Here is a 52,800-nt window from a genome sequence, read left to right on the forward strand (position 1 = left end):
AGGGAAGGCAATCAAAACGTGAAGGAGTCCAGGTGAGTCTCATTGGACGCAGATGCACGTAATGATGGTGACAGGTGTGCGTAATGAAGGGCAGCCTGGTGCTCTCGAGCCAGAGAGGGGAAGCGGGAGCGGGCGTGACAGGTATACTTATATGTAAATGGGGTGGAACAATTCCTTCTTTTGTACAATTTTATAAATTGTCCCACTTGTGATAAAGTGATAACTAAAACTTACCCTGTGGGTTACTGCAGCAAGGAGGACCAATGTTAACACCATCTTTCTCTGGACTCACATTTTCCTCTTTCCAGTGTAGAGCAGTGGTGATTTTAGAATGTAAATCTTCGTGGGGCAAAACAAAAGTGGGATGCATGCCAGCAAAGCAACTACACAACACAACACTAAACAATACATTAATTGCACTATAACAGTGACAAATGGTGCCCACAAAATGTTAGGGCCTACATAAAGCTGTCCCAACAGCAGTCCCAACATCTTACCACTGCTACACCTGGCTATCAGCAGAGCCTTATCTGGCAGCGAAACAGTTCATTCAGCCTAATTTACTGCTTTTTCAAAAAACATATCTGATATGGCTGACTTGCTTATACAAATGTGGTTTCTACAGACAATTGAGATGTACAAACTATGGCATAAGGGGATGACAAGCGGATAAGAGGCAATTCGTAATTTCGATTAAGACAATGAGTGAGCTAGGACGGACGTAGTCAATATAACTATTTGTTCAGCACTTTTGAAATGTACAGAGACAGAATTCAGAACTTGGGCCGTTGTTACAGTGTTCTCCCTGTACACCAAGTCAGAACCGTAGGAGAAATAAAGGGGGCATATAAGCAGACAATTAAAGCTCTTACGATATTTGATGATTACATTTCTCAAAAACAGGTTATAGGCTACATGTGCACCACCAAGTCAGAACAGTAGGTGAAATTAAGAGGTGAAAAAATACCAAATTATTTGGGTGAGACACATAGGCTACTAACAGCTTACTACACAAAATACACTTAGTATTCCTTTCTTAGCTACAGTATACATATCTCCCTGGTATATTACATCATTTATGCAGCAGTATACAGTACATTTTTGGACTCACCTTGTGGTGCTGTGCTCACTTGAACAGGAAGGTGGCGCGGCGGTCCTTTGTGGGCACATTTTGTCATCAAACTTTGTCATCAAAGTCTGCCATTCTCTGGATTTATGGTGCTTTCAAGGGAACTGGGAACTAGAAGAAAAAAAGGTCAAATCATGATGAAGTCAGTGATCTTCAGGTTGTAGCTCTAGAAAGAGGCCCAAGTCCCGGATTTACAATTCCGAGTTGGATGAAAGTTCGAAAGTCGTAGCTCGTTTTTCCCGAGTTCCCAGTTGTCTTGAACTCACTAAAGTCAGATTTTGCTGTTCCGAGTTAACAATTGTTTTGACCGCGGCACAAATCATACTTCATTGACAGCATGGCCAATGTTGAATGTTTATCATTTTAAATTAGGAAAAGAGACCCTTTATCTTAGACTTGGTACAACACAGCCACTCCACTGAAAGGCAGGCTAATGATTGCTTTGCAATGCTTGCAGTTAGCCATTGATTCCTTCCAAACCACTCATTGTTGAATTTGCGATTTCCAACTTGTTGTGAAAGGTTTATGTCCAATGGCCGATGAGCACTGTAAGGTCGCGTCAATTCGAATCTGGTATCAGAACAAAATAGTCAGCACATAGTAACTTCTGATTTCTTTATACTTTAATTAATGCAAACACTTGAATGGTAAATATGTGGTTCGTATATACGGGCTCCCTGTAACACCACACAGGGCAGACAGAGAACTGAGTGACACATCCTTTGCTTTTCATTAAATACTCTGACAGAGATAGTTCCCGCTCACTGCTGGCCTGTCAGAGGGAGGATGAGCGTGGTTTAAACTTACTCATCCTATCGTTGGCGTGCAGGCTGGTCCCAGCCTCTAGACGCATCTTTGTTGCCAAGCATAGTTGTCTACTAGCTTATCTTCGTGTGTGTACCCAAGAGTCAGACACCCAAAGACAGTGCCCGTTTTTATGCTACAGTTAGGACAGTTTCTGCTTTTGCGCTACAGCTATCTTCCATTCTACCAGCCCCTCCCGTACACCTGTCCTTGAGCGGCCCCACAACCAGGCATTGTGTGTGTGTCACGAGTCTACTCAGCCTACACTCCTACTAGCCAGCAATCCTCCAGTTAGTCATGTCTATTATATGTCGCTCAATCTATGTTAATACAATATAAACCTCTTATGTTTAGCATTAGTATTCATAAGTTATGCACCACAACTAATTTTATTATATAGGTTTAAATAGTTGTATTATATTGGTTATGCAAACAAATAGTTGGTTAAACCCTAACAGCACCGATACGTTATATCTATAATTTCCCTTCATTATTTCTCTTCATATGACAACGATTAAAAAGGATTTGCCGGTAGATTGTCAACTAGATTCATGATGATGACTGCTAGCTAAGATTTTGAAAGTATGATGTTGACATGATCAGTCCAGTCTGTCACACCCTGATCTGTTTTACCTGTCTTTGTGATTGTCTCCACCCACTTCCATGTGTCGCCCATCTTCCCCCTTATCCCCTCTGTATTTATAGCCGTATTCTCTATTTGTCTGTTGCCAGTTCGTCTTGTTTGTCAAGTCAACCAGCATTTTTGTGTCTCAGCTCCTGCTTTTCCCTGTCTTTTTCTCGCCCTCCTGGTTTTGACCCTTGCCTGTCCTGACTCTGAGCCCAACTACCTGAACACTCTGCCTGAGCCTGACTGCCGACCTGTACCTTTTCCCCACCTCTGGTTTACTGACCTCTGGCTTCCTTGACCTGTCTATTGCCTATCGCTGTTGGATTATTAAAACATTGTTAATTCGACATTGTCTGCATCTGGGGCTTACCTTCACACCTGATGCAATCAAAGCTGATTTACTCATGAAAACAAAAAAGAGACCATGTTTGTATGCGGCTTTATTAGCTCAATGATATATACAGTTGAAGTTAGAAGTTTACATACACCTTTGCCAAATACATTTAAACTCAGTTATTCACAATTCCTGACATTTAATCCTAGTCAAAATTCCCTGCCTTAGATCAGTTAGGATCACCACTTTATTTTAAGAATGTGAAATGGCAGAATAATAGTAGAGAGAATTATTTATTTCAGCTTTTATTTGTTTCATCACATTCCCAGTGGGTCAGAAGTTTACATACACTCAAATAGTATTTGGTAGCATTGCCTTTAAATTGTTTAACTTGGGTCAAACGTTTCGGGTAGCCTTCCACAAGCTTCCCACAATAAGTTGGGTGAATTTTGGCCCATTCCTTCTGACAGAGCTGGTGTAACTGAATCAGGTTTTTTGGCCTTCCTTGCTCGCACACACTTTTTCAGTTCTGCCCACAAATGTTCTATAGGATTGAGGTCAGGGCTTTGTGATGGCCACTCCAATACCTTGACTTTGTTGTCCTTAAGCCATTTTTCCACAACTTTGGAAGTATGCTTGGGGTCATTGTCCATTTGGAAGACCCATTTGCGACCAAGCTTTAACTTCCTGACTGATGTCTTGAGATGTTGCTTCAATATATCCACATAATTTTCCTGCCTCATGATGCCATCTATTTTGGGAAGTGCACCAGTCCCTCCTGCAGCAAAGCACCCCCACAATATGATGCTGCCACCCCCATGCTCACGGTTGGGATGGTGTTCTTCGGCTTGCAAGTCTCCAACTTTATCCTCCAAACATAACGATGGTCATTATGGCCAAACAGTTCTATTTTTGTTTCATCAGACCAGAGGACATTTCTCCAAAAAGTTGTTGTCAATGAGGGAGTGAGGGTAATGTATAACGTTTACATTATGTCAGGATATGTTATTGTTAGCCATCAGGGATCCTATGGTAGGGGTCCTCTGGGAGGAGAAGAGACACAGTCTGGTACCAGTCACCATGACAGCCGTGAGTTTGTCAAAATTTGGAGCTACTTCCCCTCTGACTCCCAACAAGGAGAGCAGACTTAGGGACAAGAGGGACAGTCACCATGCTGTGCCCCTGTGGAGAAAAACATCACAGATAAACATATATTACAATGTTACCTTACATTATGACTGTATAAGGTCACAATTATTCACTAGAATCAACTCAAATCAGGTTATGAAAACCACCCAAGTTCCTGAAACATTATAGTTCCTCTTTAGTGTAGTCTCCCCACATCTAGAACTTTACTTCCTGCTTCTTATTTCTAGTGAAATGTTGCTAAAATATTATGTTGCTGTACGGTTAATAATGCTACAGAATAATCATATACACTGCAAACATATTGTTAATTTGTCAGCAGATACTTTAGCAGTATATTTCCTTAAGTGCATACCTTGATTGCATGACCCATTAATATTGTTTCTTAAGTTGCCATTAGCCTATTTCATTTCCTTGTTTGAGATAGCTTTTGCTATGCTCGATACAGAGAACGTTGCGTTATTCCATTGTTTTGGAAATACCCATAAGAAATTGAATATCCAAATAATAATTTGTTCGATTTTCAATCTCACCTTCTGAACTTGTTTAACAGTCCGTTGAATGGTCTCACTCCCTCAGAGGTCTGTAGCCTCATAGTAAACACTTCCTCTTACTCTCTATTAGATACTGTACATAATCTCTCTCTCTCACATACATACTTTTTCTTGCAATCTAGAGCCATAATCTTTATGCTTAATTCTATATAAAAAGAAGATATATATGTAAAGAAAAGTTGATGAAATGAGGAGTAGGCTACAATGAGCAATCAATAGGTAGGCTGATGTTTAATCTGAATGGGGTTGGGGAGAAACCGCATCATGTGGCCTCAATTACGGTGCCTTCAGAATTGTTCACACCCTTTGACTTTTTCCAAATGTTGTTGTGTTACAGCCTACATTTAAAATGTATTAAATTTAGATTTTTGATCACTAGCCTACACACAATACCCCATAATGTAAAAGTGGAATTGCGTTCTATGAATTTTTTATAAATTAATACAACATTTAAATAAATATTCAACCCTTTGTTATGGCATGCCTAAATAAGTTCAGAGGTAAAAATGTCCTTAATAAGTCACATAAGTTGTTTGGACTCACTATGTGTGCAATAATAGTGTTTAACATTACTTTTGAATGACTACCTCATCTCTGTATCCCACACATACAATTATCTGTAAGGTCCCTCAGTTGAAGCAGGGAATTTCAAACACAGATTCAACCACAAACACCAGGGAGGTTTTCCAATGCATTGCAAAGAAGGGCACCAATTGGTAGATGGGTAAAAATGAAAAGAAGCAGACAATGAATATCCATTTGAGCATGGTGAATTTATTAATTACCCTTTGGATGGTGTATCCATAAACCCAGTCACTACAAAGATACAGGTGTCCTTCCTAACTCAGTTTCCATAGAGGAGGGAAACCACTCAGTGATTTCACCATGAGGCCAATGGTGACTTTAAAACAGTTACATAGTTTAATGGATGTGATAGGAGGAAACTGAGGATGAATCAACAACATTGTAGGTACTCCACAATACTAACCTAATTGACAGATTGAAAAGCCTGTACAGAATTCAAAAAATTCCAAAACATGGATCATGTTGGCAACAAGGCACTAAAGCAATACTGCAAAAAATGTAGCAAAGCAATTACAATTTTTTCCTGAACGCAAAGTGTTATGTTTGGGGCAAATCCAATACAACACATTACTAAGTACCACTCTCCATATTTTTAAGTGGTGGATGAATCATGTTATGGGTATGCTTGTAATCATTAAGGACTTGAGAGTTTTTCGGGATGAAAAAATAAATGGGATGGAGCTTAGCAAAGGCAAATCCAAAAGGAAAACCTGGTTCAGTCTGCTTTCCACCAGACACTGGGAGATGAATTCACCTTTCAGCAAGACAATAAGCTAAAACACAATGCCAAATCTACACTGGAGTTTCTTACCAAGAAGACAGTGAATATTCCTGAGGGGCCGAGTTACAGTTTAGACTTAAATCTACTTGAAAATCTATGGCAATACCTTAAAATTGTGATCTTGCAATGATCAACAACCAATTTGACAGAGCTTGAAGAATTCTTTAAAGAATAATGGGCAAATGTTGCAAAATCCAGGTGTGGAAAGCTCTTAGAGACTTACCCAGAAAGACTCACAGCTGTAATCGCTGCAGAAGGTGATTCTGCAAAGTATTGACTGGGGGGTGTGAACACTTACAGAAATATTTAATTTACTTATTTAATTTTCAATAAATGTGCAATAAAATTCTAAAAACATGTTTTCACTTTGTCATTAAGGGGTATTGTGTGTAGATGGGTGAGAGAAAACAAATATTTATAGAATTTTGAATTCAGGCTGTAACACAACAAAATGTGGAATAAGTCAAAAGGTATGAATACTTTCTGAAGGCATTGTAGCCTAGCCAAAATCCGACTAGACGATTATTACATTCGCTCTCTATTCGGAAGGCGGCTATGCCATGATCAAGAGATCGCGGAGCCGGCGACAGTTTTGGCTCAGAAAACGTACCTCAATCGAGAGATGAGATACGGCGGTGTACTCCTAATTATCCCAACTGTCAAATCGAGAAGATTGAAATACTGCTGGTTTTTAATGACTGGTATTTTCGTCAGCATTGGATTCTAGCGTTGGGGTGAGTAGCTACAGGAAGTGTTGTCGAATCCAATAGGCTACTCCAGTCAAGACAGGCACTGTTATATAGAATGATAATAAATAATATTGTTGCAGCTGCAAATTAGCTAGCTAGTCTTGGCCAGTGGCGGTTCTAGACCATTTCAACTGGGGGGGGGGCAAGCTGGGGCCAGTTGTACTGTTAGAGGGGCCAGTTACATTAGACGTTATTGTTGTCATATCGTTTTCTTCGCTGCATTGCAGGCATTAGCAGGCATTAGCAGGCAAAAGACCATGTTCCGCGTTGCCACTGTCTAATAACGGATGTAAAAAAAGAACGATAGCAAAAATGAGCTATGTAAAAATTATTTCATACTCCACATTTAGGGGGCCACAAGGGGGTCCACAGGGGCACTGCCCCCCCCCCCAACCTCTAGTGGTCTTGGCTGTAGCCGAGTTCCCTTGGCGTCTCTCTCTCCCTCCGTGCTCAGTTTAAAAACGTATGTTTTTTTTTTTAAAACACACATGTATTTCAAATATCCAGATATAAGAAATAAATGTATGATACTATTCGAATAATACAATTATTTCAAACTCCCATCCCTATTTTCCGCATAGTTTATCATATACCTCTTCACCTGTATAATTGTCATTTTAATCAATTATGCACATTTATTCTTTAAGAACTTTTATGCCTTAGGAGTTTAGTACAACTGCCACACTGGTATGAAGTAGAATAACCAAAAAATGTAAGCAATTTTAGTATTTTCTTTACTCTTTCCCTGGTCCAGTCAGTGTGCACCCTCTGCAAAATACTGCTGACAGATCTTTTTAGAAATAATTATGATAAACGTGAGCTTAAAAATGAAGCTTGGTAATTATTTTAATATCTGAAAAATAAAAAAAACAGGGCAAATCTGAAGGACGTCTTTGAGGCATGGTTCTTTTCAAACTCCGGAACTGTCACGTATACTCCTCTCCGGGCCTCATCAGACTCACCTGGACTCAATATGCTATATATGTCACTCCCTTCGGTACTTTCCCTAGGCCTTATTGTTTCTGTTCAGTTGTTTCATGTCTGTACACTACTCGTGGTTCTTGCTTTGTTCCTTGTGTTATTTATTATTAAAAGTCACTTCCTGAACTTGCTTCCCGACTCCCAGCGTATACGTTACAGAAACAATTTACAGTTCAGCATTTATGCTGACAGCATGAAGTAGGTGTAGCAGCCAGTTCCCCTGAAATGCAAATAGGTAGGTATCGACTAGGTGGTAATGTTTCAAGCATTATTTATGTCTCCTTAATGCTCATCGTCTGTGCAACATGAGACAGCGGATGGATTATAATAATTTACAATGTATGACATATCCTTCACTTTTAGTGGTGCTATCACACTGGCCAGCTAATTCAACTATTTGGGTGATGAACGGGTGTACACCGCAATAGTGTTGCAAATATAGAGTAATCTATTGCTCGGGTGTCGATTATTTATGTTGGACATACTATGGTTACACATATGGTTAACATATTATATCTGCAGCCTTGAAAGGCAGTCATCAACATGGCCGAACGAGAGGCTGCCAGCGATTTATAGAAATCGCTTTCTATGGCTACAAACCTTTTTTTCTATGGCTACAAATCGCTTTCTACGCGTGATAACTTTATCTACGCGTGAGAAGGCCTTTGGAAATGACCTGCATATCTGCAGTTATAAAAAAATTTCTAATGCAATATATCGATTTAGAAATACAAATCAAAAGGTGTTTGTTTGTGGATAGTGAATTGCATTTGTGGAAAGTGTTTTACATTTGTGGAAAGTGATTTACATTTGTGGATTGGTGATTTACATTTGTGAATACAGAAGAAAGTCATAATGGCTTTGGTTTAGTGAAGCCGAATGGTTTAGATACGACCAAAACTGATATTAGTTGCATTGATTTTATATACCTCAATCTAAAATCTAAAATTCAGGATCTGTCCGCAGGTAACAGTATGGTCGCGTTTATCAGAAATAATGGGAGACAAGCGTCAGTCGTGCGGATTCAAGAGGACCAAGATGGGAGAAGATTCACAGGGAAACGGAGTAGGTCTAATCTCCTTTCCAATCAATTTTTATAATATATTTTTCTGAGTTGCGGAATCCAATGTTTTATGTGCTTTAGAGATTGTGAACTGTAAGGAGATGATTCGGGCTCTGAGTTGCGGAAATTCTCATACGGTTTAACTGTCTGAAGAGGGCCGGGTTCTCTGCTTGGACAAAGCCAATAGTCCCAGGTGGGTTCCATTCCATAATGATACCTTTATATGTAGCTTACCCCAAAAAAATGTGAGCAATACCTTATAGTAATTCAGTGTCAGTTGATTTCGGTGGGTTTATTTACACCTAGTCTTTGTGTGGGAATGTTTGTATGTGTTCCACGTTAGGGGTGAGTGTCTGCACCATGGGGTTTTCGTTTTATTTCGGTAGTGTTACCGTTTTCGAGACTTTGTTTAGGAGTGGAGGTTTCTCCTCCGTGTGTGTAATTAGTTTCCCTGTGTGTGGCGACTTCGTTTTGTGCGTGTTTTTCCCTCATGTTGTTATTGAGTTCGGGACTACCATAATAAACGTTTTGTGCCACTGGAACTTCCTTGCTCTCCTGCTCCTGATTCCTGCACCCCCCCCCCCCCTACTGGGAGGCATTGTAATAAAAATAATAATAATAAAATTAACCCAATTTTCTGTAGACCGACATGCTCCAGCTCCTGTTGATTGCCTGAATCTGAAGAAGACTGTTTTGATTTCATGTGGAGGAGAACATACTGCCGTTCTGACAAAGGTTGTTTAACTGTCTGACATAATACTTTTCCCTATCATTTAAACTAAATGTTGTTTTGACCATACAATATGTCTACATTTTATGTGTATTTATTTATATGGGTGTCTCAATGTTGTAGTTTTTAGTTCCCTGGAAATTCTTATTGAATCATCCTCATTAACTAGAGGAAAACATTGTATGACAACTGTCTGTGTGGATTTTATTCTAGGGAGGTGTGGCGTTCACATTTGGCTTAGGCCGCTATGGACAGCTTGGACACAACTATCTCCAGGATGAACTACGACCTCGAATGTTAAAGGTGACCCAGATAGCCTGTGGAAGGGAGGCTACACTCATTAGACATAATCTGGAATTGACCAAAATATTGTGACAGTACAACAACAACAAAAAAGTCATTTATTACATAACATTACCTGGAGTGCATGCATTTTCAGAACAGATCAAACTTGAATAAACTTCAACTCAACAAAATACTTATTTCACTACTCAACTAAAATAACATGAAGTAAAACATGAAATAACATTAACTTGATCAGCGACTATTTTTTATCAACATTTCAGATCAGACCGACGACCAGAAGATCGAACACATTTTTGTCGGAGGGAACCATTCCTTGCATTGTGCGCTCTTGGTCAGGTATGGACACTATTTGGTTTGAAGCATTTAGTTAGCAAAACAGGACATGGTTTGTCCTTTGTACTTAACGTTGCTGTGATTTTTTTATTTTTTTTGCGTCACATTGTCATCTTCCCAGGAGACTGAAGGTCAATCTCAGGTCAAATGACTCAACAAGCTGAAGAAATCATTGACAAATGGATCTCAGAATGTGATTCAAAATAATGGAAAAAAGTACAGAAGTAAGTATGATATAAGTAACTAGCATTTACTGTTGTTTCCTTATTTTGTTCATGTTCAGTCACATACTGAACTGAAAGGTTGAAGCTGTTGTCCAGCACACACTACTTCCCTCCTTGTATGAGAAGCCCATTGGAGTGGAGGGCTTGAGGGTCTATCTGGTTCTCCCTGAGCTCCTGAATGTCCTTCACAAACAGCACAGAAGGACAGATCTCACCGAAGCCGTTGCTGCTGCTATCCTCAGACTGCACCCCGACAAGCTGCAGGTCCTCGGTAATATTGCCGTCCATTTAAAATGTTTAAAGTGTGTCACCCCAAATTCAACTAATCAACAATAACGTAGTCGTATATCTGTTTGTGCTGTAGCCAACTTCTATTGTCCTTGTTCATTCGCTGTCTGGAAGATTTAGACTAGGCTAAATTAACAAAACCAGAGATTATTTGAATCAAGCGTGGTAGTGCTGGGCTAAAACATAATGTGTACACTTTGAGGATGCCTCTGGAATGATTGTGAAGTAGAGCAAATTCTATGCTCCCACAAAATAATTTGAGAAAGGAAATAAAATAAAACAAGGTTATATACAGGGGGTGCCAGTACCGAGTCAATGTGCGGAGGCACAGGTTAGTTGAGGTAATTTGTACATATAGGTACGGGTGAAGTGACTATGCATAGTTAATAAACACTGAGTAGCAGCTGTGTAAAAACAAATGGAGGGGGGGGTCAATATAATTAGTCCAGGTGGCCATTTGATTAATTGTTCAGCAATCTTATGGCTCCTTAGCTTAGTGATGAGCTTTGTGGGCACTATGGTGTTGAACACTGAGCTGTAGTCAAGGAACAGTATTCTCACATAGGTGCTCCGTTTGTCCAGATGGGAAAGGGCAGTGTGGAGTGCGATTGCGATTCCATCATCTGTGTATCTGTTGGGGCAGAATGTGAATTGGAGTTAGTCTAGGGTGTCCGGGATGATGCTGTTGATGGCTACCGAAGTGAGTGCTACAGGGCGGTAATCATTTAGGCAGGTTACCTTTGCTTCCTTGGGCACAGGGACTACGGCAGTCTGGTGCTCTCATGCATGCTTCAGTGTTGCTTGCCTCGAAGCGAGCATAAAGGGCATTTTGCTCGTCTGGTAGGCTCGCGTCACTGGGCAACTCGCGTCTGGGTTTGTAGTCCGTAATAGTTTTTAAGCCCTGCCACATCCAACGAGCATCAGAGTCGGTGTAGTAGGATTCAGTCTTAATCCTGTATTGACGCTTTGCCTGTTTGATGGTTTGTCTGAGGGCGTAGCGGGATTTCTTAAAGCATATGGATTAGTGTCCCGCTCCTTGAAAGCCACAGCTCTAGCTCGATGCGGATGTTGCATGTAATCCATGGCTTCTGGTTGGGATATGTAGGTACGGTCACTGTGGGGATGACGTTATCGATTTACTTATTGATAAAGCCGATGACTGAGGTGGTATACTCCTCAATGCCATTGGATGAATCCCGGAACATATTCCAGTCTGTGGTAGCAAAACAGTCCTATGGCGTAGCATCCACATCATCTGATCACTTCCACATTGAACGAGTCACTGGTACTTCTTGCTTTAGTTTTTGCTTGTAAGCAGGAATCAGGTGGATATAACTATGGTCAGATTTTCCAAATGGAGGGCGAGCTTTGTATGCGTCTGTGTGTGGAGTAAAGGTGGCCTTATACAGCTCGTTGAGTGCGGTCTTAGTGCCAGCATCGGTTTGTGATGTAAATAGACGGCTACGAATAATAGAGATGAGAACTCTCTCGGTAGATAGCGGGGTCTACAGCTTATCAAAAGGTACTCTACCTCAGGCGAGCAATACCTCGAGACTTCACATTGCGCACCAGCTGTTATTGACAAGTAGACACACACCCCACCTCTTGTCTTACCAGACATAGCTTCTCTGTACTGCTGATACATGGAAAATCCCACCAGCTCTATATTATCAGTGTCGTCGTTCAGCCACGTCTTGGTGAAACATAAGATATTGCCGTTTTTAATGTTCCTTTGGTAGGATAATCTTGATCGTAGATCATCCATTTTGTTTTCCAATGATTGCACGCTGGCCAATAGAACGGATGGCAGTGGAGGTTTACTCACTCTCCTACAAATTCTCAGAAGGCAGCCTGACCTTTTTCTCCGTCTTTTCTTCACGCAAATGATGGGGATTTGGGCCCGTTTCCAAGAAAACAGTATATCCTTCGCATCGGACTCATTAAAGAAAAAATCTTTGTCCAGTTCGAGGTGAGTAATTACTGTTCTGATGTCCAGAAGTTATTTTTGGTCATAAGAGACGGTAGCAGCAACATTATGTACAAAATATGTAAGAAAATAAGTTACAAACAACGCAAAAAAAATGAACAAAATATCACAGTTGGTTAGGAACACGTAAAACGGCAGCCATCCCCTCCAGTGCCATTATCCCTCGGCCAATCTGTGTGTTATCATGTCCTGTATGTGACTGACTCAATGAAGCCCTCTGTCATGACCAAGCACATTGGGGTGTGGAAGAAGGCCCTGTCGGTGATTCTGAAAAGTAAACCTATTCAACGCACCTGTGGCCCTGGGGTCAAACACCTGCTCCAGGTCCTTGTCCATCTCCACAGAGAAGTGTCCATGCTTCTCTGCTCGTATTGTCAATCCATTTATAAAGCTGTTTTCCCATTTTGACCAGTCAATTTCCGGGACCAATCTGGTGCCAGGTTGGCAGTTATTTCAATGCAACCTATTTAGAACTGATGAGACCTAACTGAGACTTGATTAAATAAAGTTTTGCTGACTCACATGGGAAAAAAAATTGCTAATACTTGCTGATAATTTTGTATTTATGGTCAAAATGTATTTTACTTTTCTATATTTCAAAGGCAAACCAACAATCTGGATAGACCCAGAACGTTCCAGACAGTACCTTTTGTATGGAGGAGGTTCACTTCAATCGCATATTTCTAGAATGTAAAGCTTTGGTGTTTAAGTTCCAAAAATATATTTTGTCTCAGTCACTGATTGCTATTTGTTGTCAGTCTTGAGGTGTTTTGATGTTTGTGTTTTAGAAAGTGTCCTAGGCTGCATCTCAATAGAGGCTTTAGATTTCCTTTACCTGAAATTATCTGGAAAGAGAGAGTGAAGGAAACATTTTTGTTTTCCTACTAGAGAATCTTTCTCACCTGCTAAAGTTCATTATTTTCAGTGCAGATGAAAGTGTCCTAGGCTGCATTAGACAAAGAAGCTCCTTAATTGAGATGCATTGTACATTTTCTTTTACATCACTTTCAGGATGTATATAAGACACCTGTCATCTTTTGTCATTACCCTTTTTTTCTTTTTTTAAATGATTATTTTACCCCTTTTTTCTCCCCAATTTCGTGGTATCCAATTGGTAGTAGTTACAGTCTTGTCTCATCGCTGCAACTCCCGTACGGACTTGGGAGAGGCGAAGGTCGAGAGCCATGCGTCCTCCGAAACACAACCCAACCTAGCCACGCTGCTTCTTGACACAATGCACATCCAACCCGGAAGCCAGCCGCACCAATGTGTCGGAGGAAACACCGTACACCTGGCAACCTGGTCAGTGTGCACTGCACCCGGCCCGCCACAGGAGTCGCTAGTGCGCGATGAGACAAGGATATCCCTGCCGGCCAAACTCTCCCTAACCCGGACGACGCTGGGCCAACTGTGCATCACCCCATGGACCTCCCGGTCGGGGCCGGCTGCGACAGAGCCTGGGCTCGAACCCAGAATCTCTGGTGGCACAGCTAGACCACTGCAGCACCCGGTATGCCTCATTACCCTTTCTTGATGAATCTGCACAGCAAGATAAACGTTTTTAACATCAATGCCGCACTCAGAAACGTAATGAAACTTGCTTCTCAATGTATATTATTATAATATACAGCAGATACTATAAATCAGGGTGGCTAAACCGAGTCTGGGATGTTCATGTACAACGACACCAAGACGCTGGCCTGGTTCCCTGCAAAGGTGACGGCATGTTTAGGGAAATTATTTTAAATTATTTTATTTCTATATCAATAATCATTGTACTTTCAAATAGCTTCAAATGTGCTGTTAGTGAAACACTGTAATGTTATGTTCCTAGACAGGAACTACTACAGAATTACTACTGTATTACTACCCTACTACTGTATTCTAGAACCCACAGTACCTTCCCTTTACTGCATATCAAGCAGGTTATCAGGTTATCAACAGCATGTCCTATACTTTCCCTCATGGCATATTTCTTGTCTCTTGTCCAACCCATCCTCACTAACAGCCTAGAGTAGAGAAGCGTATTTCCTGTTTGGGGTTCTGTGTGGGATGGCCCTGTACAACAACAACATGGTGCACTTGCCCTTCCCCATGGCATTCTTTAAGAAGCTGGTGAACATCAAGCCCTCTTTAGAGGACCTGAGAGAGTTTAGCCCCATTGAAGCAGGGTAAGTTTATACCATAACATATTGTTATCCTTTAGTCAGTAATGTATTATATTACAGGCAGTTGTATTTATAAGGACACAAAGGACAGATTAAGAAATTGCCTCTCATGGGCATGGCACTTGCTCTGTGTGGATAAACAATGATTACTTATTTGGATAAATCGTTTTTTATTGATTAATGCATCATGATTTATTGATTGACGATTTATAATTGTCACATCTATTGTCACATTATTTTCAATGCTTTTGAAGGAGTTTGCAGTACATCTTGGATTATCCTGATGATGATGTCGAAAACATGGACATGACTTTCTCAGTATGTATTGCATTTAAACAGTTTGATCAATGAACAAATAATATGTAACATAATACAGACGTAGGATCTTAATTTGATCACTCTTTTGTTGTTGACAATTTCCTGCACAACAGGAAATGCAAACTTGTAGTGTATTCAAGGTTTTAAAGGTTTGGGGCGGCAGGTAGCCTAGTGGTTAGAGCGTTGGGCCAGTAACCAAAAGGTTGCTGGATTGAATCACCGAGCTGACAAGGTAAAAATCTGTCGTTCTGCACACATTTTTCCATTGCTACAGCTACCAGGGTTGGGGTCAATTCCATTTTGGCAAAATCATCTCAACCTGAAATGTAATTGTATGAATGGAAAAACCATCATTGAAAGTAAATAGGGCTTCTCATTCCTTGAATTGACACCAACTGGAATTGACACCAACCTATGCTAGCTACAACTCAATGGATATCTGACTCTGTCTGTCATTCTTTTGACAGGAAGGAGTTTGTTGACACCTATGTGAACTACATCTTCAACCAGTCAGTAGAGGTGGTGTTTGAAGAGTTCAGGAAAGGCTTCTTCAAGGTGTGTGACATGGACGTGGTGGAGTTCTACCAGCCAGAGGAACTGAGGGGAGTGATGGTGGGGAAGGAGAACGTTGACTGGGAAACGCTGAAACAGGTCAGAACCATGTGTTACTACATGACTGAAGCTCAGTCCCAACTCGGCCCCTAGCCAATTGTCTACATCTGAGAGCATTAGACAAGTAAGAACATATACGTTATGGTGAAAAGGTCACCTAGCCTATCAGAGGGCAAGATGGAGCCTAAAAAAAACAAGTGTCCTAGGGGTTGATTTTGGATTCATGTTGAACATGTTCTGTGTAACACGTTCTGCAACCTAGCTAAAATGTTGTTTTGATGCATTGATTTGACAAATGGTTTGAATCGTGTCAAGTGTCTATTGCTTCACCATATTAATTGGGGGCATTCCAACATCATCACATTCTGGGAGGTGTTTGAGGAACTGACAGAGGATCACAAGAAAGCTTTCCTGTGTAAGAATGGAACATTTTAATTCTAACAGATGAACAAATAAGTAGGCTACTGAGAATTAAGTTATATTCTGTCATTCACTGCCCTCCCCTCTTTTACCACCTGTGATCGTGTGCCCATCCTGGGTATGAACCAGACCAGGATGAGCGTCCAAACCCTTCTCAACTCCTCCCAAAAGCATTTCCCAGAGGCACTGATCTGTCACTCTCTGTTGCAGCTGCCCATATACCCTTTCAAAGAGTCACTACAGAGCAGGCGTATAGAAGCTGTTGGCCACAACAGAGGCTTCTGGAATGAATAATGGGTGTATAGTGTTGCTGCTGTATTTACACTCCTCTCCTGTGTTCATCTTTTCATTGTTCCATAGTTGGGTTTAAGATTTGGATTGTTTTAATGTAGGGTTGTATTTCAAATCCTAACTTCACATCTGTGCGGTACTATGTCATTTGTGTGTAATCATATTGCATTCACAAATCAAAAAGTACAGCATGGTTCATGCCTGCACATTTAAAAGAAATAACAACCAAGAAATACCAAAGTATTTGAAATAATTAAATTGTGCAAAAGAAGCAGATGAGGTTTCCAGTTGAACACAATAACTATTCATTTGCAAGACACCCAAAATGGTTCATTACAGAAATCTATGAAAACATAATATCCCAGTTAGGTGGCACACAATAAGGCACAGATAATTTGACACACATATTCCCAATCACAATTCCCCAATTCACAATATAGGGCAAGATTTAATGCAAGGCGCTCTATAGCACAGCGCACTATAAGAAACTTTTAAAGGTAATTTACACTTGAGCAGACATGCCAGCGTTTACCATGAATGTGATCTCTGTGAAAATGCTTTAGAAAGCCATAATGTCGGCTGCATAGATCACTGGCATTAAAAAAAAAACAGCAGTACTATGGACCTCCAGGTTCATGATTTGAGCACCACTGACCTCAACTTATATTTAGGGTACTCAAGTTCATAGCCCTTCTAAATGACTCATTTTCCTTAGTGAACTTGATTCAATTTCCAAACATAAATACTGTTCAAATGACACATACTTAATTCCCTTTGAATACAGATGCTTGTGTAAACAATCATGTAGGGTTTTAAGACACTGAATTGTCAAATAGAGGTAAGCGGTACAGCCACCCGTGATTCATTTACAAACATTACTTTTTGATTTAAAAAATGTCAGTGCAAATAGATCGCGTATAGTAAGTGCATTTTTCAGAGCTCATGAGATCCTCTTTATGCAACAGCGCCCTCTGGTGTTTGGTCAGACAACCGTGGCGAAGGACTAGGGTTTTGGCGAACTCCACAGTACAGGGCCCAGGGGTGCATGGGTCCCCTCCAGCTCCAGGACGGTCACGCTGTTGGGCGCGGGCGTGCTCAGGATGCTAGCGGGCACGTACTAGGTGATTTGTGGGCCGCGAGCAGGCCAGTAGCAGCCCAGGTTGAAACCGTTGATCCACACCTGACCCTAGTGATAAAAACAAATAGGATTCAGGATGTGTTCAGGATTCAGTAATGTCAGGGACCATGAACAAGTATGTTGCACCAGGGTATATGAAAATAACGTGGTTCAGTAAACCACGCTTATGTGATGAGTAACCTTGCCTGAGATCTGAAGAGGTGTGTCTAAGGCTAATGCCTAACACACCAGTATTGTCGACGCACAGATGACACAGGTCAGTCACATTATCTATAAGGTCATTTGCAGTGGACTAGTCAGTCACATAAGATAATTTGCAGTTGACTAGACAGTCATTATCTATAAGGTAATTTGCAGTGGACTAGTCAGTCACATTATCTATAAAGGTCACTTGTAGTTGTGGTGCCTGCTCAGGAACAACATTCAGTACAGCCATTCAACAACCAATTAAAATCTTCGTAAAGGTAAAACCCCACCTTTCTCCAGTCAAGAAACTGGATGTAGGTATCCTGGGCAGGTCCGGGATGACGAAAGTGCCCCCATAGAAGGAGGGGACGGAGAGTGTGGTGGGGGGCCAGCCTCCCTGGAGCCCATTTCCCAGAGAAGACCCTGGCTAACAGCCCTGTCGATGCTGAAGACGGCCCAGCCCGTGTGGATGTTGGTCCCCAATGTCAGGTTAGACACCAGGCCCGTGTGTGTGTGTGTGTGTTGGTGGGTGGGTGGATAGATGGGGAGAGAGAGCGAGGGGGAAGGAAGGGAGTCAAAAAATCATAGTCGTATGTGCGCATAGGACACTTAGGGTTGGTTTCCCAGACTCCAATTAAATAACATCTTGCCTTAAAGTCGTTGATGTCTTTCCCATAGTTGACTCAGCCCATGTTCTCCACCAGTATGTCCACCTGACCCCCAGCCTTCCCAGTCATGTTGATGGTCAGGGCCTAATCCCTCTCTAGGGTTCCTGCAGCTACCTGGTGACAGACCATATTGAATTGCAACATACATATTCTGTTTTGAAGAACCTGAAGACTTTTCTCTCTTCCTCTTTTGAGATAATAAATCAGTGCCTCGGTCTGACTTTGTATGAATGACAGTGGTCATCAACCCTGGTTCCAGAGACCTACATGGTGTGCAGATCTTGGTTCCAGTCCAGCACTACAACACAGATTTCCCTAACCATGGTCTAAATTGGGTGTTCTAGTGCTGAGCTGGGACAAGAACCTGTCCGAAATTGGACAATGATTTGTGACCAGTGACCATTGTTGACCACATGTTAACTTGCAGCAAACCAAATGAATTGCAGGGGAAGTTTCGATGACTAAGTCACCCCGTCGACTGATGCATATGCCCGGTCATGTACTCCATTCAGTGGTGAGGACAGAGGTCTGCAGTCCACAGGCAGCTTGGTCCGATAGAGGACGAACCCAAACGGATTTTGGAGAGAAAACAAATAAGACGGACTAAAGCCTCTCAGCCATTTTGGATCATAACAACCATAGCTGCTTCTACTTAGTGTAGAATAGGACAGACCGACATTGAGCTTGTACTTGGTTCATCTCAATGAAGGTCAACGGGTGGATGCTTTGACCGGAGAAGGATAGTATATCTAGAGCATCGACTACTGTGTGGAGCTGAGAATGCAAAAAGAAACACATTCTGTTGGAATCTCCTGGATTCTATTCTACACTGTGTACACTCCATGCTCAATCAACACAAGAGGAAAAAGAGAAAATATACATTTGCTTTTAGAGTAATATGACATGTCTATGATAAATGTTTTTTTTTTATAATAACACTTAACCAGCCCTTGCACTTGACCCCCTCCCCCCTATTTAAGGAAAATGTACTTTCTATGCCTGTGATATGCTTGTCCCTCCTAGCGGTCTTAAGATGAATGCACTAACTGTAAGTCGCTCTGGATAAGAGCATCTGCTAAATGACTAAAATGCTACATGTAAATATTGCAACACTTCTCCGCAATGTGTCAACAAAGTCAGGTAAAGTCATTTCTACCTGGCGCTGTGGCTTAGTTGGTTAAAGTGCCTGTCTAGGAAACAGGAGATCCCGAGTTTGAGTCTCACCAGTGCCTTTTTTAGCATTTCATTGTACTGTGTAAACTTCTCTTTAATCCGTGCATATGACAAAAACGTTTAAGTGTTAAGTCAAATGTTTAATGTCTGATGACTATCTACCTTCTTCATTGGCACAACTCCGTAGGCATATTTAGGTGTTGGAAGCACGGGTCCCTCCGGTATCGTCCGATACTGTTGGGGGAAAATACAGGTGGATATTACATCATTAGGTAATCGTTTGTAAAACTGACCGATTTACCTTTAATTACTACTAATTTCAAGCCTAGAAGAAGTCAGGGTACAAAAATGCTGACCATAGAAACATTGGCTATAAAAAAGTCACAAGAAAGCATCATCTAGTCAAAAATAGCATATGTATGACATGTTGTACAATATCTCTGTTACCAACCATTTTGATGACATCCTGGCAAAATATGTCAGTGAGGTCTCCTGCCTCAGTGAGCGGAGCATCATAGTCATAACTAGTAGGCTGGGGGGCATAGGCACCTGAGAGTATGAAGAGAAAAACATTTGATTGTATACAACGGGTGGGTCTAATCCTGAATGCTGATTGGTTAAAACCGCATTCCAGCCGGTGTCTATTCCACAAGTTACCACCAGCTAAATCTATGACGTTAAAATGCCTACTTACTCTGTTCCATCTGACTCGACTTCGTCTCGGGCCTAACAACACCCGTGCCAATATATCCTCCAAACACCGGCTTAATAGGTATTATCACTTAAATAAATTAATCTTCACATCATGGCCAAACCCAAATAAAGTGAAATAGATTGGGTTCTGCAATAAAGCAATAGAGAATATGGGATCATTGAACAATTTTACTCACCATTCCAGTATCCAAAATTGGTTCCTCCAATAAACATGTATCTGCAGAGAGAGGAAAGAAATTATCACCATTGACCTTTGCTGTGTATATTTTGACTTGCATCAGTTCCCCCTTGACACTGATCTAAGGTCAGTTTTGCAATTTCCCTATTATCAGTATGGTAGTGATTTTGTAAATATAATTTGATCCTAGAGTTGTGCCTCAGAAGCCTACCTGGGCCAAAGTCCACAGTGGCGTAGAGGCCCTGCAGAGAGCCACACTTGAGGTACCCGACCCTGGCCCCGTCTGGTGAACTGCACAACGTCGTTCCCCAGGTGGGTGTGGAACAGACTGGTCAGGTGACTCGGGTAGTTGTAGTCACAGGCAAAGTAGCTGCCGTACTCACTCTCCACTTGAGAGAGAGAGAGAAGGGGAGGAGGGAGATGGTCTCTTGTTAAGGTAATAGGAGGCAGTGTTTGACAAACAGCATTCTATTGAATTGTAGAGTTTGGGCACAATATGAAGTTATCCAAACTTTTGCTATTGATTCTCCAAATCATTTTTTATTAATCATTAAATATCAACATGGCTCACCTGAACAGTAATGACGGGTCCACTGTTCTGATAAAGGAACCCTTTAACATTGGCAGTAGTTTGCCCATCCACATGTCAACAGCCGCAATGTAATCTGAAACAAACGGATTTAGGTGTCATAAAAACCCAATTCTTATATTGTAATACTAATAGAATCCATTGCATTCTCATCTAACGGTCAATACACACCTGGGTCTGAGGAACGCAGGACCATGTCTTTCTTGTGGAGTAGCCAGACAGGCAAGCACCCCTAAAGATCAAGTCATGAAATGGGCAAATTATCACACAGTCCGTCAAGAAATACACGGCTGATGTAGAAGTGTCGTTACTACATTGTGACTTATCGTCTTCCGAAAACAACTAGGAATACAGGTACAATTTGCAAACACATTTACACATATCATTAACAGGTATATTTATCATAAAACAATTGTTTACAATCTCACCATATCCCTCTCTCCACAGATGTAGGGCCCAGGCCTCAGTACAGCCAGCAGACCAATGTCTTGGGCCAACTGCAGGAAGTGTTCTAGATCCCTGTCCCCCCACTGAAGTTGTACCGATACGGTTGGGCTCATGGAAATTCCAGGGGATGTACCTGGAATGTCAAATGTTATTGTTCAACCAAAATGGATAATGAAGTAGTATTTAAGTCCATACCACCAGATGGTAAATCATAGCTCTGTCTGAGGTTTAAGGCCCGATGAAGGAATTCTGTCTGGTTATCAACATTTGGACGTGATTTGATTAAATGGCTCTTTTAATTACTTTGATCAACGTCAATTCTATGTCCAAATTGGCCACTGAAATGATTAACTGAAAACTAGAAGGAACACTGAAGACACTAATCTAACTGGTTGGTATTCAGTGTATTTATGACATAGTGGCCAGTCTAAATTTGCCTGGCTACCCAGACTCCTTGCTAAATGCTACACCAAGCCTACGGACTTAAGTCTCTTCTACACAATGAGTCTGGATCGGAGTATACCTCCCGACCCTTCACCGAATGCGAACACATTCTGGGCCGTCTCATTGGTCCAGAAACCGATGGGTTATGCCAGAGCCAGAACACACATGGGTAAAGAGGCGGTTTAAAAAATCGTCATTGGCTTTGACACTCTTATTGGTTAGAGACGATCCAATCGCTGATGCCATTGTTTTTTTACAACTCACCACAAACGACTTCAATGATGGCAGTCTCAGAGTAAAGTATATAGCGAACGACGGAGCAGCAGAATAACTTAGTGTGAGTCGTCAGGCTAAGTTTACATACGCCTGAATGGCGTTCAGTCCGGCCATATACATCTTGACTAGCCTGTCTTTGCAGTAGGCCCTGGGGATCCTGTTGTAGTGGATGCTACCGGAGATGTAGTGGAACTCTTCGCCATCCTTACGGAAGTAGTCATTATTGTATTCCACACTGAAGGTCTGCGGCACTCCAAGCTGACAGAGATTTCAACACAGTAAGAGTCACATATAGTAGTTTTTAAATCTGGGGGAGCCATGGAGTCAGTGCTGTTTTTTTTATGGCTACATCAAACTGACTTTAGAGAGAGAGGGACATTTACGTCATTGCAGTCGTAACTGTTCTGTTACAGGTTCAGCTTTTTATGGTGAAGAGATGATTTATCAGCTGATGGCACAAGGTTGGCAACAACAACGGTGACTGCCAATCGTTGAGCTCTAGTCAAGTTCTGTTGTTGGGTGTATAAAATGAAAAGGCCTACATCTTGATAAATGAATAGAGAGCAAAAGAGGATATTCTAATGCACATTTACGTTATGAATTTATATGGCTTGCAGTAGATCAACCACAGACAGGGTAACCCACAGTTCAGGGGCTTTAAACGTTCTCACCACCATATATATAGTAGTGAGGGGAAGTCCAGTCCGGGGTAGTGGGAGAGAATGAAACTGTGCCGACATTCTGCTTTGTTTTCTATTGCCAAAACTAGATTATGTTTACGAACACTTTGCACTACATTTTATTTACTTGACGCTTTGCCAGAGCTGAAAAGGCCTACTTCTCGATTAAAATGAATACAGAGAGTGGGAAAGAGGTCATTCTAATGTACATTTAGGTTATTAATTTCTATAGCTTGCAGTAGATCAACTGTGATAGGTAATGCAAGCTAAGCAGAGTTTGAAATGTTGCTAGCTTGCTACTATACTTTGAAAGCAATCCATCCAGATATGTTAAATCAGTGCACTAGCGGGTAAATTGTTCAAGGAACCTGCGATTAGTTCAAGTAAACTAACTAATGTTTAGGCTAACCTAAACATCATTCAAATTAAGTGCATTCCAAAAGGAGGCTTCAATTCTGACGTTAGCTTGCTGTATGCGTCTTTTTTTTCTCAAACTAATTCAGACTAAGCTACTACGAAATTAACTATGTAAGTGTACTTGTAAAAAGGGAACACAATAGCACAACTCCAACCCGGCATGAGCAAGCCATGTTTGAATGTCGTGATGGACTGACAATGACTGAACGTCAACAAATGAGATGCGGAAGTTGACGAGGTCATGTGACGACGTGTTGTGGCAGTACCACCGCCTTACCGGTAGGCGGCAGTCTCATGGACTGCCCAAGGCACAAACTGTATGCTCGTACTTCCTGTCATCCCTTCTCCCTCGGTGGTAGTATCATAAACACACACGTGGGCTTCCGAACTCTGCTAAGGTTGTCGTTTCTAAAGGTCTGTAAATAACAACATATGTATTGATTAGTTGCGGTCACGCCATCATATCATTTTGACATGTCGACAAGTGAGAAAATAACACCAAACGTAGGACTGGATGCCGAAGAGGACGAGTTGCCTCCTCCCGTTGTGACTCGGACTCGTAGCGGGCGCAGAGTACGGACCCCAGCGGTGTATCTTGACTCTGAAGTACCGAAGACTCCAACACGCCGAACAAGGAAATCTGTCATTCAATAATTACCGAATGAGAATGCAGAGAACCAAACGGAACCCAAACCGGCGGTTGTAGTCGTGGAACCCGTTGCCGACGAGGCTCGTGCGAAAAAACTTCCAAGCAGGGAGTCCAAATCAAATGCATTGGCAACAGCTGAGGCATACCCAAAACCAGTCAAATCAGACAAACCTGTAGAGAAATCATTAGGTACATTTTATTCCAGCTGTGTCACATTGCACCGAGAAGGAAAACAAGGTTGGTCCCGTACCAATGGAGACGGTTCCGGACCGCTCAAATAAAACAGCCAAAAAGAGGACTCGTTCAGAGTCAAATGAGAAACTTCACCTGATACCTTTGGGGAAACCGAAATCCGGACGGGTATGGAAAGACCGCAACAAACAAAGGTCAGTAGTGGCATATAGGGGTAAGTTGCAATAGCCTACAATATATTAACAGCATGCATATGAAAACTATTACTAGTCAGCCCAGCCAACGCAAACACTGTGCCTATGGTGGTCATGAAATGTACCTTTTTATGCTTGTTTTTCAGGTTCTCGGCTCTTGTAAGAGACAAGCCCCTGTGCTCCTCCTGGGAGAAGAAGATGGCGGCCAAGCGAGAGAAGGAGCTGGTGAAGAAATATTCCCTGCAACTGAAGGAGGACAAAGCCAGGGAGAAAGAGGTCTGTATCACCTGTTCATATGAGTGCACTAACATCTTAAGAAGTAGTGATTAAACTGCGTTTAAAACAACTGGAAACTGCAATCTCCGACTTAAGTGCGTTCAAGACAACTGGGAACGTACTTTTGAGTTCCCAGTTCTTTAACACAGCATTAGTATATGGACCACACAGAGGTTGGCAGTGCAACTGATTGTTTAGGCATCCCCTCATTATGTAATTGTTTGGGTATCTTTCGTCCCATATAGGAAAAGAGGAAGCGGCATGAGGAGAACTTGAAAAGGCGAGCTGAGAATGAGAGGAAAGCCGAAGTTGTGCAAGTGGTAAGTCTCACACACAGCCCCACGTGATCCCAAATGATGGAGTCTTTGTTTCTCACTCTAACCTACGTGAGCCAGGCAGATCTCTATTGCTGACTTCAGGGGCTATGTGTGTCAATTGTCAGAGTAGAAGTGCTGTTCTATGATCAGGTTCCCCCATGTACATGTTATCATCATTTGTGACCTAAAAGGCAATAATGATCCTAAATCAGTCCTCTTACTCTGACGAGTGATACATATGGCCCCAGGCTAAGAGCTATTTTTTGTGACATTTCCATCCCAGATCCGGAACACAATGAAGATCAAGAGGATGAAGAAGAAACAGCTGAGGAAGATTGAGAAGAGGGACACACTCGCCATGCTGCAGAAATCACAGCCCAGGAACCCAAAAGCTGCACAGAAAGGTGGCAAAGGGAGTGTGCAAGTTGACTGATGGGACATTCAGAAGCACCCCCTAGGCACTTCATGTAGATATGAGAACCAGTCAGAAAAGGGGCTTGTTCCATCTGCTACACACAGACCTGGTGTTGCAGTTCCTCCGGGATAAAAAGGCGCTCAATCTTTCCATCAGGCTAGGTGGAATTTACCATATTGCTTAATCTATCCAATACTTTCGGATGTGCCTAGGGACGACATGGTGAGAACACTGAGAGGCTGCTGGAACTGGAGAGCATGAGCAGCAAACCAATTAACTATCTGTGGAGCATTGCAGATGCAAAAAGTGCCTCCTACCTCTATTTTGTGGAAATCCAAACATGAGCTGGAAGAATTCTTATCTTGAACTCTTCTCAACTTATGTTCACTGGAGTGTAATGCAATGTTCTATTAAACAAACCAAATTGTGCTACACATCCCAAACTTTTTTGTCATGGGCCATTAGATTATACTTTTTAGTGTGTTGCATTAGAGGAATAAAGTTATAAAGCAAGTGTGCACTTCTCCAGTCACGCTTTATTACAATCGCGATGCTGTTACACTCAGAGCACCACAGTGCACTGACCACGATCCATAAGAGAATGAATGGGCATAAAAACAGGAAAGTATGAATAGAGAAACAGGACGGAATTAATAAAGACAGTGAAAGACAGACAGACCGTAAACAATATGGCAGTATGACTAATTTACCTCTTAAGATGGGTCCAGTATAAACTCGGGTACAACGCACAAATGGTTTTTTGATACTGATATTTTTGTGAAGCAAGTTTGTGTTTGTACTTTTTTTTTTTACCATTATGGTCTTCACAGCAGTGTAACTTATGTGCAAACAAACTGTTGGATCACAACTGTTCAGTCATATGTTGTACAGGGATTGGGACAACACGGTAGTGATCAAACAAATTGACTTAACGGACAATCCAGTTTTAGGAGGGAAAAAAAGTGAGTTCTCTGACCTTAAACACAATCAATATTATTAATAGCACTAATTACTTCATTTGATATCTACAAATATGAGCAAACTTCTGTTTAGTTTTTCCTCAAACATTAAGTACACTTGAAAGTAAGATGTATTTTTGGAAAGCAAGCTCACATTCTGTACTAGCGCTGCACACACACTTTAGTTCATGTAGATTACGAGTAATCTCTTGACGTGACCTCACACAAACTGAATCCCTATTAATTTATAGTGCACTACTTCTGAATAGGGGGGGTCAAAAGAAGTGCACTATATAGGGAATACATATCCACCCAGTAAATTACTAGGCCACTATTCCAATATGTTACGATCAAGTCTGCTTCACACACTAACCCTAATAAAGAAAACTATACGGCTACGCTAGATTGTTTTGCTGTTGGAAGAGGCGGAAGTTATCTTTGGGATGTAGGGCGTAGTAGGAACTGTTTAAATAGTATTTTATGGCGATACATCCTTCATTTAGATAATTACGCTGCTTTGAGATGGATAACAGGCTCCAAGCCCAAACTATCCATGTGCCAAGCAGCAGAGGAGCTAATGTGAGGACACACTCACACCTCTTAACAGCATTTGTGAAGCTTTGAAAATCTGGCAGCCTCAAAGCAGACATAAGCACCAACCCATTGCTATTATAACCCCCCTCTTCACATACTGTTCATGTCCATATGCGTTTAGTCCATATCCTTTGGAAGAGGAGCAAGGTAGAGTTAGTGTTCGATAGTGTTAAATCGCTAGAATCTGTCAAACAGACCACCTTGCCCCCAGTCTTTTCCAGACTAACATAGCAAGAGATGAAGTGTGAGAGAAAGAGAGCGGCAAAGGAAGAGACGGAGAGAAAGACAAAGGCCTTGCCAGTGGATCTAAAGGGAGATATCTAATTGTAGTGAAGATGACGCGTCGGGTGTGACGTTTTCCCTAGCTACAGATCTAGGATCAGCTTCGGCTCCCACAATGGTGGGAAATACAGTGGTGGGAAATGCAAGACAGACCCCAGATCAGCATCTAGGAGAAACTTGACCCTACCCAGAAGAAAGCAGGTCTGTCCCCCTGTCCGGTTGCACTGTGCTGCAGGGTCTCACTGCCCCTGTGCACACCATCCCCACAGAGAGTGATAGGGGAGAGGTAGGGGGCATTACAACCCAAAATCTATCCTGAAAGGGGGAGGGTTGGGGTTAAACAGGGTCAATACCCAGGTTGCCCCTTCTTCAATTGGGGAAAAAAGGGCGGCTTGTGGCCTTCCATATTCCAAATGCCTGGGTTAGTACAATTCGCTGATGGGGGGGGGAAAATCAATATATATCGGGGCACATGTCCCAGCTGCCGTGGTCCTTCGCCTCCCAGTAGCCCCCCTTGTAGACGTGCATGGACTCTCCCGTGACGGCGTCCTCGGTCCGCTCGAACCACATCGACTCATAGTTGTCCTGGTGGACGCCTGACGGAAATAACAAGAGAAAAAGAAAGCCATTTAATCTATTGAAAGAACCATATATGTTGAGGACCTGCCATGGAAGCTTTGGGAAAGGCACTTCTGCATCAAGACCATATAAAAGAAGGATGAGGTCAGGTGTTTCTCGGTCACCGCTTGAGCAATGATTATGACAGTATTGGCTCATCCCTCTTTGGTATGATCCTGGAGAAGCAGAACATTAGAACAATAGGATGACAAGGACAACATTGCAGCAGTATGGTGGTGTCTAGCTACAATAGTTAACAGAGTTATTTCTAGTGCTACAAGATGACACACGAACACCGTAAGACTTTGGGAACTAGTATTTCTCAACCAAGTTATACTGCAACTACTAGAGCTTCTAAGAGGAAGGAGACAAACTACAGACAAATAACAGAAAGAGGCAGAAGGAGAGTGAGAGAAAGAACAGCACTGGTGTTACTTGCTTTTGACAGCAGCTCCATAATGACCTTCCATGTCATCCACTGGGAGGGGGGGAGGGGGGGCAAATGGAAAGATATGAGGGATGGATGATGTGGAAAATGTATCTAAAAAGGTGCGAGAATTAAATCATGGTGTTTGTGTGTGTCCCGAACAATGAATACTTGCTTTGATACTCTGAGAGGGGCGGACCATGTGGGGCTGCAAAAGGGAAGACTGCCAGATGAGTATTGTGAGTGTGCGGATAGAAAGACAGTGATATAGAGAGGAAAAGAGTAGAGGGCTACTTGCTTGGAGTGTGAGGTGGAGAATCGTCGGGGTCCGCTGAAGGGGGAGAGAGGAACATGAAAAATTGAAAGAAAGAAATTAAATTATGAACAGAAGAGGAGGGGGTGGGGGGAGGGTATGAACCTACAACCTAACCAAATAAATCAAATTAATATATGATGATGCTTACTGGTGTGATGTGAAATTTAAGCTAGCCTATTTTAACTACGCTACTGAGCTGTTTGCTACCACAGGACATTGCTGCGTATCAATTTAAAACACTCCTCTTGAGTATTAGAATTCAAATGTGAATTTCACAACACAATAATAAGTCATTTCTAGGCATAGCCTGGAAATCTGGGTCGTATTCACTAGACACCTTAGGTAGAAAGACATCCCGAAACAGCGAGGGACTACCTGAACTTGTCAAATAAGAAACTTGTTTTGTTGCAAAACGTTTTGCTACAGTGTGCACTAATGAACACGACCCTGGTATTGATTGACTAGCATATTTGCGTCACAAAAAAAGCTAGCTAACTACCTTTGTATACACACACACACTAAAACGGAAAGTGATAGAAGGATCAAGTGTCAGAAGGAGAGGGAATAAGATCTAAAGGGTGGAGAGAGCGAAGGAGTGTGCTACAAGGACACAGATGGACGGAGGAAAGGGGGGAGTTTGTGGTACTTGCTTTCGTCCGAAGCCTGGCTCGCTTCCGTACCAATCTCCACTGCATCGGCTGAACACAGCACAAACCAAGGATGGATGAATAAAGAAAGCGGGATATGATGAGATGATGGATCAGAGGAATTACATACACCTACCTACCTTGTGAAAAGTGGAACAGATTGTGTGTGTGTGAGAGAGAGAGAGAGAGTGAGAGTACAGGTAGAGTGAGACAATAGGGGGAAGAGAGGAGTACTTGCTTTTCAAAGGCGAGTCAGTGATGAAAGAGTCCTCAATGACAGCTTGGGGGACAGAGAGACAGACAACGTGTGAAAGACAGACAGATATATACAAGAGGAGAAAGGGACAGACAGGTAGACTATGAACACAGACAGCTCTGGGACGACACACTCACTTTGTCTTTCCTCCGACCTACCTCCATCTCCTTTTCCTCTCTCTAACTACAATAGAAGCCAAAAGAGACCAGACTTCTCATTCAAGTTAAATGGGGAGTACTTGCTTACTGACAAGCACAAGAAATGGATCTTGCTCCCATCTTGGGCATGTCCCAATAATATCCTCAAGTGTGCACTTGTTTACTACTTCAAACATTGGATTGGTGAGACATGGGTTCGTCATTTCCTTTCAAATAAGTACAGGAAAGTCAACAAGTGAACACTTTGGGAGGAAGGAGATAAACTGGGATGTAGCCCTTCTTGCACCTCCTCCCCTCGCCCCTCCCTCTTTCTCACCGTCCTCTGCTACTTCCACCCCTTCTGCCCCCTCCTCAGGCAGGTTGGCTGCACGCTGGGCCTCTCGCTCCCTCTCGCGGCGGACGCTCCTCTGCTTCTCCTCCAGCCGTTGCTTCTCGGCATTGGCCTCGTCCCACCGGCCCGCCTCCATCAGCTGCTGGTCGGGCCGTCGCCGGCTGTCGGTGGGCGCCACGCCCTCCTCGGGCTCGTTGAGCGTCAGCGCCAGTGACGAGAAGTAGTACATGGTCTCTGCTCCCTCACTGCAGATGGGAGGAAGTGAGAGGATGGGAATTAAAGAAGGGACACATGAAAGAGACAGACCAAACAACAGAGGTGAGATGATTGAAAAAGCTGTGTTCTTTGACACACCAAATGTCTTTTTCGTTCGCTGCACCTTTTCAGCCAAAAAAAAAAAAAAAGTGCCCTCATCCACACTCTACTCACGGTAGTGGGTTCTTCTTCCAGAGCTCCTTGGCTTTGAGCGTCTGGTAGACGGTCTTCTGTTTGCCCTCGGTGCCGTTCTCGCCCTTATTACTCTGCATCACCCTGGAGAACTCCATCTTCTCATCCCACGTCCCTGACAGCACATAGTGGGCCTTACCCTCCTTGTCTGTCACCACACCAGTCACCTTCCTGGCCACGTCTCTGGAGAAGTAGCTGTACGGGGCGAACTTCAGATGGCAGCGGTCGCCGGTCCGGTGGTTCACCACGTCTATCTCGCCCGACTAAGAAAAACAGAAAGAGAGAGAATGGAATTCTTTGTGTGTGTGTGTAGATCAACATAATAAATCTTGAATGTTTTTTGGAATTGGTCTAAAATCTCCTAACACCCACAGTAGGTTCTGCATGTGTCTATTCCAAAGATTGTGGCATGATAATGTCACTTTAACAAATATAGCCATCGTGTGTGATGTTTTTCTTACCTGGTCGATCCACAATTTGCCCACAATAATGTTGTGTACTGTTGTAGTGACTTTCTTCCACGAGTAGTGATTGTTGCTCTTCTCAAACATACATTGGATAGAGCCTGTGGAAGACGATTACACCACAGTAAACATGTCAAATGCCAACTAAACAAACAAAGAATGAGCGCGATGAAAACGTTGGCTGGCAGCTATCAGTCCTCACACACTGCCTTACCCAGAGGCATGATGGAAAGGTATTTTCCCCTGAACTTGCTGGCGAGGGAGATCTCCTGTCGGAGGGTCCAGCCCCTCTCTGAGATGGCATGATGAGCCGCCGCAGGCGGGTGGTGACTCACCTGGATGAAGGAGGATTGGGAAGGGCGATATTACGAGTCACTAAGCACAGTGTTTTCCAACTCCGGTCCTGGGGACCCACAGGGTACCATTTTTATTTTTAACTGCACTAAAAACACCCGATTCGACTAATTAATGGCTTGATGATTAGCCGATTACTTGAGTCAGATGTGGTTGTGCTGGGCTAAAAACAACATATGTAAAAATGTATGTAAATTGTAAGTGTGTGAATAAAGAGAGCCGTTGTTTCCCACAGCTGACAAGGATGTTTTCCTCCCAGGGAATTGAGTACCACAGTATGAGTCATAAAACCCGGAAATCAGTTCCAATTGTTTTTTTGAACATTCATTTTTCCATTGGGATTTTAGAACTAATTCATAAGGTTTGTGTAGGCTTACCATGGCGTGACGTTTTGATAACTGCAAAATCTCTCGGACAAGGTAACTTTATCAATAATTTGCATAGCAAGTTTTTTTTTTGTCAAATGAGGCAAATACATTGATAAAACTCACAGCTATCAAAACACAGTTCATTCGATTTTTTTGTAAAATACACAATGTGAAAAATGAATGGCGGAAAAACTATTGGAACCATTTCCGTGGTTTTATGGGTATTATGTGGCGTACTATTGGAACGTGCTACAGCAGAAGGGAACGTTTCAGCACCACAGGTGATGGACAGCGCTGGAACTCTTGACAGTTCTCTGATTAACTGGCTGTTTCTAGAGGTACCACTACCCATCGATGCCCCCTCTGTGTTAATTCTCGCAAGGCTGCCGGCCCAGACGGCATCCCCAGCCGCGTCCTCAGAGCATGCGCAGACCAGCTGGCTGGTGTGTTTATGGACACATTCAATCAATCAATCCTTATCCCAGTCTGCTGTTCCCACATGCTTCAAGAGGGCCACCATTGTTCCTGTTCCCAAGAAAGCGAAGGTAACTGAGCTAAATCACAAATGGCACCGTAGCACTCACTTCCGTCATCATGAAGTGCTTTGAGAGACTAGTCAAGGACCATATCACCGCCACCCTACCTGACACCCTAGACCCACTCCAATTTGCTTACCACCCCAATAGGTCCACAGACGACGCAATCACACTGCCCTAACCCATCTGGACAAGAGGAATACCTATGTAAGAATGCTGTTCGTCGACTACAGCTCAGCATTTAACACCATAGTACCCTCCAAACTCGTCATTAAGCTCGAGACCCTGGGTCTCGACCCCGCCCTGTGCAACTGGGTCCTGGACTTCCTGACGGGCCGCCCCCAGGTGGTGAGGGTAGGTAACAACATCTCCACCCCGCTGATCCTCAACACTGGGGCCCAACAGGGATGCGTTCTCAGCCATCTCCTGAACTCCCTGTTCACCCATGACTGCGTGGCCATGCACGCCTCCAACTCAATCATCAAGTTTGCAGATGACACTACAGCAGTAGGCTTGATTACCAACAACGACGAGACGGCCTACAGGGAGGAGGTGAGGGCCCTCGGAGTGTGGTGTCAGGAAAATAACCTCACACTCAATGTCAACAAAACAAAGGAGATTATCGTGGACTTCAGGAAACAGCAGAGGGAGCAGCCCCTATCCACATCGATGGGACAGTAGTGGAGAAGGTGGAAAGTTTTAAGTTCCTCGGCGTACACATCACGGACAAACTGAAATGGTCCACCCACACAGACAGCGTGGTGAAGAAGGCGCATCAGCGCCTCTTCAACCTCAAGAGGCTGAAGAAATTCGGCTTGTCACCAAAAACCCTCAAACTTTTACAGATGCACAATCGAGAGCATCCTGTCGAGCTGTATCACCGCCTGGTACGGCAACTGCTCCGCCCACAACCGTAAGGCTCTCCAGAGGGTAGTGAGGTCTGCACAACGCATCACCGGGGGCAAACTACCTGCCCTCCAGGACATCTACACCACCCGATGTCACAGGAAGGCCAAAAATATCATTAAGGACAACAACCACCCAAGCCACTGCCTGTTCACCCCGCTATCATCCAGAAGGCGAGGTCAGTACAGGTGCATCAAAGCGGGGACCGAGAGACTGAAAAACAGCTTCTATCTCAAGGCCATCAGACTGTTAAACAGCCATCACTAACATTGAGTGGCTGCTGCCAACATACTGACTCATCTCTAGCCACTTTAATAATGAAAAATGTATGTAATAAATGTATCACTAGCCACTTTAAACAATGCCACTTTATATAATGTTTACATACCCTACATTACTCATCTCATATGTATATACTGTACTCTATACCATCTACTGCATCTTGCCTACATAAAAAATTATGAAATAACACATATGGAAACATGTAGTAAGCAAAACAGTTAAATCAAAATATATTTTATATTTGAGATTCTTTAAAGTAGCCACCCTTTACCTTGATAGCTTTGCACACTTGGCATTTTCTCAACCAGCTTCATGAGGTAGTCACCTGGAATGCATTACAATTAACAGGTGTGCCTTGTTGAAAAGTTAATTTGTGGAATTTCTTTCCTTAATGCGTTTGAGCCAATCAGTTGTGACAAGGTAGGAGGGTATACAGAATATAGCCCTATTTGGTAAAAGACCAAGTCCATATTATGGCAAGAACAGCTCAAATAAGCAAAGAGAAACAACATCATTACTTTAAGACATGAAGGCCAGTCAATCTGGAAAATTTCAAGAACTTTGAAAATAAATTCAAGTGCAGTCGCAAAAACCATCAAGCGCTATGATGAAACTGGCTCTCATGAGGACCACCACAGGTAAGGGAGACCCAGAATTACCTCTGCTGCAGAGGATAAGTTCATTAAAATGACCAGCCACAGAAATTGCAGCCCAAATAAATGCTTCAGAGTTCAAGTAACAGACACATCAACAGTTCAGAGAAGACTGTGTGGATCAGGCCTTCATGGTTGAATTGCTGCAAACAGGAAAATGACCCAACACACCTCCAGGCTGTGTAAGGGTTATTTTACCAAGAAGGAGAGTGATGGAGTGCTGCATCAGATGACCTGGCCTCCACAATCACCCAACCTCAACCCAATTGAGATGGTTTGGGATGAGTTGGACCACAGAGTGAAGGAAAAGCAGCCAACAAATGCTCAGCATGTGGGAACTCCTTCAAGACTGTTGGAAAAGCATTCCCGGTGAAGCTGGTTGAGAAAATACCAAGAGTGTGCAAAGCTGTCATCAAGGCAAAGGGTGGATACTTTGATGAATCTCAAATATACTTTGATTTGTTTAACACTTTTTCGTTTACTACATGATTCCATGTGTTATTTCATAGTGTTCATTTCTTTACTATTATTCTACAATGTAGAAAATAGTAAAAAAAAAGAAAAAGCCTTGAATGAGTAGGTGTCCAAACCTTTGTCTGGTACTGTATGTTTAAGTAATATATCTAATTAAGTAGTTGTCACTTGTTAGTTTATAAGTACTTATCTTCTTACCTTTGACCTGTTTAACTGCCAGTATCGAATGTCTGCCAGTGTTGAATGTTATGGTTAATGTTTGACGCCAGACTGGATTCGAGGACAGTGATAATGTATCTGTGACACTGTAGCAGCTGATGCTGTGACTTCCTGCAAGCCTCTCGGGCTGGTGTTAACAGAACATTTTATGCTGTGAGATTAATACTTAAGGGCCTTCTCTGCTTTTGTTCTGGAGGGGTCTCCTAGTTGCAATAAACCGGATTGATACGATCAAATTGTTGTGATGTCAATTTGTGGTTTATTGAATGTGTATTGTTTTAAAAACATATAGCCACTGTGAATGCAAAGCTTCTTCTCTAATACTTTCTCTCTGCCCCCCTCCCTCTTAGCCATTTGAACCTGTAGCCCTCACTCCCCCTTCTGTTTTTCCAATTCCTCTCTTTCCCAACCAGTCATTCCCCCCCCTCCCTCTCTTTCCTACCAGTCTTTCCCCTGTCCCCCCCCCTCCCTTTTTTTACCTGTTCACACAGTGAGCGGTAGCCGCTCTCCCTCAGCCGGTCCAGTTCGTAGGTCTCCCCCAGTAGGGGGTTGAAGGGTTTCCCTGTGCGGTGGACCGTAGTAGAGTAGGATGATACGGTGAAGGCAGCCACGTAGCACAGCTGCTCCAGAGAGCTCTGGCATTTAGCTGCCTTGTCTAGGAGCTCGTAGTACTCCAAGTCCTCGGATAGACGCTGGAGCATGGAAATTGGCTCGTTGAAGTTCACCTGAGATAAGGGGAGAAAAGAGGGAGAGAAAGGAAACTTAGAATGGAACGAGTTAGGGAAAAATACAGGTAACTGCCAAAATAAAGGAAACACTGACATGAAGTGTCAATGCGCCTTAGCATTGATTCTGCAAGTCTCTGGAACTCTATTGGAGGGATGCAACACCATCATTCCATGAAACATTCCAGCATTCGGTGTTTTGTTGATGGAAAACACTGTCTCACACATACTTTAAACCCCCTATGCTCCTTAACCGCTTAATAAACTCAGGAACCATGCTGTGTGGAAGCGCCTGCTTTCAATATACTTTGTATCCCTAATTTACTCAAGTAGTGCATTTCCATTATTTTGGCAGTTACCTGTCAATGCATTTCATTCCAGAAAGATGTTCTCTCACGATTGCCCTCGTTCAATACAATGCACAGAGCTGAAAGCAACGGTTAGGGTGTGCTGCAATAGTCTATAGTCACACACAAGTGTTTCTTACAGGCATGGGGATCTTGGAGAGCTCCTTGCCGATGCAGTTCTTCATGATGCTCCAGAGGTTCAGAGAATAGTTGGGCTTGTCTGGGATTTTGGTCCGCCTCTTCCTCACTGGCTCAACCTCCAGGGACTGCGGCGACTCCGGATTGGACCCCAACGACTGCTCGTCACAAAGCTGTGGGCGGCCCAAAAAAAGAGGGCAGAACACAAACACATGTTTGTTTTTTTTATTACTTGCTTTACGGTACATAGGATGTCCCTTGAAATAAAAAATGTCAAAACACAGCGACAAACTCACTGATTGGTCATCAATTCCAGTCTCAGTGCTGAGACCACTGACGTTACTTCCTGATCTTCTGGGTGGAGGAGAAAGAAACAGAGATATATAGAGAGAAAGAAATGCATTTTACCAATTACAATTTGCCTTCTAAAAGCTCAGTTTAAATAGCTCATAAAATGCCATGCCATTTGTATTGATAAAAAGAGGTTTGAGTGAGGGAAAGAAAGAGAGCGAGAAACAGAGAGTAAAAAGAAAGAGGTAGAGGCGTGCTGACCTATGATACTTGGGGTCGGCCGGTACAGTGATGAACCCCGCCGGGTCCTCCATAGCATCAAAGAACTCATTCTCGTCATCCTCGTCGCTCGCGTCACCCTTTGCTGAGCCCGAACCTGAGAGAGGGAGAAAACAAAATATTATGAATGAGAGCAGGTTGTAGATTCAGTGGTTGACTTAACTAGCAGGCTAACAGCCAGTTTGGAGTTAAGGGGTTAAAGTTCAGGGGTCAAAGAGTTAATGTAACAGATCATTCGAGGTCAGAGGTGATGCCTTACTCTTGCTGTCCAAGGTGGGGTTGCTCTGGGAGAGGGGCAGTACGGTGGCCCCTCTAAAGGCCCTCTCCAGGTGGTTGTGCTGCTTGGCTAGCTGCTCCAATGTTTCCTCCAGCCTTATCCTCTGGTCCCGCTCTGAATGCAAGGCTTTCTGCCACCGTTTACTGTGGGCCTGGGCCAGGGACAGGAAGTCTCTGCACGCCTGGGGGGAGAAACATTAGGGAAAGGTTAGAGGAACATTTTATAAAAACACCAAAAACAGTACTGCACGCCCGGGGGAGAACGTTAGGGAAACGCTTTTAGAACATTCATACTATACCACAAAGCCTTCTAAATGTTTGTGTAACAGTCAAGATAGATGGCTCGTACGGTGGGCTTCAGCTAGAATGAGGTCTTTACTAAATTATTGCACCTTGACTGTATTCTATGTACAACGCTTTGTAAACCAGTGTCGCACACGACAAAACAAATAACAACACGTACGTTGATCATGGCGTTGGAGGTGATGCGGAACAACGTGGCTCTCTCCGTCACCTGCCGGATCTTGCCATCCGTGTCGCCTCCCAGCCGCACCCCCTCCAGTTCTGACAGGGACCTAGGACAGAGGCACAGCTAAGGAGAGTCAACCAGTCCCTTCAACCCATCCCTTTTGTATGTAATTTGTTTATTCACTCAGACTACTTTGCAACCAAAACAAATATCTGGTCCATAACAAAATCTAAGCCCTTTGTTGGCCAACCAGTTACTATGTGCTTATAAGGATAGAACAGAACAAAAGCTTTTTGCATCCATTGATGTGTTCTATGGATGTGGGCAAAGTTATCTTGTTCTATTACTATCGGTGTCTATACATGGGGATTCAACCAGTTGTTTATTGTAAGGTTTGTGTGAGAGTGATGGGTTGACCTCTGACCTTTGGAGGGCAGAGCCGTGCTTGGCGATGAGGTCGTTGCAGGTGCTCAGGTCTTCCACCTTGCTGCCCAGAGTGCGTAGTGTGGACTGTACCTCTGAGTTAGAGTTACGTGCCCCTCCTCCCTGTCCCGAGGTAGGGGGTGACGTGGGACACTCATCACCAGAGTCGTCTGGAGAACAAGAGAAAGGAAAGGGTTTAACACACACACACACACACACACACACACACACACACAATAATATACAGTACCAGTCAAAAGTTTGGACACCTACTCATTCCAGGGGTGCTTTCTTTTTCTACATTGTAGAATAATAGTTACGACATCAAAACTATGAAATAACACATATGGAACCATGTTGTAACCAAAAAAGTGTTAAACAAATACAAATATTTAGATTCTTCAAAGTAGCCACCCATTGACTTGATGACAGCTATGCACACTCATACATTCGCTCAACCAGCTTCAACTGGAATTATTTTCCAACAGTCTTGAAGGACTTATTGTTGGGTCATTGTCCTGTTGAAAAACAAATGATAGTCACACTAAGCGCAAATCAGATGGGATGGCGTATCGCTGCAGAATGCTGTGGTAGCCATGCTGGTTAAGTGTGCCTTGAATTCTAAATAAACCCCAGACAGTGTCATGAGCAAAGCCCCCCCACACCTCCTCCATGCTTCATGGTGGGAACCCCATATGCGGAGATCTGTTCACCTACTCCTCGTCTCACAAAGACACTGAGGTTGGAATCAAAAATCTGGACTCATCAGACCAAAGGACAGATTTCCACCGCTCTGATGTCCATTGCTCGTGTTTCTTGGCCCAAGCAAGTCTCTTCTTATTATTGGTGTCCTTTAATAGTGGTTTCTTTGCAGCAATTTGACCACGAAGGCCTGATTTACACAGTCTCCTCTGAACAGTTGATGTTGAGATCTGTCTGTTACATGAACTCTGTGAAGCATTTATTTGGGCTGCAATTTCTGAGGCTGGTATCTCTAATGAACTTATCCTCTGCAGCAGAGGTAACTCTAGGTCTTCCTTTCCTGTGACGGTCCTCATGAGAGCCAGTTCCATCATATTGCTTGATGGTTATTGCGACTGCACTGAAATTTTCCAGATTGACTGACCTTCATGTCTTAAAGTAATGATGAACTGTCGTTTCTCTTTGCTTATTTGAGCTGTTCTTGCCATAATATGGACTTGGTCTTTTACCAAATAGGGCTATCTTCTGTATACCACCCCTACCTTATCGCAACACAACTGATTGGCTCAAATGCATTAAGGAAAGAAATTCCACAAATTAACTTTTAAACAAGGCACACCTGTTAATTTAAATGCATTACAGGTGACTACCTCATGAAGCTGGTTTAGAGAATACCAAGAGTGTGCAAAGCTGTCATCAAGGCAAGGGTGGCTTCTTTGAAGAATCTCAAATATTTTTGGTTACTACATGATTCCATGTTATCTACAATGTAGAAAATAGTAAAAATAAAGAAAAACCCTGGAATGAGTAGGTGTCCAAACATTTGACTGGTACAGTACATGAAGAAAAATAAATACATTATGTCAGAATAATAGCCCCACCCCCTCACTCTAACTAGGGGTTATACAGTAAACTGTAATTTTTTAGAAGAAAACAACATGTTCTCTCTCCATAACCACCTCTTTCTCAAAGAAACATGAACAAACACATACAGTATACAGTCCACTCAGACACCCCCCCTCAACCCTCCTTCCCTTACCCTCTGACTGGACCCATCATAGACTGTTCTACCCAGACAAATCCCTTCCTCTCCCTCCTCCTTTTTCCTCTTCTCCCCCCCTCACCAGACTCGGCCTGATTGCGGACAGCCTTGGCCTTGGCCAGTTCCAGGGCGGTGATCCAGCGCTGCCGTTCCACCTCAGAGCTGGCCTTCAGGTGGTAGGTTTGCGCTCCGCCGTTGGAGATGACAAAGTTGCACGAGTCCTCCACCGCGATGTTGGCTGTTGCCAGGTTGATGGTGCCCCGGCACGTGTGGCCCATCTCTGCCTGGGTTCTGGGGAGAAACAGAGCGAGAGAGAGGGGTGGGTTTAACTAGGGTCAACTCCCGAACCAGCTCCAACTCCCGAACCAGCTCCAACTCCTGCTTGTACGGCTGGTCCAAAAACAACTCCTAGCCCCCTAACCTGATCCTCTTCAGTGTTTGCTCATCTGAAGGAACCATACAGGAAGCAATACGGCAGAAGCTTCTCTAAGCCTACTGGAAGCCAAGATGAAGACATTACTTTAATTACGCCTACCTGGTTTCTGTTGTTCTGCAAACACCAAAAACAGGGAAAGAGGTTAGGGAATATGTTCAGACTGAGGAAGCTTTAGGATAGTTGGAGCAAAATTGAGTAACCTAATTTTGGACAACAATGCTCTCTGTTCCACATTGTTTTATTTTACATTCCATTAAGTAAAGGTCTCTGATTACAACCAGTTTAACCAGGAACCATTATGGATTACACCAGCAAAGAGGGGGGACCCAATACTCAGATTACAGGGAAGCGTGGCAATAGAAACCAGCTGACTTATGGTCCAGTCTGGACTATTGGCTATTGTTGCCTAACTAATTTGTTCATATGGAATCTACCCAATACAGCTATGCTATCTCGGGGACAATCTAGCCTAGTGTTGGAAAAACATTTCATATTGCAACGTTTCTGGTTTGGCAATTTTGCATGATTGCAAAAACCTTTGAGCAAATGTCTTGCTAAATGCACTCTTGGCAAGTTATTTGAGAGAAAACAACAAGACTCAGAGAGAGGAACATGAAAAGTGTATGAATTGTTGGATGTGCTTATCACCGGATTCTAAATTGTTAGGCAAACAGTGCTGTTCACACAACACACACAGCAAGCTTGGAGTGGGAGGTGAATGGTACACAGCAACGCGTCTCCAAAACTGAAACACGACTCATATTACACAGCCCAATGAAGACATGATGACTCCCCCCACAGGGCCGAAAACAGGCCAAGCATTCAGACACACGTCTTTGTTGCAAGCAAAACGAAGATGAGTCATGCAATATTGTGACACCATTAAATGGCAGAGTTAAACAGGGACTCCACGATGACCTCTAGCTTCAATTTCTTTATGATACTGTGCGCCATAGTCAAAACTCATGATAGGCATATAAAGGAACAAGTTGTATTCACCTTATAGTGCAGGGGAAATGTCAACACAAAGCAAATCACAGCTATAATGTAACCGTTTATACATTGACAGTGGGAAAATGACTGTAGCCATATCCCTGGATAACAATGACATTCTTCTAGATTTTTCCAATAACGCGTGATTGCGGCCTGCAATTCAGGACGTTCCTGCATGGGGGCATTACGGCATCTGCAGGAACGCCCCCACCTCGAGCACGACATCTTCACGCTTGTGTGACACTTTTGTTATTTTGGATTTCCCTTGATTGTCTAGGCGATTCAAATGTGGGTCAAAAGGGGAAATAAAACTATTATCAGAGTTATTCAGGGGCCAAGGACACTGTCTAACGGTATCCTAGGACCTAGCTACCGGTGTTGCCCCCGCCTGCTGTGTACCAGAGTCCTCCTAGCTAACAAGCTAGCTAACACAGTGTCATTCACTCCCACTGGCACAAACACCTGCCCTTGCCGTTGTTAACAGAACTGCTGGAAAGCAGTGCCCAACAGGTGGGGTGCAGTACACTGTCTACTGGTGTGCTAGCTTGCTACTTATCCCGCCTGCTGTGTACCGGAGTCCAAGCTAGCTAACTAACTAGATAGAAGACAGCGTCCTTCACTCCCACTTGTCGAACACCTGCCCTCGCCGTCGTTAACAGAACTGCGGGAAAACAGTGCCATACAGGCAGAGGCGAAGGACACCGTCTACCTTTGTCCTAGCTAGCTATCGACGTTGTCGCCCCCCGCTTCTTCTTCTGTGGGGTTTATCGGCAGTTGGCATCCAATGTTATGGTGCATTACCGCCACCTACTGTACTGGAGCACCCTGCCTGTGTACTGGAGTCCTAGCTTAAAAATGGACCAATAGAAGTATAAAGAGGGGTTCCCGCAGATGCAGGAATGCCCACAAGCAGGAATGGCCCTGAATTGCAGGCAGCAAAGATTTCTGGTAACTGTTAGTGTTATCTGTTACAGAGGATGCAAAGAGATACTATGTCATGCCACCCCATCTCGCCCCATTCTTACCTGTAGTAGGATAGTAAACCGTTGCTCAAGACAAACCATCGTCGCTGGTAGCCCTTGATGTAATTCGTCCATTTGAATAGCCATCCTTTGTATGTGTCTCCAGCCGCAGTCGGGGTGAGTGCCTTGGGCTCCGACATTACGACAGTCTAAGCCTCCACAGTAGGCTAGTAGATTGGAGCCTAGGGTGATGAAAAACAGTAAGACAACCTGGAAATGGCATGGGAAAAACTACAGACTATTTACTAGCTAACTAATCCATACATACTTGGGACACATACTAGAAGACCACGTGTGCTGTCAGTGTCAAGTCTGAACAGTTTCGACAGTCACTACAAATCAGCATAACCCAAAGGCCGGAAGATGACGATAGAGTAATTTCGATATCGCCATCTACCGGCCTTTGGGCGACAGTCAGCAGTCAACACCCGATGTCCCATCAGTGACACTAGCCTACCTTTGGTTAACAGTATCATATTGCGTAAATTGATACAGGAAGTCATATCAGCAACTTAGCTAGCTAAGCTGGATAAGTTGTTGGAGACCAACTGCTGCTAGTGATGTTAACAAGACTTAGCTTCCTAGCTAGCCTGAAAACGTCGTGCTAGATAGGCTAAACAGGTAGCATTAGCTAAACTAGCTACAGTAGTTAACGTTAACGGCATAGCCAGTCTTGTCGAGAGCAAGACGATAAGAGCAATAACGTTTCCATCCAAACTTTGGCATGAAGCTAGAGAGATAGTAGTTACTACTACACAATTTGCAATGACTATACACATTTAGCACTGTCAGTGCAAAATCAACAATAAGTCGCTAGCGGCCTAACAACACAGCACAGCCTGGCGCTAAAGTGCAGCATCACACACCGCACTCACGACAATGACAGGCGGATCCACCTCGGCGCTAACGACCGTCGACCGAGAGTCGATGCCTTGAGCAGCTAATCAACTCAAGTTTTGCAATAAAAATACACTTTATTATGCTCGTATAGTTAGTTCATTAATGAGCCATACAATCAACCAACCTTTATCAATATGTCGAGGAAAAACTGACGCAATTTCCTTGGGCTACTATACCTTGACAACTTCAACATCCGACTATCAGACTGGGACATGTACTTTTACTTAAAAAAATGAAAGTAACATGACAAACGTAGCTATCAAGCCACAACCTTCCCAATCAAAGTTCTTCGCCTTAGAATTAAATGTCAGGAACACAATTGATTTCACCGTTTTTTTGTTAACATTTTTTTATTTTTTACAAATCTTTCCACCTAACGTTTACCTTGTATCAATGGGCGGGGTGTGCACATTGTAGACCATTTCATTGGGCCCTAAATTAAATATCCACCCACCTGGGGAACCGATCCATGCAAAACGAACTAGTCCACTCACTGGTACCACCTGTGTGCGGCCAGAGACGTGAAACAAAGTACTCTCGCTTCAAAACGTGAACACAAAAATAAGAGTCATCGTCAGAAACCTTATGATTTATTTTTTTTTTTAAGGAAATCATGTAAAATTTCTCAACTCTGGTGGAACCTTCAAATACAGTCATTGGGTGGAACACTGGGTGGGGCGTACAGGGGTGAATTCATTACGGAAACCAAACGGAAGCAAACAGAGCAAAACTAGAGTTTCCATTGGACAAATTCGGGTAGGTCCCGTCCCGTTTCGTTCCTTTTGCTTCCACTTAAGAAGCCTTTTGCAACATAATCGGCATAATGAATACACCCCTGGTGTTTTCTGGCTCTTCGGGGGTAGCAGTTTCCCTTAACCATAGATCTAGGATCAGATTACCATAACCCCAATTCCATATATTTTATTGGTGATGAAAAACATCTCACCCTGTATCTTGACCTGTCTCCTGTCCCACTAGTCTGTGCCATGGGTCCACAGTCTGTTAGCAGTGTCAGCTTCAGTTGACCCGTAGTGTCCTGTTCTAGTCCGAGGCACTACTGTATGTCTCATGCCCAGTTAGGTTCCAAGTCTCAGATTGTGGCCTTAGTAGCAGCTGCTATGAGTCCCCTGCCTTGTAAGGCCCTAGGCCTCCCACCCTGCTAGGATCTCAGCCACCTGACCAGGGGCACCCACCATTTCCTGACCCGGTGGGCCTGCTGTCTTCAGCTATGGGGGGGCCGTCTGCCACCTGCCCTGGATGCCCCTCACACCGGGGAAGCCATCCAACCTCACCTCAGGGGCGCAGCTTTCCTCATGCTCTGGATACCTTACAGGCCTTCTTCAGAGCAAAGGTCCCCTGAATCTGGGAGCCAGCTCCAGCTGGTAAGGTACTGTGTCAGTTGGTTTCTGCTGGAGCCATGCCAACTCTTGCACTAGGAGCCAATCCTCCCAGTTCGAGCATTTTAGAGAGAGAGAGAGAGAGCGCGAGAGAGAGAGCGAGAGAGCGAGACCAGGGTCGAAACAGCAGGTCTGGGACAAGGTAGCACGTCCAGTGAAAACAGGACACTGCTTACAAGCTGCCACTAGTTTTATGTCCAGAAGCACCTTGACTGGTCCCTTTGTTGCTATGCCTACATAGCCTGCACCTTTGATTACAGCCTGCACCTTTGATTATAGCCCTTTCATTGTTCAGATATCCATGGAAGGGCAGAGATGCCGAACAGCAAAGGGCGATTCCACACCAGCGGAAGCAGAAAATATTTAGGGTCTCTCAGATTGTTCTGGCAATTCTCACATATAAACTTCATGGTTGTTCCCTGTGGCTCAGTTGGTAGAGCATGGTGTTTGCAACGCCAGCATGGTGTGTGCAACGCCAGGGTTGTGGGTTTGATTCCCACGGGGGGCCAGTACAAAAAAGAAATGAAAATGAAATGTATGTATTCACTACTGTAAGTCGCTCTGGATAAGAGCATCTGCTAAATTACTAAAATGTAAAAATGTCATTGGGAGGAAGGATGTTTGACATGCTTTATACATTTCTATCACAAACAATTATTTTGAAAATCATGATGAAAGTGGCCATTTTAGGCAATTTGTAGACCAATACGTCTCCTGTAAGACCTTGTGAATCGTACATGAAAAAGACAATATCTTGGTGCCATTATACTCCTAGTGTGCTCTAACATACAGTTGAAGTCGGAAGTTTATATACACTTAGGTTGGAGTCATTAAAACTCGTTTTTCAACAGCTCCACAAATTTCTTGTGAACAAACTATAGTTTTGGCAAGTCGGTTAGGACATCTACTTTGTGCATGACACAAGTAATTTTTCCAACAATTGTTTACAGACAGATTATTTCACTTATAATTCACTGTATCACAATTCCAGTGGGTCAGAAAAAGACCCTCAGTCAGGAAGTTAAAGCTTGGTCGCAAATGGGTCTTCCAAATGGACAATGACCCCAAGCATACTTCCAAGTTGTGGAAAGGTATTGGAGTGGCCATCACAAAGACCTGACCTCAATCCTATACAACATTTGTGGGCAGAACTGAAAAAGCATGTGCGAGCAAGGAGGCCCACAATCCTGGCTCAGTTACACCAGCTCTGTCAGGAGGAATGGGCCAGAATTCACCCAACTTATTGTGGGGAGCTTGTGGAAGGCTACCTGAAACGTTTGACCCAAGTTAAACAATTTAAAGGCAATGCTACTGTGGGAGCAAATCTCATGACTATGATTACATTTCCATTATTAGCAGCATCTAGGCTGTCCAGTTTGGAGAGCTAAGACAGAATGGCTATATAAGGAACGGACATATAGGACCAGTATAGGATCAGGGCCTGTTACCATTATAACCTATACAGCTGTCAGATGTGGGCGCTAACAAGCAAGAACTGAGATGAAAAGATAATGGTGAAGGTCAAGGGAAGCTATTTTCATATAGAGGGAGGGGACTCTATACGTTAAACAAAGACAGAAGACTATAAAGACAGGATTCTGTGATTTGAGAATTTAGTCTTTTCATGGAGGGGCTTGGCTCGGTTATGGATGTAATGGAGTCCTTCCATGGAAGGGCTCGGCTTTCCTACTCTGTATTAAAGTCTATATTGAATTCACAAGTTCCGGTAAAAGTGTTATATTTCTGTGTCAATATTCCACGACACTACCAAATACTAATTGAGTGTATGTAAACTTCCGACCCACTGGGAATGTGATGAAAGAAATAACCTGAAATAAATCACTACTATTATTCTGACATTTCACATTCTTAAAATAAAGTGGTGATCCTAACTGACCTAAGACAGGGAATTTTTACTAGCATTAAATGTCAGGAATTGTGAAAAACTGAGTTTAAATGTATTTGGCTAAGGTGTATGTAAACTTTCGACTTCAACTGTATGGAGTATGTATAGATTCTGAAATACACATGTTCACATTCATTTATTTTACATTGAAATAATTAATGTGATTCTCAAAACTACCCATTTTGATTTTGTTCATTTTAAGACATTGTTTGGAACAATGTATTGTAGAGTATATCACATTTACAGAATGGGCTCTCTGCTAATTCTGAAGGTATGTTACATTTTATGAGCACCATCAACACAATGAATGGTAAATGGACGGTTAATAGGTTTAATGTTTTAAAATTGTATAATGTATAATGACACCAAGATAGTCTGTGCTATGTACGATTCACAGATCATAAGCTCTTACAGGAGGCATGTACAGTATGCTGTAGGTCTAAAAAGGGCCTAAAATGCCCAGTTTCATCATGATTTTCAGAAACGTTTTTGAAGCTTCTTTGTGAGAATGGACAACACAATCTGATACCCTAAATATTTTCCACTCCCTCTGGTGTGGAATCGCCCCAAAGGGATGAGGGTGAAGTCCACCTTTAGTTAGTGTGCGTTTGTCGTTTTGAGAAGAGGAGAACGCAAACCATTTTCTCAAGGACCAGAAATGTGTGTCCTCTTCCTCTAGGACAAGAAGAAATTCAAGTTTTGCTGTATCCACATTTTAACTCTATTTTTTGACAAGCAAATTCACTCTCGCATTCTCTCTCTCTTTTCCTCTTTTTCTTCCCTCCTTTCTAGGGTTAATAATAACTATGGAGACACTAAACTAAATGGGATATCGCCAGGCGTCTGGCTTTGGTAGACCCTGGCCCAGACAAGCCTTCATCTCCTTCACTTGTTCTCCCACAACACTGAACAAAACTATAAAACGCAACATGTAAAGTGTTGGTCTCATGTTTTCTTGAGCTGAAATAAAAGATAACAGAAATGTTCCAATATGCACAAAAAGCTTATATCCCTGTTACATCCCTGTTTGTGAGCATTTCTCCTTTGCCAAGATAATCCATCCACCTGACAGGTGTGACATATCTAGAAGCTGATTAAACAGCATGACCTTGTGCTGGGGACAATAAAAGGCCACTCTAAAATGTGCAGTTTTTTCACACAACACAGTGCCACAGATGTCTCAAGATTTGTGGGTGCGTGCAATTGGCATGCTGACTGCAGGAATGTCCACAAGAGCTGTTGCCAGAGAATTGTATGTTCATTTCTCGACCATAAGCTCCCTCCAATGTCGTTTTAGAGAACTTGGCAGTATGTCCAACCGGCCTCACAATCGAAGACCACGTGTATGGCGTCGTGGTATCGAGTGGTTTACATGGTGGCGGTGGGGTTATGGTATGGGCAGGCATAAGCTACGGACAACGAACACAATTGCATTTTATCTATGGAAATTTGAATGCACAGAGATACCGTGACGAGATCCTGAGGCCCATTGTCGTGCCATTCACCCGCTGCCATCACCTCATGTTTCAGCATGATAATGTACGGCACGATATCGCAAAGATCTGTACACAATTCCTGGAAGCTGAAAATATCCCAGGGCCTGCATACTCACCAGACATTTCACCCATTGAGCGTTTCCAATTCCCACCAATATACAGCAACTTCACACAGCAATTGAAGAAGGGTGGGACAACATTCCACAAGCCACAATCAACAGCCTGATCAACTCTATGCGAAGGAGATGTGTCGCTCTGCATGAGACAAATGTTTGTCACACCAGATGCTGACTGGTTTTCTGATCAACGCCCCTACCTTATTTTTAAGGTATCTGTGACCAACAGATGCATATCTGTATTACCAGTCATGTGAAATCCATAGATTAGGGTCTCATTTATTTAAATTGACTGATATCCTTATATGAACTGTAACTCAGTGAAATCTTTGAAATGGTTGCATGTTGCGTTTCTAGACAGCGCGAAACCTCACGAGGAAGGTGTTTTGCTTCCACCGCTTCTTTGACAACATAGAGGACGGTGATGGCCAATGTTACCAACTGCTCCTAGACCAGGGTTTACCGTACTAAGAGGTGGGCAATCTGAATGAACCAGAAGTCTGAGAACCTGCCGGTTTATGTCAACAATAACCACACAAGACACAATGACGACAGCAACATAGACCAAAGGTTACGTATGTAACCACGGTTATGTGAGCTATATGGATCACTCCACCATATTGGTGTCACTCCGAAGCGGAGGGATACATCCGAGGTGAGGATTTAGAGATATACTCCCGAGTACACCTGTATCACGGCTGGGGTCTGCCCCTATGTATACACCCCATGGCCACGACACACATTCTCTACATCATTTTTGGAGGTGCCTCTAGCACCGTAGAGGATTGGAGTGATCCATATAGCTCACATAACCGTGATTACATACGTAACCTTCGTTATGTTTCACTATATTGGATTACTCCAATATATTGGTATACCCGTACCAGATTTAGTCGGTGCTAGAGGGACATGGCCAGCCAGCGGCGAAGTCCCAGTGCAGGACCGAGACGCAGGGGCAGTCAATGTGGAAGGGGGTTCCCGGCACAGTCCCCCGGGAAGGGGAGGCGACGCCCAGGACCAACCGCAGAGGAAGGGGCCACATTTACCCGATAGTACCTAGCAAAGGTGCAAAAGGAAGCCCAGCTGGCCGCAGCACAGATATCAGCGAGGGGCACTCCTCTCAGTAGAACCCAAGACGCAGCCATACCTTGTGTTGAATGTGCCACCACAGATCCCAGCACTGGCCTGACAGCCAGGCGGTATGCTGTCATAATCGTGTCCACGATCAGGTGAGAGAGCCTCTGCTTTGATAACCCAGCCCCCAGGACTCTCTCACCATAGCAGACAAAGAGCTGGTCTGTTGTCCTCACTGACCATGTCCGCTCCACATAGGCAGCCAGTGCCCGCACAGGGCATAGCATGCCGGAGGGAGGCCCAGATCGTAAGCAAAAAGGATAAAAGGGATGTTCACATGCCTGTTTGACAGAACCTTCGGGAGGAATGAAAGGTTGGGGCGGAGAGATGTACTCAATCCGGTAGCACTCAGAGCTTATCGAAAGAGCATTGAGCTCACCCACCCTCTTCATGGAAGTAATCGCTACCAAAAAAAGCCACCTTCATAGAGAGGTGTTTCAGGGAAGCAGACTCCAATGATTCGAAAGACCACATCCAAATTCCAGCTCGCCATTGAGCGTGTCCTAGCTGGCCGCAGGCGACAAACCACCTTCATAAACCTGGAGACCAAGGGATGGCGCCCTACTGGCCTGTCCATCCACTCCACATGGTAGGCAGATATAGCGGCCAAATACCCTCTCAGTGTAGAGGCTGCAGAGCCCTCATCCAAGTGAGAATGCAGGTATTGGAGGACTTACTGCACCTCGCATGACTCGGCCACAACCGCAATACCAGTGCACCAAGAGCAGAAAAAACGCCAGCGCAACTGGTATGCCATTGTTATAGCCGGTGCCCTTGCGCTCTGCATAGTGTACTTTACGCCCTACTGTAGTCCTAACATGGACCATTGGTGCCGTTCAGCAGCCAAGCCCACAGACTGAGGCGGTGCGGTCTCGGATACCACAGAGTTCCGGCCTGAGACAGCAGGTCGGGTCTCAGGGGCAGTTGCCAAGGTGTCCTAGACAACAGGGACAGGAGAAGGCTGAACCAGGTTCGTCAGGGACAATATGGGGCCAGCTCAGCAGACAATGCTCCGCCATCCTGGTCCTGTCCAACACAGCCTGGATCAGGGGAAAAGGGGGGAATGCGTAAAGCTCCAGCCCTGGCCAATCTTGAGCCAGAGTATCCAAGCCCAGAGGCCCTGGTGGCTCCGACATGGAGTACCACAGGGGGCAGTGTGCATTGTCCAGAGAGGCAAACAGGTCCACCTGCGCCCTCCCGAACTTGTCCCACAGGTGCTGCATCACCTGGGGATGTAGGCTCCAGTCCCAAGGTGGCGGGCCCTCCCTCGAGAGAATATCTGCTACCACATTCAGGATGCAAGGTACGTGCGCTGCGCGTAGAGACGCTAAACGTCCCTGAGCACAGAGAAGGAGCTCCCGTGCAATAAGATGGAGTAAACCTCAGTCCACCCTGATGGTTGATGTAAGCCACCACTGTGGTGTTGTCCGTTCTTACCAGGACATGTCTTCCCTTCAGATGTGGAAAGAAAGACCGCAGGGCCAGCAGTACAGCTCTGAGCTCTAGTGTATTGATGTGCCTGCCGCTCCAAGGGGGTAGCCAACAGCTGCTGGCCGACCTGCCCTTGGTCACACCCCCCAGTTGATCTGGGAGGCATCTGTGCTGACCAGCTCCTGGCAGCACATCCTCAGCATCTCCACCCCACCTGAGAGAAAGGAGCGACAGTGCCACCTCAACAACGCTGAGGCACTGTGCGGTCACCCGCAGCTGGCGGTGAAGGTGGCACATCTGGTGCAGCCGGTGGGAGTCAACCACCGTTGAAGAGGCCGGAGATGGGGCAGGCCCAGGGGAATCAGCAACGAGACCGCCGTCAGCAAGCCCAACAGGCATTGGAATGTCAGGGCGGATACCACCCGCCCCTGCCAAAATTGGTCGAGGCAAGATAAGATCGCTTGAACCCTTCTGGTGGGCAGACGTGCTCTCATGAGTACTGAGTCCAGTTACAAGCCAATGAAGGCCACCCTCTGGGTGGGCGTCAGACAACTCTTCTTGTCGTTTACAGTAATGCCCATCCCATCGATGTGGGTCAGGAGCAGGTCTCTGTCTGACAGGACCTGGGTGATGGTCAGGGCACAAATCAGCCAGGTAATTGAGGATCAACAATCCTCGGGACGTGAGAGGTGCCAGGACAGCGTCCATGCACTTTGTGAAAGTGCGGGGTGCCAAGGAGAGGCCAAAGGGAAGAACCGTGAATTCGTAAGTAGTCCCTTCGAAAGTGAATCGGATGTACTGCCAATGAGCTAGGTGAATCGGAAAATGGAAGTGCGCATCCCTCAGGTCCAGCGTCACAAACCACTGGTCCCAGGACATGGCCTGCAACACACAGACTGGGGACAGCATGTGGACCCTCAGTACCTTCAAGTACCCATTGAGGTTAGGAAGGTCCAGAATCAGTTAAAACCCTCCATCTCTTTTTGGGACCACAAAATAAGTGGGGTAGAACCCACCTAGCTGTTCTGATGTCTCGATCCTGCGGATGGCACCCTTGTTCAGGAGTGAAGAGATCTCCAGCCACCTGGTTTTCTTCAGGGGATTGGCCACCGTGGTGACACGAAGGCCCTCGAAGGATGGGGGCCGGCACCGGAATTTGAGTCGGTACCCCTCGAGCATTGTGGACAACACCCATGGGGACTCCACACCCTCCTCCTTCTTTGCCCTTTGAGACAGGTCCTGCCGGGGCCCGTCTCTCCTCTGGAGCCACGAGCGCCTGGGTCCCCCAGGCACATCCCTATGGCGTGACAGTTGACAGGTTGTTGTTCCACCGCACGTTGTTCCCCTCCCCGTTGTCATCCCTCAGCACGAGGCGATGGGGCAGGAGAGGGATCCCACCGTCGTTTGGGAGCAGATGGGTGGCGACGGTCCGCCTGCCTTGGACCCGGGGCCTGAGGAGGCCGTATGAACCGTCTCAGGGTCTCCCGGTCAGTACTAACCTTATCAGTCTGCACCAGAATGTCATCAACCCTTGGGCCAAACGTCAGCCCTGGGGTGATGGGGAGAGTGGTAAATGTGCTCTGGAGAGCAGCTGGCAGACAGGATTGGGCCAGCCAGTGATGACACCCAGGGGCGGAAATCCCGGGGGGGACGGGGGGGGACACGACCCCCCCATCCTGGGAAAAATATGATTTGTCCCCCCCAATATATCACTGAAACATAACTATGTAATTTAAATAATATTAATAATACGCAATGAAAGAAATTGTGCTGATTATAGACACTTAATAGCGCGTTTTTAAGTTTCAAAAGATTGCAACCCCCCCACCCTTTGCCTCACAATGGTTTGATCCACTGCCAGTTCCTTAGCTTGCTACATAACTGACGTGAGGTTAATCCAGTCAATCGCGCACACACACTAGCTGAATATGCAGAGCTAGCACGGAAATATTAACTATTAAGCTAGCTAGTACCTATTCCATTTATGTGGCGTCGTCAAAGATGGAATCAGCATGCAGATGATGTAAGTTAGTGCTTCAAAGTCCCTGTGATAAGGTTAGCGATAAACTGAAATCCAAACTGAACAGAACTACACTCTCTTCTACCATTGTCTTAAATATATTTAATGGTCTCGTTGCAAAAGCTAAATTGTCGCAAGTGAACTTTTATTTATTTATTTTATTTCACCTTTATTTAACCCGGGTAGCAAAGATTATAGCAAACACCACTGAAACTTAATTGGTGCTCGCTAGCTTTGCAAATTCAGCTATTGTTGGAAGCCAGCCAATATGAAACAAACTATTAAAATTACAAAAGGTTGCAGCATATGTTGTGTAAATGGTGAACTCATACAGCTGCCAACTCTTGTCATTTTAATCCGTTTCACATTTGCTAGCTATCTTTTAGATCGAAGCCCAAATAGAATGATTGAAAATGATAGAAGCCCATCTCCTACTGTAAATAACCTACACACTGTGTGTGTAGCCAGCCAGCCAGCCAGGTAGAAAAATGGCAGAAAAATAAAAGACGGACATCAGAGTATTTTTTTCAATACACCAAAACGCATAGTAAGAACCTTAGTAGCCTAATATCTCAAAGACTA

At 43.9% G+C, this 52,800-nt stretch overlaps 2 protein-coding genes, 2 long non-coding RNA genes and 1 other non-coding gene across 18 annotated transcripts; 3 read left to right on the forward strand and 2 right to left on the reverse strand.

The window, feature by feature from the left end:
* Positions 1–6,464: 6,464 nt before the first annotated feature.
* LOC106609948 (uncharacterized) lies at positions 6,465–11,038 on the forward strand. Its single transcript, XR_006770768.1, has 6 exons — positions 6,465–6,695; positions 8,658–8,756; positions 8,836–8,947; positions 9,398–9,489; positions 9,698–9,787; positions 10,051–11,038. It is a non-coding gene; the product is annotated as an uncharacterized lncRNA (long non-coding RNA).
* A 7,199-nt stretch (positions 11,039–18,237) lies between these two features.
* LOC106609947 (uncharacterized) lies at positions 18,238–22,449 on the reverse strand. Its single transcript, XR_006770769.1, has 9 exons — positions 22,233–22,449; positions 21,506–21,657; positions 21,249–21,309; positions 21,060–21,153; positions 20,700–20,877; positions 20,487–20,527; positions 20,048–20,145; positions 19,759–19,830; positions 18,238–18,537 (listed from the first exon to the last, which is right to left on the reverse strand). It is a non-coding gene; the product is annotated as an uncharacterized lncRNA (long non-coding RNA).
* On the forward strand, positions 19,582–19,655 carry trnap-agg (transfer RNA proline (anticodon AGG)). Its single transcript has one exon. It is a non-coding gene; the product is annotated as a tRNA-Pro (tRNA).
* On the forward strand, positions 22,405–25,898 carry LOC106609946 (coiled-coil domain-containing protein 86). Its single transcript, XM_014209012.2, has 5 exons — positions 22,405–22,522; positions 24,196–24,376; positions 24,523–24,652; positions 24,898–24,972; positions 25,253–25,898. The coding sequence occupies exons 2-5, from the start codon at positions 24,243–24,245 to the stop codon at positions 25,400–25,402; spliced, it is 489 nt and encodes a 162-aa protein (XP_014064487.1). The 5' UTR covers positions 22,405–22,522; positions 24,196–24,242; the 3' UTR covers positions 25,403–25,898.
* A 2-nt stretch (positions 25,899–25,900) lies between these two features.
* On the reverse strand, positions 25,901–43,368 carry LOC106609944 (oxysterol-binding protein 1). Of its 14 annotated transcripts, none has more exons than XM_014208996.2 (20): positions 43,103–43,368; positions 41,822–42,000; positions 39,450–39,658; positions 37,625–37,793; positions 37,195–37,306; positions 36,715–36,913; positions 36,438–36,552; positions 36,182–36,239; positions 35,888–36,058; positions 35,155–35,400; positions 31,098–31,218; positions 30,881–30,984; positions 30,402–30,682; positions 29,958–30,217; positions 29,466–29,507; positions 29,231–29,278; positions 28,563–28,595; positions 28,440–28,472; positions 28,277–28,315; positions 25,901–27,815 (listed from the first exon to the last, which is right to left on the reverse strand). In XM_014208996.2, the coding sequence occupies exons 2-20, from the start codon at positions 41,956–41,958 to the stop codon at positions 27,673–27,675; spliced, it is 2,520 nt and encodes an 839-aa protein (XP_014064471.1). In that variant the 5' UTR covers positions 41,959–42,000; positions 43,103–43,368; the 3' UTR covers positions 25,901–27,672. The 14 variants fall into 14 exon arrangements, with proteins under 14 accessions (XP_014064471.1, XP_014064472.1, XP_014064476.1 ...); XM_014208997.2 differs by having other exon boundaries at positions 43,173–43,355; XM_014209001.2 differs by lacking the exon at positions 43,103–43,368 and adding an exon at positions 42,843–43,095 and having other exon boundaries at positions 36,182–36,236.
* Between the last annotated feature and the right edge of the window lie 9,432 nt (positions 43,369–52,800).

The sequence above is a fragment of the Salmo salar genome, chromosome ssa08 (assembly GCF_905237065.1).
Source record: "Salmo salar chromosome ssa08, Ssal_v3.1, whole genome shotgun sequence".
Classification (NCBI taxonomy): Eukaryota; Metazoa; Chordata; class Actinopteri; order Salmoniformes; family Salmonidae; genus Salmo; species Salmo salar.

Bases quoted from the DNA above. Each gene is read 5' to 3' on its own strand.
- LOC106609946 (XM_014209012.2), top strand. From the start codon at position 24,243: ATGGAGACGGTTCCGGACCGCTCAAATAAAACAGCCAAAAAGAGGACT. The intron at 24,653-24,897 runs GTCTGTATCACC...CGTCCCATATAG, and splicing joins ACAAAGCCAGGGAGAAAGAG to GAAAAGAGGAAGCGGCATGA. The intron at 24,973-25,252 runs GTAAGTCTCACA...TTTCCATCCCAG, and splicing joins AAGCCGAAGTTGTGCAAGTG to ATCCGGAACACAATGAAGAT.
- LOC106609944 (XM_014208996.2), bottom strand. From the start codon at position 41,958: ATGTCGGAGCCCAAGGCACTCACCCCGACTGCGGCTGGAGACACATAC. The intron at 30,985-31,097 runs GTAAGGCAGTGT...CGTCTTCCACAG, and splicing joins CCTTTCCATCATGCCTCTGG to GCTCTATCCAATGTATGTTT. The intron at 28,596-29,230 runs GCAAGTACCACA...CTCCCCCTTCAG, and splicing joins GAGCCAGGCTTCGGACGAAA to CGGACCCCGACGATTCTCCA.